The sequence below is a fragment of the Cinclus cinclus genome, chromosome 18 (genome assembly GCF_963662255.1).
Source record: "Cinclus cinclus chromosome 18, bCinCin1.1, whole genome shotgun sequence".
In the NCBI taxonomy this organism is placed as follows: domain Eukaryota; kingdom Metazoa; phylum Chordata; class Aves; order Passeriformes; family Cinclidae; genus Cinclus; species Cinclus cinclus.
The window spans coordinates 9,807,024-9,864,618 of NC_085063.1; the positions used below are offsets into that span (position 1 = coordinate 9,807,024).

The window sequence follows — 57,595 nt, forward strand, 5'->3', positions numbered from 1 at the left end:
ATCCCCGAAGCTACTACAGCACTAGTTTAAGCAGCCTTTCTCAAGTTAGGTAGTTGTTACATGTTTTTGGTCTCCAGACCAAAAAAAAAAACGGGGAATTTCAGTGGATGAGGGAGGAATTTTAGTGCTGCTGCTGCTTGGGGGAGGTGGCCTGTGGCACAAGGCACCACCCTCAGACCAACAAAAATCCTGGCAGCTCCCAGGGTCTGTCTGTCTCAATGTTTTTCCTTTATAGCCATGGAGAGATAGAAAAAAGAGGGTTGTGAGAGGCTGTCTGTGGGATGTTATGGAAGAATTACCACATTAGCAAAGCTGTAAAGGTGTGAATTTGAACCTTGACTCCAGTGTAGAGGTAAATGGATGCTGCTGATGCGTTTGGTCCAAGGGAGGAATGATGGCAGTCAGGTTTCCTTCATACAGGCCTTGATCACACAAACAAGGCAGCTGCATTGGCCAGATATGGATGAATTGTTCACTTTGCTGTTACTCTGATATACCAGAGAACTTGAGGAATCTGCCCTCTACCTCTACCACCCTCCACCTGCTCATCAAAGGGTGATGAGAATTTGTTGTGCAGCTCAGCAAGTTAATATTAAAGAATTACAAATGTGAAATGCATTTGATGGTGGTGTAAAAATGCTGAAAAGCCCTGATTGGGAGCTGCCTCCCCCCCAACACTGGAGACTTCACTGGGATCAGAGAGAAAATGACAGATTTCACATACCAGTTCTGATGAATTTTACAGATCGCCCTGAGCTGCCGGGAAACCATTTCAAAGTGTAAAAGTCATTGAGAATTTTTCCTTTCTTGTGCAGTGATGAAAACAATTTCTGAAACATCGTACTTTGCTGTCACCAGGCTGTTTTCCTCAGCAACTAATTCACCAGGCTGCAAAAGGATGGGAAGATTAGTGTGCAGCTCCTCTGGTCATGGCATGCTGAGGGTCCTGCCAATGTGGTGCTGCTCAGTTTGGGCTTCTCTGCCTCTCTGGTCCCTCTGACGAGAAGAAGGACATGTCTGGGCTATTGCCACCTCTCTTGGGTCTTCTACCATGATAGTCTTGGCTTCTGTCCCAGAGCAGCAGTTATGAGCCCAGGGTAATGGCAGGTTTAAAAAATTGCAAGTTTAAAATTAGAACGTCAAGAGTTCTTGTCCTTTTTTTCATACTTTCTTTCTAGCTGGTTCAGTAATCTTTCTCTATGTTGAAAGTCTTTAATAAGACACAAATGGGACACATCCCAAAGTCCAGTTTTTACAGCCAGAGCTGGCTGCCCAAGGTGACTGGAGGCAGCCTTGGGTCACCAGCAGTTACATCCTCTGCCTGCATCCAACGCTAGTCTCGAGGAGACAGGAGAGAGCCCTTTCCTCCCATGCAGCAAGATGATTTATCCTAATTCAATTGTTTATTTTAAACTGCCACAGTGTCCTGTGGCAGGAAGCTTCACAACTCACCCACCGTGCATATGAAGACTTCCCAGTCATCATTTTGGATGTGTGTGCAGGAAATCCTGCTGTGTGCAGTGCTGAGCTGCCATCACTCAGGCTACAGGCAGTGGGGCTTACTTCTAATTGTGACACAGAAATAGGATGTGACATGCCACCTTGGGAACGCTGCTGTGTGCCCTGGAGCAGGGAAGCAGGCTGGCTGATTAGCTCCTGGAGCACTGGGACAGGCACACTTTGCCTTTGGGGTGTGGGTGGAAAGGCTGGAACACCCTGAAGCCGCTGTGTTTGATCAGACATCTGCACAGGCACTGGGACCCAGCTGATGTTATTAAAATGGAGAGGAGGTGGATGTAAACGAACTGAGTGGAATAATGCACCCCATGGTACCGTGGGATGTAAGACCATCTCCAGCCTTCAGCAGCTGTGACATTACTGTGAAGAGACACATCCCCAGCTAATACTTTTAGCCTCTACTGCTCCTCTTGATCTGTCAGAGCGAGGAAGCTGCAGGTATTAGAGATAACAAGCTGTGGTAAGGTACTGCTGCTTTGTGTCAAGTGTGCTGACTTTGTTTCTTCATTTCTTCTAAGGTAAACCTGTGACTTTCTCCCAGAAATTTGGATGTAATCAGACAGGTGATAACAAGGTCCCCCTATCTAAGGTTAATCACCCCTGGCATGCAGCTGGATTCATGCAACAATACATTTGCATAGGAGGAGGTTCCTGATTTAAACACTGTCTAAGAACAGGGACATTCAACCTTTGGAGCATCGTTTGAACCTGAGGATGTTTCCCATCCCATGGAGGGATTCCATTCCCTCCATGAAGTCAGGATGTGGATCAGAATCTTACAATACTGACACATCCTCAGGAATTAAAGGAGGATAAAAGAAACAACCAGGATCTCTTAAACATCCCTATGGCCTGGCATTTGGAGAGGGCTGCAGAAATGACTGTTTGACCAATTCTTTGTCCTTGGTCCTCTCCTGATGGTGAGGGATGCAGCTGCCTTTGATTGTCTTGCTCTGTGTATATATCCCTGTACACCAAAATCCCTGCTAAGAATCCCTCGGACCCCACCCAGAACCCCTTAATCAGAGAAAATCCTTCTTAACATTCAGACTGGACTCTTGAATTTATACTTCAGGAAAGAAAAAGATTCAGGATACTGAACAATTCTGTTTTTTTTTTTCCCCTAAATTAAATTTGTAGTTGGTTTTATGAATTAAACTTTTGAAGTAGATGTGTGGTCCTGCAGCAGTCATGCAGGAATTCAGATGTCAGATACACAGATAAGAAATCATATGAATGAAGATTATAATATCAGGCTCTGGGAGTTTTAAGTCTCTTCTTTGAAAAACAGGTTCTGTTATTCCTGTGGCCTTACCCTTATTAAAAAGCTCAGGAAAGTCTGTGTTTTCCTTCACATTTATGTCGAGCCAAGCCAAGCCATGCTTGCTTTCTGCACAGCTTATCAAGATAAAAGTGCAGGTAGAAAAAAATCCGACTTCTGTCAAACTTAGCCTTTCAGCAGCAATACCTTTTGCTGTTTCACACTGTGTCTCCTTTGCAGTACAACTGTGCTGGAAAATAGCAATGCCTACAGAAGGTTTTTAGAAGCAGGAGGTGGAACAAGAAATGCAGAAAACCTTAAGAACTGGCACAAAAGCCAGGTTCTAACCTGCATGGCTGTATCCCAGCTATCCCCTGCTGTTCCCAGCAGTTTCCAGAGCATGTAACCAGTCCAGCCTAACCCCAGGCTGCTTTTGGCTGACTTGAGCTCCTGTTCTAATTCTGATGTCAGTTGCCTGACCCTACAGTGCAGAGTGAGACCTCCCTGTGCAGTTTGTAAGGAATGTTTTATCTGCATTCATGAAAAAATAAATTGATCTTTGCTCCATTGCCTTTCCTACTCAAAATCCACCTTCTAGGGAATATGAATACTTCCAAAACTTCCTCAGTCTACAGTTTGCTGGGTGAAATAAATGGATTTCTTCTCTGGGAGTTTCTTCTCTGGGTGTTTTCCTTTCACCTATAATAAAATGTGTTTTATTGTACCTGACTGCATTAATTGATGCCTTGGTTATGCACAGTGCACAGGTCAGATAATCAATATATTTTACAATTTAAAACCAGAAGGATTTGTGATCAATTCAGAGTCTGCTTTCTAATCTCAGGTATTCAGACTTTGTTTGTTTGTTTGTTGTTTCTCCCCATGGCTGATGTGAATAACAATAATGTTGTTAATACAAGGTTTTAAACATTCCTAGCACTTGAGGACCAATCCTGCTTCCTTAGGATATAAGCAGGCAGTGTTTTCCTTGAGTGAAATGATAGAGCTGCTATGATTTCAGCTGCCACCTCCTCACCCCATGCAAGGAGCAGCGGGCTGTGCCTATCTAAAATGAAAGTGGAGCGGATCACTGCTGGGGGGGAGTCACACCCTGCTTCGGAGGCAGAAATTAAACCCTGACTGGCTTCAGTGGAAGAAGGAACGGCCAGAGGCGGCAGAAAGAACTATTGTGCAGACGCTGGAGCCACCGGAGATTGCAAAGAGACGACCTTGTCACCAGATGAGGCTCTCCCAAAGCTTCTTATCCTGTTGTGCTGAGCTTAGCAGCGAGTCTGTCCCGATCAGTGTGTGGTGTGTGACCTGCTCCTCGGGCCGGCCAGCGTGTGCACAGGGGAGGCTGGCATGAGCCAGAAGGCATCCTGCTTCTCCTTCGCCAGGGAGCCAACGGGAACGAGTCGGGCATGTAAAAGAGGTGTTTGTGTGCTTGCTCTGCTGCTCACAGTTAAAGTTGGCCGATTTGCTTTTCTACAGGTGCAGGGTACAGCGAGTGACGCGTACATGGTGCTCAGATAGAAGTACTTTTTTTTAAGTAAAGCGATGCTCTCCTACACCCCTCTGCTCCCAGTCAGCTGGGATTCCTTCTCAAGCCCTGGCGATACTTTAAAATACCCACAAACGTGCATTTAAAAGAATCCCCTGTCTTACAGCCCTTTGGGAGTTTGTCTTCCCTGTGCGCCCTCTCTGACAAATTTTATGGGAAAATAAAACATTGCATTTTAGGTTAGTTTGGGGCTTCGTAACGTTCAGGGTGAGCACGCCAGCAGCTGCACGGGGAAGCGTACGTGGAAAAAGGCGAGGAGCTCCTCTGACCGCACGTCCTGCACACGCACCTGGCCAGCACAGCCCAGCACGGTCCCAGCGCGGACCGCTCACTCCCGCCTCCGCCCAAGGGGAAAACGAGGGGCTGCCCCGTCCGGGGAATTCGCAGCTGCCCCCGCCTCCCGGGGGAGGGGGAGGGCCGGGGCCGGGGCCGGAGCCGGAGCATCCCAGCGCGCCCAGCCCGGGGGGCTCAGCCCGGCGCTGGCGGCAGCCCCCGCCCCGCCCGCCCAGCCTGCGGGACGGCAGCGCCGCCGGAGCGTTGCCCTTTTAAGCTGTGGCCCCGCTCGCCTCCTCCCCCGGCTCCCGGAGGGGATCCGGCAGCCGGCACCGACCGAGCGACACCGAGCGACCTCCGAGCCGCGGAGCGGGCAGCGCGGAGCCCCAGGGCGGCGGCGGGGCCGCGGCCACCGGGCTGCCCCTGCCTGCCGTGCCCCCGCTGCTCGGGGACCATGGGATGCTGCACCGGCCGCTGCACCCTCATCTTCCTCTGCACTTTGCAGCTGGTGAGTGGAAGCGCTCGGGATCGGGGGCAGCCGGCGGGGACCCGCGGGTTCGGCTCCCCGGGACGGGGCCGGGAACAAAAGCGCCTCGGTGCCCGCTGGTCCGGGCAGGGCTGCGCTCCTCCGCAACTTGGGCTTGTAAGCAGCGAGGTGGATGGAGGGAGGGATGTCGGGCTGCGCTCCGGGGACGCTGTGCTGCGCCGGGGGAGGGGGGGGAATTTACCGATACTTAAGAAAAAAAATAAATAAAAACAAAACTACAGAAGTAGTTTTCAATTAATAAGTTTGTGCTTATAAAATACAACTAAAGGAAAAAAAAGAAGGAAATTACTCTGTGAGAGGAGGCTCGGCGGCTCGGTGGCCAAACTTCCTACGTGCCAAAATCCATCGGTACCTTCAGCTTCGTGTATGAAAAGGTCCACCCACATCCCAGCCTGGCGACCAACATCCCACCCTGCTGGGGTTTGTGCTGGCTTGGAAGGAATTATTTCAAACCTCCTCGGGATGAGGTGCTTATATAGAATGTGCCTATTAATATGCATATATTTATGTAGAAATAAACTCCCCAGTGTGCGGAGAGTGCTGTCCCTGGTGGGCACGGGTCGGTCCTTGGGGAGTGCGGGTTCCTGGTCCTTATGACATCTGCATAGATGATAAACAAAGGTCTGGTTGTTCCCTGAGTGTCTGCGCATCCAGGCTGAATCTGGAGGGTCCCCTTCTTGTCAATAGCTAATGGGCTCCAGGGCTCCTCCAGCCTTAAAAAGGAAATGACAGCATCTAGTGTTCTAATTTCATTGACTTCTCCTAAATTTGCTTTATTTTGGAGCGTTAGCGGCGCGCAGGAAAGGGCAGGCTTCCTGAGAAGTTCTTTTGAATAGTTTGCTGGTGCCAAGGGGTGAGTTTACTTAAAACTCTTTGTTTTGGAGTTGGGTGCTGTGACAACGTTTCTTTTTCTCCAAAGAGTCAGGGAGCAGGACTGAAGGTGGGAGAGGAAAACTGGGAACCTGCTAGTTTTGGAATTATACCCATCGGCCTAAAATTGAAAGGGAAGAGGGTGGGAATGCACCCCTGTGATCCCAGACTGGCACAATCGGAAGATGAGTGTGGAGGATTTGACTCATCGTTAAACAAAATACACAATAGAAGTGATGGGGTTTTCTTGCACAAAGCATCTTGCTCAGCATATTTATGAGTGAGTTGAATGACTGGGGAGTGTATTTAGTCTCCTGGATTATTTCTTTTGATTTTCCACCCGTGATCACACAAGAAAGAAGCTGCACCCTGTATTACGTTAGAAATTGGCGTCTGAGCACTCACTGTCTCTTAAACCCATCACTGTGTCATCCTGCTCTAAGCACACACTCACACACTGGGGTTAAAAAAAAAAAAAAGTGGGGGGGGGAATGAGAAAAAGAAAAAGCCATGAGTTGCTTGTGCTGTTCTGATTTCTGACAAGCGTGGGAGTTTTCTTGTATCCAAGATACAGGGACAAAGAACCCCCAGCATTTTATTTTCCTTAAGACCCTCCTCCTTGAAGAAAAGAATCAGTTTGGCTCATTCTTAAGCAAGTTTGGATGCCTCAGCCATAGCGATTTCCCATGGCACTTGCTGGGTGAATTGGTAGACCTGGAAAAATGTGAACTGTGGTGAGGGAATTTCTGGAGCTGCACTTTGATGGGGGTGAGGTCAGGAGATCCTGGCCAGTTCCCAGCAAGAGCTTGGATGAGGGTGAGATCCAGAATGGTGCTTTTTTATTTACTTTATTATTTAATTAAGCAAACTTTGTCTGTAAATCATCACATCACTTCCACATCCACACGGCCGTGATGTGCAGGACTCGCTGTTGCCCAGGGTGGGCTTTGCTAAGACAAAACACTGAAGCAATCAGGCCAAGATCATCAATAAATTATAATGACGTGAACTTCCTTTGTTCCTCTCATGTCTCTGCTCAGCTTCATTTGATACTTTGAACCCTTCACAGCCTCCCCTGTTTGTTGCCAAGCTCTGTGTCTCCCACTGCCAAAGTCCCAGGGCTGAAATTCTGGCTCTTGTGTGAACGTTTTTTCTCTGACTTAAGTGGGGAGAGGATTTTGGTGCTGGGATCTCCCACTTCAGTTCTGCAGCACACCCTGAGATCTGTTACGTGTTCCTCAAAGCTTCACAGGGCTTTTTATTGTAAATGATGAATGGAAACATGAGCAGCCCCCCAAAAAACTCGAATCAGGGATCTGAGTTGCAATGCTTCATATAGGTTGTTTTAGTATTAGGTGCAAGTAGTTGAGTGAGCATGCCAGGAAATGTTTGCACACTTGCAGTCTAAATGTTTCCCTAGGAAAAAAAAAAAAAAGGAAAACAAAACGGCAGAAAACAAACAAATTCATCATTTGCAGTGTGTGCTCCCAAAGAAAAAGTTTGTGCTCCAGCCGGAGAGCAGAACAAGGTGTGAATTGAAGGAGCTGCTAACACAAGGCGAATACCAAGGAGCTCCTCAGCCCCCCACGGGCTGAGCCTTGTGGCACAGGGAGAGGAGGGGAGAGCGTTTGCATCTGTCTGAAGAAAATCAGGGCTGAGTCCCCAGCGGTTTGCTAATCAAGGGGGAAGGGAAGGCTGTAGTTTGAATAAATAATTTGCCGTGTTCCAATTTTAGATTATTGTTTCCTTGAAGCGTCCACGTTAGGCTCAGTGCTTTGCTGAGTGGTGCTGCAGGGAAGCTGCAAGAAGGTTCTGGCTCTCCCTCCCTCTGTCCTGGTGTGCATCCCTGTCTTATTCTGCCCTTTTTCTCAGTCCAGCCTACCTTCAGTAGCAGTTTGGATGAAAGTTGGCCTGGGTCAGGGTTGCCCTGCGATCGGGCTTATTCTCAGCTATGGATGGTGTGGAGGAGGACTGTCAGCAAGGTGGTGGGGTGTTTTCCCAGGGTTTGTGATTCCCAAAGGGGTTGTCACCTCCCCATTCTTGCTTCGCCCAAACACCTCTGCCATCCAGGAGCTGTTGTCACCTACAGCAGACCACCAGCCCTTCCTCATCCCTCCCAACCTTTGGGCAGGTGCATATTAAGAAAAAAGAGCAAAGTTTAAATGAGCCGTAGGCCTCCCCAGGAAAAAAATAATGAGGGTCTCTGTCAGGGAGCCTCTGTAGTGCGTTAAGAAATGCCCCTTGTAGGAATTAGAACTGCAAAAGGTTTTGCCAAGGGCAGGATTTCTGAACCGGAGTGGAATGAGGCTGTCACACCCACCAGTGGGTTCCTGGTGAGGAGCCACAGACCAGGACTGGGTCTCAGGCAGGGAGATATTAAATAATCATTGATTTGCTGCTTTCCTTTTGGCCAGTGTGAGGTTGCACCCAACTGGTGAATTTTCTGGAGCAGTAAGTGCCTGTGCACCGGAGACACTATGTGAATTTATTTCCACTGAGCGTGGAAAAATTCCCTCACTCCCTGTGCCCTGTCTCTATAAATCAAACAACTGTACTTTCTTTACATTCGGTCCATGGATTGAGAGCTCAGATGCCAAGCAAAGCCTGGAGACAATTTTACAGATACATTATAAATCCCCCTAGAATAACAGTTTCTAATGGAAAAAGTGACTAATACTTCAAATGAGTACAGAACAAGGCACCCTGGGATGGGACTGCACATCGAGACTAACCAAAAGTAACTATATACATTTATTTATTTATTTTCTCATGCTCTCTTTCTGCCTTTCTCTTTTCTTAGTGATTTCTTTTTAATCTCTTACAGAAGAGGGTGACCAGTTCTGGAAGCTATTTGAAACCAGCACAGATCCTTCTCTAACTACTCTCTTGAAGTGGTTGTATTGGTTTGATAGAGGCATAGAATGATGCAGAGCACGTGAGGAGTGAGGGCAGAGGGGAGTGTGGCAGGCAGGCAGTGGGATGCCGTGGAAAGGCCAGATCTGGGCAAAAATGAACTGTTAGTTAAAATAGTCAGAACAGAGGGATTTTTTACAAGGGCATGTAGTGATAGGACAAGGGGGAATAGCTTCAAATTTAAAGAGAGTAGGTTTAGATTGGATTTTGGGAAGAAGTTCCCCCCTGTGAGAGTGGTGAGGTGCTGAGAAGCTGTGGCTGCCCCTGCATCCCTGGAAGTGTCCAAGGCCAGGTTGGATGGAGCTTGGAACAGCCTGGGATAGTGGAAGGTGTCCCTGCCCATGGCAAGGGGTTGGAATGAGATGATCTTTAAGGTCCCTTCCAGCCCAAACCATCCCGTGATCCTGAATGTCACTCGATCCACCAGCACCCCTGGGCTGCAATGGGAGGGTGGCAGAGCATGTCCCTCTCCAGGGTCAGGAGGAAACGGGATTGCAGTGCCTGGGGCTGTGGAAATGACTTGCTTGGCTTTCTCCTCTCCACCTCAGGGATCACTTGGAGGTTGGGAGAGAGGAGCAGGACTTGTCTCTCCCCTCCTCTGCAGCTGCCTCTGGAGCCAGGGCAGAGTTGGGCTGCCCTGAGGGAGCTGTGAGCCTGCCCAGCTGCCGTGTGGCTGAGCACAAAGCCTTGGGGGGAAGAGCAGGTGCAGGGGGAAGCACAGCGTCCCTTTGCTCATCCCGCTGCTCGGGACCCCTCCAAAATTACCTTGTGATCTCCCCAGCTGTTTATCTTCTTCCATGGCTTCTGCTCAAATTCTAACCCCTGCAGGGAAAGGGCCGTGTTTGGTGGATGTGCACAGCACCCAGCTCTGTGATGGCTCGAACCTATCCCGAAGTCCTTGAACAATACTCCAGGCTAGTTAATAACGTAAGACTAAAGACTGCGTTTGACAGATGCTGTCTTCTCCCTGTCTGTTCCAGACAAAGGAAAATTAAAGCTGTGCCAATAATAGAGCTCGTCAGCATTTTCCACTGAAGCTGACTTTAAGTAGAAACCTGGGGATTTGAGTAAATGAATATTTTCATGAGAAATATCTGCTTTCCATAGACAATCCTGACTTTTTCTCCCAAGTTTTGGCCAGAATATTTTGGCGAAAAGTCAAAAATGTGCTGGCAAATGTTTGCTGTGCTGGCAAACATTTTTAATTTTGGAGTGGTGGAGCTTTTCTTATAAAAAGTTAAATTTTTGCATGAGATTTTTCTTTCCTTCCCCTGATTTTCCTGAGCAGTTGGAGTCAGTACACTGCAGCACAAGGGAAGAGCAAGGGAGGAGCAGTTTGGGGTCTGTGTTTCAGACGTGCCCAGCTCTCCTGGCTTCCCACATCCGCCTTTCCTATGGTGGTGCTGGAGACTGCAGATGACTCACAGGAACTGTGTCCTCTAACCAAACCCACTCAGACCAGGAATGAAATTTGGCCAAAGCCAAGCCAAAAGAGCAGCTGAGGGCAGAGGGTGGTGTTGAAGTCAACTCTCCTTGGAGATCTGGGGTTTTATTTTGGCTGACACAGTGTCTTTGTTGACCACTCTGATTTTTCCTGGTCACTCTCTGCTCCTTTGGCTTCCCCTTTTCCTCTCAGCAAAAGAAGAGAAGGAGCTGGTTTTCCCCGATGGGGACCCTCTCCCTCTGGCTGGTGTGGGGTTAAGGGAGCTGATGTTGTTCCATTGTGTGCTAATAATATATGGAAACTCAGATCATTTTGGCTGGGGTGCAAAGTGGAGCTCTTCCAAGAATCTGCTCCAGGGGCCCTCAAGTATGAACTCTTGGAGAACAGACTGGATAACAAAGGCCAGATTGTGATCTCTTTTCCTCCAGGAAAACCCTGGACTAGCCCATTGCTTTCTGAGCACTTAAGAAAATGCATATTATCCAGTGAGCAGCAAGTGCCCCAGCTGTAGCATTGCCTTTCCCATTAACAAAACGTTGGGACTGAGGTCAGCAGAACTGAACCTTTCTTTCTTGTTAAACCTCCCCCAAAACCAGGGATAATTTGTGAATTAATGTTCCCTTTGTCCCCACTCCTCCCGAAGTAGATGTGATGAGCATGCCCAACTGCACAGGTTGTGTCTCTTATGTTTCAGTTTGGTATAAAGAGAGTTTTCAACCAAGTGGAAATTTCTGTCTCAAAAGCAGCACATTCTTCACCCCTTCCCTCTCTAAAGAGCACAAGGAGGGAAAAAATGACATTTCTGGACAAAAAAGGAAGAAAATTCCCTGGCATTTAGCAATGTTTGCTGAAAATGATGGGGATGTTCATTGTGCCAAACCCCAAATATTTTCAACTTTTACAGAAGCTCACAGAAAACATTTCTGAAAAAAAGTTGAAAAGTCTCCCCAAAAAGAAGTAGGTTTATTGTATTTTTTTTCCATTGGGGTTGTGCACCCTGGATATTGTCGCCTTTCAAATATCTCTGACATCATCAAGTCTCCCCCAAACACAGCTCATGGTGGGTTTCAAGGAGAAAAGTCCTCAAAGGGAGAGCACAGGTTGGGGTGTTGCTCAGGGTGGTACTTTGCTGCAGTGACTCATCTGTTCACAGTGGTTTGGGGTATTTTTGTTGCAGAAGGAAACTCAGTGAATAAATGCACTGTGGAAATTGGAATCTGAGATGTTTCGTAATAGTTCCAGAGTCATAATGTTACCTTAAAGTTCATGAGATTTCAGACTGAGAATAAAAAACTTTTGCTTCATTTGCTTATTGGTCTTTGGTAAGAGTCATAATTTTATTTCACCTTCTTGCCAGTCATGATAGTATGGATTAACAGGAGTAGAAAGTTGAGAATCAGTAGTAGTAAAGTAATAATGGAAGAGTAGGTGGTAATAATAGGGGGAGAAGAAGTGAAATGATTGAAATATCTGGCAGAAATCTCTGAGATGATGTTTCAGCAGTGTTGCTGCTTCTCACCAGTGTGTCAGAGCTGTGTCTCACACGGAGCACAGAAAAGCCAATGGTGTTGGTCTGGCTCCTCCTGCCTTAGCTAAGCCCTGGCCCCACATCTGAAAGTCCTTGTGAAGAACAGAAGTTTTATTTTGCTCTGTGTTCTGAGGCTTCACAGACTATGGAGGAGCGAGCAGCAGATCTCTGCTGGGGCAAGATCAATATCTCCTCCCTTGACTTTACTGTAGCTCATTAACATCAAATGTCTTTTCCAAGGGGTACTTTTTGGTCTATTTTCCACAAGGACTTAATTGCCTTTTTCCTGGTGTCTGTGGCTCTTTCTTAGCACAGCTGCTTTTGTGTCAGAGCATTGGACACAAATATGTTGTTTATCAGGGAAGCACACATCCCAGATTTTCTCTCAAAGGTGAGAATTCATGGAAATCAGGAGCATAGCGTTTCTGATCCCCTTTCCCCCATCGTCCATCAGATGCTGCTTGGGTGATTCCAGGTTTAGTAATTGAGATGTCAGATTCCCTGACACCTTTGGGCTGAAAGGATGATGGTGTGGAAGCAGTGACCTCAGCTGCCATCTGTCTGGGCCTAATGAAAATATACTGTGGGAATTGAGGCAACAGCTTGTCTTCATAACCTGCTTGAGGCGGGCAGACGTCAGGACTTGCTGTGCCAGCTTCCTTTGCCACCTCTCAGCGACTGGCCAGCCCTGCAGGCAGCTTCCCACCTGCTCCCCAGGCTCTCTCTGCCCAGCAAAATATCTGTTTTCTTCCCTTTTTCATTTGTTTTTTTTTTTTCCCTCCATTTTTTTCCCTTCGATGCTCAAAACTCAAGAAAACCAGGATCTTCATTGTGTTCTTTTGAACCAGTGGAGCAAGCACAGAGATGTGTGCCCAGCCCTGATGTTCAGGAGTGTGGGGGCACAGGTTGCCCCCTGTTTCAGCAGCAGAGCCACCCCAGTGCCCAGTGGTGGGCTGGAAGGGCTGGATGTGCTGTGCTCTGTCATTGTGCCATGCCTTGTGAGCTGGGACATCACTGACCTGAGGTCAGAATGATACAGGACACACTCTGCCCTTCCTTGGTGAGCACTTAGCCAAATGGGCACCTGGGCTAAGAGGAAAGAACAAGAATTGAACAGTACTGAGGATAGTTCAGTTTTGTTTCTTGTGAAGTCCTAAGACTTCATAAAAAATGGATTCAGGTGCTCAGATGAGCAGTTACAGCAAAATATACAAAACCTGGGAGGATGCCTCTTGTGACACCTCTCAGGGGACCAGGGACCTGTCTATGTCTGTGGTGACCCTGACAACAGCCTTGGACCCATTAAAGCATTTGGTGCTGATGTATATTTTCCAAGCTCTGTTCCCTGGGGATAGTTCATCTGCGAGCACCGTTTCATCTGAACAGGAAGGTGAGATAGAGGACACTAAAGAAGAGGATGGAGCATTTTATTACCCACACACAACTTATAAAATATTGAGTGTAGCCTTGCATGGTATGCTCTGAATGCTGTGGTCATCCATCATGGATAAACAGGCTCCCCACAATTAACAGTTTGTCACTGTCTATCTTCAGCTCCACCTGAACATCACCTCTGTAGTAACCACAGCTCAATCTCAGTATCACCATGGTTGACCTACTTGGAGATCAGGAGGAATCTCAAGGCTGTACTCAGGTTTGTTCATATTTAGGAAGCTTGGATGTTATCCTACACAAGAGCATTGTCCTGCATGTTAGAAATGGCTTATTTGAGTTGAGAGTACACTGGGTTCTACTCTAAGCTCTCCAAGCAAACTTGTCTCCTAGCTGAAGCTCAGCAGATGGAGGGTGTTTTTGTGGAGGGAATGTGGCAGGGTCTTTGCTTAATATGATTATTATGGTCCAGATACTTGGCAGAGCATAACTTGGTGCTGTGGGGCTTGGGAGCAACCTTTCCTTCTTTGAGAGATCATTGATACTCCTTTAAGAACTCCCACTTTGGTGGGAGCACCATGTCCAAATGCTCCTTGAACCAGGATGTACTCATGGGCACTTCGAAAAAAAAACAACAAACAAAATTTTTCTGCTTGCCTGAGAAGGAATTACTGAGTGAAGCTGGCTAGAGGAAAAACTCTTGAATCAGAGACCCACCTCAGCAGGACAAGAAAGAGCTGGCCTGGCCTGATTGTCTTGGACCTTCATTTAAGGTCATTCATTTCAAGAGACCTTGGAAGTGGCACAAACCACAGATAAGTGCTTGCCAGCTCGCAGGTTCCCAGAGACAAGGACCGGGCCCGTGGGCTGATGAACCTCATGGACAATGACCAAGACCTGAGTCCTGAGTCTTGGGCAGACTCCCAGAACCTCCCCAGAACCCAAAACACCTCTGAGGTTCTGGGCCAAACACCTGCTGTTCAGCTGCAGCACAGAACAACTCCTGCAGCTGGTCCCTGGAGGATGGTGCAGGGAACATCCACATCTCTGGCCAGGTTTGAGGACTGTGCATTTAGATAACTTGCATGAATATCTGAACTACTGGTTGCTCAGCCAACACGAACCCAGTTCCCAATCCCCCCTGGCTGCTGGTAATCTGTTAGCAGATTTCCATGTGGGAGATGGGAATGGGCTCTGGCAGGCTGCTGGCGCTCCCGGCTCCGGCAGACAACGCTCCTGTTGTGGTATTGTTGTGGGAAAGGCAATACACCTGCTTATATTGTGGATGTACAGAATTAGGGGAGAAATCTGATTATCCTAATTACTCAGAAATGCTAAATATGTGCAGAATACCGTTTGGATAATTAACCTGGGAGATTGCTGGCTGTTCAGCAGGGAGTGGGGGGGTGCTGGGAGAAGTGTGATGGGAGTTTGTCAGTCACAGGCTGTTTTGTGCCCTTTGCTGTCTGAGCATGTGGAGGAAAGTGAGCTTGGATGCTTGGAGATGCGATTGCCAGCCTTAAAACAAATTAAAAAGCTGGGAAAGTGCAATATTTTTTTCAGATGTCTGACACTTTTTAGGATTGTGGGTCTCCAAGTTTCCCATCTCATCATTTAGAGCAGAGATATCCAAGGGAAGGATGAATTTGCCTTACTGCAAACAGCTGGTGAGAGCCCCTGCACAGCACCTTCTCAGAGGGATCTGTTCTACTCCTTGTCCTGCCTTGTGCTGACACAGGCACAGCCTCAAATGCTCCTGAAGCCTCAGGAGACCATGATGTAGTTGGTTCTTTGAATGGTGCTGCTTCGTTTGCATTTAATAGGCTCATCTGCATCACTAAAAGGGTCTGGTGGCCTCAAATCTGGCCTGAGGGGGTCTTGTGGCCCCAAACCTGGCCTGCTTTTCCCAAAGGCACAGAGCAAGTCAGGCAGATGCTAAGCAGGATTGGAGAGTGGTTCAAGCTTAGGTCCCAAGACTTTAATCCCCACATATCCAGATCCAGAGAACCAGGCTAGCTCCTCCAGCTGGACATAGATCCACCGAAGAAGCCCTGAGGCTGTTTGGGAGGGCTGCAGGGAGGCTGGAGCAGGTGATGTGCACAGCCTGGTGTGTCCCACAGCCACCACAGCTCTGCCATCAGGCCAGGGCCAAACCTGAGATCTTCTGGGTATAATCAGTACCCAAAACTCATGTCCATCCATCTCTCCTTGTAGCTGTGCTTCCCCATGTCTTTAAATAACCCTGCCTGGCTTTTACTCCTCACCTAGCAGAGATGAATGTCCACCTCCAGCTTTTCTGGAAAGGTTCCCCTTCCTGCTCCTCTGAGCTTGGGGTCAGTCCCGTGGTCAGTCCAACTCAGCATAAGCTGGGCACTTCACTGGGAGAACCTACAAAACATTTGAGCCTCCAGGGCTGCCACTGGGACAGCTTAAAGCTGAGTTGTGCGACATGAGAAAGAATAGATAGGGTGATAGAAAAACTCTGCCATAGCTTCAGACAATAAAGACTGTGTCTCCCTTGTGATGAATAATGGCTCTTTGTTTTATTCCTTAGATGGCAGGGCTGTTAGGACTGCTGAGAGCCATCCCAGTGCTAAATATATGGGTGTGCAATAAAGGCTCTGCAATCCATGAACTGAGACTGAATGGATACTTGAGTGAATCATTTCAAGCACGATGAATTTCTGGAGCAGCTCAAAGTGACAGGAGGTGGCTGGGCAGTATCCTGTAGGATGCTTTCCTTGCATGAGACGTATCCCAGGTTTCATGGCTGCCAACTTTTTTTCCTCCTGAAGCGTCCCTTGGCCATGTCAAATTCCTCACTCCCAGTTTTGGCCACTGACCTCTAAACAAAGGGCATTTCAGATGGAGCTCTACGGTTTAGTGCTGAGACACTGTCCAGATTTTCTATCAGAAGTACCAGAATCCCAATCCTGGCACACTCAATGGGAACGAAGCTACAGTTTCAGCTACAGGCCAGGGCTGAGCTCACCAGAACCCATCAGAAATAGGGTCCTGCTACAATAAGGAGGAAAATGCTGCATCTTCTGGTGCAGTGTCACCAGGCTGGAGGAAGACGTGATGCACAGATGTTGTCTCTGTCTGGAGTCACCTCTGAGTCCTGCCAGATTAAACTTCCTTGAAATTACTTAATGCAGCAGCAAGGATTTGAATTTCCATAATGTGAATTAGCACTTTTCTATTTTAGCTAATCCTTGCAGTCAGACCTGCAAGCAAGAAGATCAGAGAATTTGGGGGGGGGAGGGGGGGGGGGAAATATTCAGAAAGTTTGGAGTAGGAGCAAACCACAGATGCCATTGTTCAAGGGAGGAGGAATCATCTCACACCTCCAAGGAGAGATGTGGATGAAGCTTTGGTGTCACAAGCTAAAAGAGGACAAGTCTTTGTCCCTTTCCATGGCTGAAGGAGGCACAAGAGTCTGTGGGGGCCCCATGGGTGAGCTGCTGGTTAGGACTCAGCCCCTGCAGGGTCACCAAACTCTTGCCCTATGGAGACACAATCACAAAGATTTGCTGCAAGTGAACTTTGTTCTCCAGAGCGGCATCCATTGACCAGCCTGTTTCCAAAAGAAGGAGAACGTGAAAAAAGAGAAGGAAAAGAGAAATTCAGCTTTGCTGTTGAATAAACCATGAGCCATTGAGGAGCTGCAGCAGGGGAGGGGCAGGGGCAGTGCAGAAATAAGGGGACAAAAATGTCATGCGAAAAATGAAGCGCAGGAGGGGCCTGGCCATTGTGTGACAGTCCTGGAAACCTGGAGAGTTGGTTGGTGGGAGGCCAAAAGATGTATACAATGAAAAAGAGACACTTGAGTGGACTGAAAATGCAAACAAATTGGGTAGCACAACGGAGGAGATAAATTATGCTCATAAAATAAACAATGGCTGAGTGACACTGGATAAACAGTTACATATAATAACACCACTGTTTGTCCCAGCCACCCTAATTGGGAGGCTGGGCAGCATCCGATGAAAACTCTGCCTTGCACATTTTCCCCTCCTAATGAGGAAGGTTTTCCCTCCCCCCTGGAAGCCTCCTCCCCCCAGTCCCATTTAGCAGCAAACTGAAAGGCCTGGTTTCATTCCACTTTCCCACAGCAAACTCATCCTGGCAGGAACTGCATTAAGGGGAGGACAAGTATAAAATGATAATAAATTGAGGACTTGCTCTTATTACACCTTGTGACAAATCTATCCAGTGGGTGACTCAGGGAGGGTGATAAGAGCATGGACTGGGCTGCTGCTTTCCTTTTGGTGCTTGGTCATGTGGAAAATAACCCCATTCTAGCCCTCACTCAAAAGGGCTTTCCTTTAAAAATAATGCTTTTTAAAAGGCACTGAATCCCTATTTACCCTGTTGGAAAGCCAGCAGCTTGCCTCCATCAAAGTGAACGTCACGGCTCTCATTTCATCATCTGCTTGGGCTGAGGAGCCAGAACAAAAGGAATGCAGCACCAAAAGTGAGGTGGTCAATACTGTCAGTGCCACTGGGACAATCTGGTAAACCTTAGTGGGTTTTCAGCATGATTCTGTATTGCTGATAAATCCCTGATGAGAATCTTTGGTTTTGCTGAGCTCCTCTCAAGTGTAGCAGGAAACACAGCGGTGCAGGGGACAGTGGGCATGAGAAAACCACAGTGACTTCCCCCACAGCCACTCTCACGCTGTGAATCCCAGAAAATCCACCCTGGAGCCCTGATTCCCAGCACTCAGACTATGTTTTGCAGCAAAGCTGTGCTCTCACCCTTCCATGACTGCCCAGAGCAGATTGCAGTTCCCAGACTACTCCATCACCCGTGAAAGAGGGAGGCACATCTTCAGCCTCAAATCGTGCCTAAACTTTCTGCCAGCTCCCTCTTTAGATATTTACTTGATTAATCTGGTTGAGCACTTCGTGTGTCTCTGTTTTCTTGCTTTTATTTGAGGAAAGTAGAGCTGGGGTTCTGCTCTGCAGCCCACACTGCTCGTAGGGAGGTACAGCTGAGGAAGACTCCCAGGAGGTGCTCAGCCTTCCTCACCTCTGAGGGACCATGCTGAGGGTGCTGGTGACTCTTGAGATGTGGGTCGCAGCTCAGAACTCATCTTGGATCACATAAAATTGTCTCTGCCTTCTGAAACAGCTGGAAAACTGGAATATCCCTACTTTGCATGCCTTGAGGGAGGCAAGGAAAGCCAGGGGTTTTACCTGTGATTGCTAAGGTAACTAATCAATTGCTTAAGTAGGACTGATTTTCTTCCAGGGAAGCAATCAGATGATGAAAGTCAATAGTGATTGATTCATTTTCTATCCACTTATTAGCGGGAAGTTCTTTGTGGGGATTGTGGTTATTGGAAAATTCCTGCAATACCCTGAAAGCCTCTGACAGTCCCTGATTTGAACAAAATCGTTGTTTTTCTGTTTGTTCCAATTTAAAACTCTTCCTGTCAGAAGCATTTTAGTGGAACCAAGAAGTTGAACGGCTAAATGTTTTTCTTGTCCAAAATACTATTTTCTTCCCAGTTCTTTTTCATTTCGTGCTCTGATGACAGGCCTGGAAATTTGCTGGTACATTCATTAGGGGGTAGTTGGTCAATATTTCCTCACTGATACCTATTTTTCAGCTGAAAAAAATAGCTACACGTTTTTTCAACTATAATTTTTCATTTTGTCCTTTTTTTTTTTTTAACTGATATAAACACATTTTTGTGTTTTGGTTGGGTTGTGTTTTTTTTAGATGATTAAACCCCTGCTGTCACAGTATAGGTCACTTTATATGATGATAGTGTGGATGAAATGCAAACAAGTCACTTGGCCCGTTTGCAGCCCGACTCCTAAAATACTTCCAGCCTCTCATCTGGGGGATGCAGGCATGGGAACAGGGGGAGTTCACCTCTCTGTGCTGAGAATGTGACAGTGAAGGGAAAGGTAAGGGGTTGGGGTTGGTGCTGCTGTCATTATGGGAAGTTCCAAAAACCCACAATGGCAGTGAAGATGCTCTTAGCGCTGAGGCAGGATTATTGGTGTGGAACGTTACAGAAGCTTTTTACAAGCAGGACCCAAGTCTCCAGCAATCCTCTGTGGGGAACAAGGTTATTATTCCTAATTTAACTGCATAGATGGGAAGACAGAGAGTCCCCAGCTGTGCTTGGTGGCAGGAGCAGGAGCAGGAGCTGCTGCCCGTGGCATTACAGGGGGCAAAAGGCATCATATGGAGCTGCTGGCAGGTGGAAAGGGAAAGCTGCAAAATAATGGGAACTGCATCCCTTTGGCCTCATGTTGTCTCTTCCTCTCACCCCCAAATTGACAGGTAGGTGCTAAGAGTACTTCTGGTGTCCTGGTGGGGTGAGAAAGCCTTGCTCTATGAAGAAAGGGTCCATTTGTACAGTAATTGCCAAGGAAGTCTCTGGGTGACTGTGCTGTGTTTCCTCCTGCTTCAGGCTGATTAGGATGAGCTTTCCTTCGAAGAGCAAAGCTGCAGCAAGAGCATGGCAGATCCCAATTTCCTAGATTATTAATAATAACAATATCATTTTCTCTCTCTCCCCTGTTTCTCACCCACCCTGCGCTTCCTTTTAATGAATTCTCCTCTCTTGCTGTAGACTCTGCAGTGACACCAGCCTGATTTGTAATGTAAATAGGCAACCCAGTGTAAAGGCGACCTGCAAGAGCACCGCAGGGCTCTAATTATAATTTTCATTAAATTCCTTCTGTTTACGAATATCCAAGCAATCTGGCATTTCAGCAGAAGCAAGAGGAAATTAAAGCAATGCTACCACTTAGCTCCAGTGTCAGGGAGCAGGGGCCCAGCTGTCAAGCAGAAACTGAAGCAAGGCTCTTACGGACAAAGTTTGGAAGAGTTATTTCAGCTTTGGCATCTTTCCTCTCCCAAGCTTTTCCCCCAGTTGCAGGGCTTGCGTGTTTTTCCTTCAGAGGATCTGGCTGGTGCAAGTGTTTTACACATGATCCATTAATGACCTAATTAAGGGGATCAGCTGCTGGAGCTCCCCGTGCCATGTGCAGGAAAGAGCTGGGGCAGCAGGGTGGGAACTGTGGGTGCAGGGATGGGGATAGAGCAGGGAGCTTTGGCTCACAAGGCCCTGGAAGGTTCCTACAAACGTCTAGCAGCACAGGGACCATTTTTCCCATGTTCTGGGAGCATCCTGTGGAGCGAGGACTGCTGTAACACAGACCTGTGTGAGGTAGGGCCATGCCCCATGGCCACCAAAAAACTCCCACCCTCATCTGCTTCGTGAGAAAAAGGGCTGCAGGTGACTTTCTGCAGGTGTTTTGCCTTCAGAGAGGCATTTTTGTCACTCAGGCCACAGCTGACCCTTCCTGAAGAGGAGATGCTGCAGGTGCCAGCCATGAATTAGACTGGCAGGGCACACCAGTGAACATTTTTGTTCATAAAGCCAAAAGCAGGGGGTGGTCTCGGTGTCACTCGGTCACAGCGAGTTTTTCTTAGGTTGTGTGTGGACAGAACAGAGGGAAAACTGAGCTTGGCTGTTGGAGCCTGCAGCAAGAGTTACTGCTCCCCTGGGGAAACTGCCAGTGGTATATTTACAGCCACAATTCAGCTTTGGGGTAAACAGCAGCCAAATAAAATTGCAGTTTGCAGTAAGTGCCTATAAAATAGCAAAGAGAGACAGAATTTTTTTTTAAACTGGGTGAGTCCAGCTGGTGTCTCATGGGCTTTATACACACACTGAGAGTTTTGGTCAGACCCCTGAATAGTTTAAAGTCTTTCTGGTACATTTGAGAGTTCATGGGGTCTCTGAGCTCTTCGCACTCTGCTGGTCCCATGCCCAAGGGACTCCAGAGGGCTGCATCAGGAGAAGACAGGCTGGCCAGTGCTGGCCCAAGCAGTGCTTCAGGGCAGCCCTGTGCCTTCTGTGCCAGTCCTGTCAATAGTTCCCCTTCTTTGTAGCTAAGCAGATGATGCCTAGGATAGCAGGTCAAAAAGGATATAGGATATAACCCCTAAACACAACAAACCCTTGGCTAATTTTCAAGTATTTTCACCTTTTTCCCCTGCATCCCTTTCAAGGGAACAAGCCCAGACTTCAGATAGCCTTCATGGCTGAGCAGAGGCAGGGATCACACAATATAAAGCCCTGTTGGTAGAGGATAAATCTCTCCATTAGAAAAGTAAATTTCTGCTGATCTCCGGCACTGCTCTGCCTCACAGCCTGTGGAGAGTTTAGATGGGTTCATAACTGGTGGCAGATCTCCAGAGGGAAATGGCTGCTGCGTTAATGGCACACATTTAATATATATTATTTCATGCAACAGGGAAATTTGTGCTCCTGGAAGGAGAAGTTTCCCCCAGAGCTGAAGCTCTCAGCCACACCAGGATGCTGTTTTGGGGAGCAGCTGGGATGTTTGCCCAGGATCAGCAGCATGGGGTGGGATAAGATGGCTCAGCAAGTTCTTCAACAGGTGAGGGAAAGCCAGGAGTGTGGAGCCTGAGCCTGGGCATCTGGGTGACAAAAATGTCAGGCATTTGTTGAAGAACTCACTGGGTTTTATGTCTGTTGCAAATGCAGCCACATCCCCTTCACCCCAGTGCCTCCTCTCTCAGTCCCAAAGCTGGAGACTCAAAGCTGAGCCATGAAGCTGAGGGAGGTGAAAAACAATGGGGAGGGGGGGATTAGAGGAGAGCATTGTGGGCACAACAGATCAATTTAATTATGTTTGGGGAACTCAGGTTGGAGTGTTGACGTAGGTCGCAAATAAAACAAGTTTGTCATTCCTGCCAGAGTGCTTTTCTGCCTGGATCACAAAGGCACCTGCTTATTAATTTAACCTGATTGCTGCTCTCAGCAATCAGCAGTCACAGCAGCATGCCGAGCTGAGGTGCCATCAGGAGACACAGGCAGGAGCACAGGGAACACAGCAGGCAGCTCCATATCCAGTGCTGCCTGCATCCCTGGGCTCTGAGCCCCAAGGGGAGATGGGATCCATAAAACCAAACAGGCCAGAGGCTGTGACGGGTATGGAGCGCAAGCCTCATCAGAGATGTTACTGACCCTCATTTGGGAGAAGTTTAGGCAATCCAGAGCAGTAATTTTCCTGAAGCATTCCTCCTAGGAAGCAGTCTTTTTCCCAGGAGCTGGATTCTGAGCACCATTCAGAACCTCAGTTAATTCACTGTCCTGCTGAGGAGGTTGTGGATCAGGAGGGAGCACCTGTGGATGTGCCATGTGGCAGGGACCACGGGCTGTGGTGTCTTGCTAGAAAAAGTACTGCCAGCTCCTGATGTTTTGCCAGTTCCGTGGCACAATCCAAAACTTAGAGTAAAAAAGCTTAAGAGGATTGCTCGGATGTGTGCCTCAGGTTGTTCCAGGGGAGGTTTAGAGTGGATATGAGGAACAATTTATTCAACAAAGGGGTTGTCAAATGTTGGAACAGGCTGCCCAGAGCAGTTCTGGAGTCACTATTTGTGGAGGGATTTAAAAGACATTCAAATGTGGCACTTGGGGACATGGATTAGTGCTGGGCTTGGCAGTGCTGGGGGAGTGGTTGGACTCGGTGATCTGGGAAAGCTTTTTTCATCCTAAAGGATTCCACGATTCTGTGAATTGTTGTGCATGGCCCATGTCTTCAGCTGAGCAGAGCTGGTGGTTCTAAGACGTACTTAGGAAACCTCAGTCCCTTAGAAGCCAGAGAGTCAGCTCCAGACACAAACAGCCTTCTGCACTGCTCAGTGCCAGCCTCATGCCTTATGTTTAGCAGGATTGTGCCTTCCCTGGAATGCTAAGCAGCATTAGGACATGTGGGACTGAATAATGACATATCTTCGCAGTTCAGATGTTTCTGGGAGGCTTTGGCAGCAGAAAGCTCAGGGCTCAAGGTCACAGCGGTGGCACTCCTGGGAGCATCACTGACCACACACAAAATGATGCTGGGAGGGGAGAACTCAGAGCTCAGAGGTGCCAGGCCAGGAGGAATGAGGAGGTGAGGGCTCAGCACTGGGATGTTTAACAGCAGGATGCTCCAGGCTTCAGCAGAGAAGTTGTGATGAACACAGGGAGGGTGTTTCACCTGCCCAGGCTCTGCACAGGATGGTTCTGGGCTGGGAGGAGTCCTGATGCTTGGATGTGGCACAAGACAGCCTAAAAGTTGTGTTTGCTGGAGCGTGATGCTCAGGAGCAGCCCGGCCCTGCTGTGGGACCATGATGAGGACTTCGTCTGCTGCCCCTGGGGCCCTTTGGCAGGGCCAGCACAGTGAGCAGTTTTCTTCTGAAATATAAATGACTTCAAGGTATCATCCCTGCTGTTGGAGGCCTGTCTACTGTCCGTGCGAATAGAAGAGGGTTCAGCAGCTCCTGGGGAGAGAACAGACCAGAGGAGCAGAGAATGGGGCACGTTGTACACAGTGCCCAGCGTGACCAAAGATGCCCGAGAGACCAAGTGGCAAACAGAGACCTCCTGTGCAATTAGTCTCCTGACCTCTGTGCTGGGGAGAGGGATGCTGGGAAAGGAGTTGGGGATCACAAGGCCCCAAGGAAGGTTTCCTTGACAACACTTACTGAAGAAAAATGAGATTTCATGAATGCAGCGGGTGTGAGCATGTGAGAGGCTGACTTTGGGAGAGACAAGGACATGGCACCTCACAGAACGAGCCCCTCTGTTTGGGGATGGGAAGTAATGGCTTACTGAGCTGCTTTTGCAGATAAACTTAATTAAAGAGCTATTGCAACCATTCGTATTTATTCAGAAATGCAGCCACTGTGGTAAAAGTAGACATTAATTGTTTTTCTACTCACAGAATCTTCTCCACCTTGAATGAGCGATGGCACAGAAGGGAATTTTTTGCTCACTTCTGATAGTTTCAGCACACAGGAGCTTGGGTTTAGGATTCTTTAGTTATAGCATTGTCCCAGCATTTAAAAAGTCGAAGGAATTATCTAGAAAGCTGTGTAGAATTAGCCATTATATTGTAATAATACCAATATATTAATAATAATAAACAGCAGACGGACGTTTAGTATTGCCAAACTTAAACCATGTGGAAAAAACAAAAAGAAAAAAAAAAGATATTTGTGTGCAAAACCTAAATAGATACATCTTTCATATTATGCCATCTGAGACTTTTTTTATTTCTTCCTGCTGTTTCAGGTAGCAGGATGTACATTTTCATCCTTGTATGATGCCTCATAGGGGCAGCAGCATTGAGACTTTGCCCTGAGCTCGAGCCATCCCATCTCATGGCCAAAATACCTCAGGAAATCAGTGCAGATTTTTGCTCAAGAAAAAGCCCATGACCTTCTCCAGTGAAAGCTCTGATGGTGTTTGCACAGCAGACAAGGGAAGAGCATCTTCTTAAAAAGCGAAGTGACTTGGCAGGAAATCAAACCCTGGATCAGGGCATTGGGATCAGCCAGGAGCCCAGAACATCATCCCAGCAGTGCAGTGGGGACCCAGGGCTGCAGCTGAGGCTCTTGCTGGGTTCAGGCTGGACAGAAAGGACAGACAAGGGGTTAAGTGGCAAATTTAGTCCCGGTTGAAGCTGGAGGAGGAGCAAGAGCTGGAGCAGTCTGCAAGGCTGTGTCCTCACAGTACTGAGAGACAAGGAGTAGCAAAAAAGTTTTCAGGTTGTTTTCTTATAGGTCAAGTGGAAAATTGTTTGGGTTTCTGGGTAAAACATTTTTTCTTCTCTTTTTTGTTGGTGTTTTTTTTTTTTCAGCAGTAGGATCAGACTTTCCCATTTGTTCCCTTTGTTGCATGCTTGGATATTAATTTCTAACATTTCATTTTGAAAATAAATCTCTTTTAAAGCTTAACCTGGAAAGGTTAAAAGCAGGTTTGCTTACAGAAACAGGTATAAATGGATGTGTCACTGTATCTTTTGTGGGGTTTTCTGAGCACCTTTCCTGTGTCTGTATGAGTCACATCAACATGTCTTGAGACTGATATTTTTTCTTTTGTGTCCTGATTGATTTCAGAAATGCAGTGAAAGACACAGATAGAAACCAAATAAGATTAAAGGATTTAAAAGCTTAATAAATTAAGAAGAGCAAATCTAGCTGATAACATGGCTTTGATAGTAGGCTATAAAGGACAGAGAGTTAAGGAATTACAGGTACCTGACTGTTCAGCAGCATCCCTTCCTCCTCAGCAATATAGGGGCACAGGGGAACAGGTTGGACTCTCCAGCTTATCAGCAGGAGAGGAGCAACAGAAGACAAAGTTGAGGGGATAGAAAAGATTTGAAGGACTAGAATTTAAACAAGCACCCCCAGCCCATGCTGAACCAGCTCGGATTGTCCTGCTGGCAGTGACACCTGCCAGTGACACTGTCCTGCCAGAGCCATTGGAAAGGCAACTGGAATGGTTTGAACCTCCAGTGAGAAACTGGCCCATGTTTTGAGATGTTTTCTAGGACTTATTTCCTGTTTTGCTGTGGGCATCCCTCTATCTCAGGTGCAGCTGCCCTCTCTGGAGAAGTTTAGTGGTGTGATGCCCCTGAGCATGTCCAGAGCTCTCTGTGCTCCCTGTGTGTGGGCTGTGGAACGGGCTCCATAAGCTGCAGAACATCCCTCTGCCTTTCATCTCTTCCCCAGCTGTATAAATGAATGATGGTCCGAGAGAGAGCTTTGGCTTTTGTTGTTTTCCTGGCTAACAATTGCTTCACGTGGTAATTTGCTACTCCAGTTTCACTCAGATCAGCAGAAATGTGGTTTATTTCAAGAGAGAAAATTCTGCCACAACTCTTCTGGTTTTCGTGCTGCAATAAATCATTTAATTTAAAGAATGAAAGGTGAAAGTATACTATGGGTTAGAGAAGCAAAAGGAGCAGAAGGAATCCTGGTTTTAATGAGAGCAGTCATAAAGAAGAAAAATTTGTCCTCCTTGATGGAAAGGTCCTGTCAGCTTTGAGTGGGTAGAAACCTGTGCCACAATCTGTGATATTTCTCTTTACAACCAGTATCTCTGGAATACAATAGGCTTTCTCAATAGGAAGTGTGAATCATTGTAGGGAACACCACAGCGAGGATATTGCTCTGCACAAACCTGGCAGCACAAGAGAAGGATGGCACTTCCCTGCTCAGCAAGAGGCACCCAGAGAGCTGCATCCAATGGGACAGATAGAGCAGGGCAAACCCTGACCCTGCCATCCCTGGAGGCACCAGGACTGAAGGACACTGTGACATTCTTCACATCCCAACCCCAAATCAAGGCCAGTTTAGCCCCAGCATCAGCTCTGTTTACCTGCAAATCCCAGTTGCATTTTGTGGGTAAGCTGTGCACACAGACCTGCAGTGTAATGAGTGAAATGGTTGTTTATCAGTTTGTTTGCAGCAAATAATTTCCTTAATTTTGGTAAGTTCCCGAGGGAACAGGGGGAAGCCCAGGATAACTTCAGGCTGCATTTCCAATAGCTGGATTGCAGAATAGACTCACTCTCTGCCTGTCACTAACACAGTGTTGGAGTTTCATCAGAGCATTTGCTTGTCACCGAAGTGTTTTACAGAAAATCATAATTTATTTTCATAAATGAGGAAACAGCTTGTGTGAGCTCGCACATCCCACACCCCCTCTGCTCCCCTGAGCCAGCAGATGGGCACAGCCCCTCTCTGGACCAGCTGAGTCATGCCTGCAGCTCCCAGGTACACAAAAACAGTTAATAATGCTGGGAAAGTGGCAAAAGAAAGTAAATCACAATGGAAGGAACCTGGAGGCAAGGGAGGTGAGGGAGAAGGAAGTATGGTGTGAAGATAATTTTCAGGATTATGGGGGAAAATTCAGAGACTTCTCAAGGAGCTGTGCCCGAATCTGAAGTTGTGTAGATTGACAGGTCCATCTCCAGGGTCGTCATTAATCTGTCACTTCACAGCCCAGTCTTCCCTGGTGCAAACAAACCAGGAAACATCAGGGGGCTGTGGAAGGACAAGGTTTCCCCTTTTTATACAGCCCTAATGAGAAATACTGGTGGAGTAGAGAGTAGACAAAAGCACTCCTCCGGACATGGATTGCCCATGGAGTGGGAGAACTCATGGCAGAAGGCATGGGTAGGAGGGTCTGTGTTTATCCTGATTTGCAGAGCCCGAAGGCAGGAGGGGAGGCTGGGCAGGGTGTTACCTCAGCCAGCACCCTATTGTGTCCCCGGGCTGGGTGAGGCTCTCAGGGCACACACAAAGCCAATTAAATGCCTAATTGGATGAAGCAGCCACAGTCAAGTGTCCCACTGCCAGCCAGTCAGGATCCCGAATGTCCCAATATCGTTAAGGTATGTGTTAATCCCCTCCCGAAGGATTACATGTTTAACCTATGGCTGGTGCTTCTGAGGAGAGCAGCAAACCTGCTGTGCTGGGGGAGCAGCACTTGCTCCTGTGTGGCCACAGCACCTTCCAGGTTCTTCAAAGGGATCAGAGGGTGTTGCTTCTAAGGGAAGATTATTTGGCAGAAGAGAGAGATTTGGTGACTGTCTCCATTCCTTCCTCGCTCTCTATCCAACTTTGCTTTACTGTAGAGGGAAAGCTGCCTACCCCCTCCCTGACTGATTACCGTTAACCACAGATTTCTTTGAAATACAGATTTTTATGGAACTTTCAAAGTAGGGTTGGGAATTGCACTACCTTCCTAGCCCAAGAGAGGCGTGAAGGCAATTTCCCCACTGAGTCAGGAAGAAGGAGGAATAATGGCCATTTAATAGATGTGGCTTCTCATCAGAGGAACCTGCAGCCACTCACATCCTTAAAGGCTTTAAGCTATCACAGAAGCCTTGGTGCTTAGATCCCAGCCAGGAAAAGGTGTCACATAGCTGATTACACACAGCAGACCAGGATTACCCATGGTTAATGCCTGATTAAGAGTTAAATTAATATTGACTGTCAATAGTAAACTGTAATGATTTATTTGGCCAAAAATAAATATGAAATGTCATAATGCAATCCCAGTGGCCTACTGAGATAATTAAACGTACTTTCACATTTTGTACTGACAGGGAAGACACAGGTCAGTGGAGGGGATTGCACTGTGTTAATAAAGACAAAAAAAAAAAAAAAAAAAAAAGAGAAGATCTCTCCAAGCAAGGCTGGGCATGGGAGAAAAACCTGCATTAACAGTTTTATCCCCTACACTTAGGATTTCTCCTGCAGATATTTCATTTAAAGGCCATGGGCATGCAAAGGCCAGCAGGCAATTGTGTGTCCACTGTGCTCTTTCAGCTGCACAGAGGCTCAGGCTCAGGGCACCAGATGTTGTCTGATAGTCAGATGATGACTACAGGTAAAAAGCACATCTTTCTGCAGATACAGTTTGAAAATCAGCCCCAGCACTCCAACAGGAATGGAGTTCTATGTCTAGAACACATTGCTAGCCTTGAACTGTGTTATTAGTGCTGGAGAGGAGCACAGCCTGTCCTGGAAAACTGATGTGCTGGCACAATTTTCTTACTGGTAGCAGCATTGTCTGAGGGGTGAAGATGGAGGAGAGCATTTCCTTCTCTCCCTCACTTTGATGGATGTGTGCTGGAGAGCAGAAGCACAGGAGGTGTCAGGAGTGATGGAGTGATGCTGAAGGCTCTGACAAATGAGCTCTTGAAAGTTACACTGACATCTTTGTGAATGTATTTCACGTTCAACATTAAAGATGTTACTTTCCCTCTGCTCCCCTCTGTCCTCTGCCAGAGCCCCACAGTGCTCACCACAGAGGAATGCCCCACACAGCACTGGAGCTCAGCCATCAGAGGAGCTGCGATGAGAGCAGAGGGGAAGGGGGACGTGTAAACAAAACTTGTGTCCTACTGACCTGGTTCACAGGCACCAAATGGCTTTGGGAACGGAGTCCCACCTTCAGCTGCCACAGGGATTTGCTCAGGGAGCGTGTCAGAACCTTGAGAACAAACACTGTGGGTGCAGAATCTCTAACTCTCCTTGTCCTTCTCCCTTGCAGCTTGCTGCACTAGAGAGGCAAGTGTTCGACTTCCTGGGCTACCAGTGGGCTCCTATCCTCGCCAACTTCCTGCACATCATCATCGTGATCCTGGGGCTCTTCGGCACCATCCAGTACAGACCTCGCTACATCGTGGTGGTGAGTGACACCTTGGGGTCCCAGCACCCAGAGCCTGTGCTGCGGGGGGTGTGGCACTGAGCAGGGACAGAGCAAAGCCCTGGGAGATCAGGCATGAGCCCTGCACGCTGCTCTAGCCTGAGGTGCCTGGCTGTGCTCAGGAATCCACTGTTCAGCTGTGCTTGTGCCAAACTTGGAAGGTTTCAGGTAATTCTTACTGGTGCTGAGGTAGCCCTGCCCAAATGCTGCCCAGCAGAGAGAGAGGGTGAGGGGCTGGACAAATGCAGTGCAGAAACTCTTCCATATCTCCAGGCTCCTGCCCCTGTGTGTCTTATCAGGCAAGAGAGCATCTGAATATGGAAAACAGAGGAAGAGAAAAAGGACTTCAGTGCTGACTCAGGGCGTTCCACTGCCTCCAGCTAGAGCACACATACATCAATATAAATATGAATATATATATACACACTAATTCCAGTGACTTCCTAATGTTTATTGCTTCTCTCTCCCCATCCCCATTCCTTCCCAGTATGCCATCTGGACTGCAGTCTGGGTCACCTGGAACATCTTTGTCATCTGCTTTTACTTAGAAGTGGGAGGGCTCTCAAAGGTGAGTGCCCAGGCTTTGCAGCAAAGGGGATGGAGCTGAGTGGGGAGGGGAGGGTGGCATGGGTGAGATGAGGGGTGCTGGGAGCAAGTCCTGCCCTCCTGCCTGTGGAGAGGGCTGCTTTATCAGGGATGGGGAATACTGCTGCTTGTATGGGAAACTGAGGAGCCACTGTTGATTTCTGGAACTCTTGGTTGATCAGTGCGGGTGGTGGCTGGAATAAACCCTGCCTTCTCAGCAGGTAGAGTGCATTTGCTTTCCAGAGGTGAGAGCAGGCCTGGCAGCAGAGCCATCCTGAGGGGAGAGGGGGTGTGAGGGCCAATTCCCAGCTGTGATGCAGAGGAGGCTGAGGAGGGCTGGGAGATAACCAGATTGCAGTTGATCCTCTTGGGATGTGAGACCACCTTGGCAAGAAGGTGTGTGATGGAGGGGAGCACTGAGTGTGGCCTCTCTGCCAGCCTGTCCCAGGGAAGGGCTGCAGCAGGGTCTGCCTGGGTTGACCAGAACCAAGGACTTTGCTTGAACTCTACACCTGACCAGCTCTTGATATTTTTGTGCCTCCCACTCCCGCTGAAGACTTGCTGCACTTCAGCAGCAGGGAAAAATACCTGGTTGTTACCACAGCAGGCAAAATATTTCCTGCTGTACCTTTGGGGAGAGGCTTCCCTGTCTGCTGAACAGACAACTTCCCTCCCCAGAGGCATCTGGCTCATCTCCTCAGGACTTGACTTCCCTGCCTTAATTCTTCTTAAGTACAGTGGTAGTCACTCATGGCTGATGGCCAGGGTGTTTTGAGTTAATATGCAAAGCTCTTTGAAGACTAGATTAGCTGAGTATTGCTGTCTGCCTAATGAATGGTGAGTCAGAAATAATAAAAATGGGAGGCAGGCCCTAAATTAAGCCCAGGCTATAAGCAATGAATTATGAGTGTTGCTGTAGCACAGTGGACTCAGAGTGATTGTGGGATGCAGGTTCATTTCAGAGCACTCCACATCTGGCCTAAATTCCCAGGTCATGCATTGGAGTTGCAGTCATAATTGGAATTGCCCTGTGGTCTTATCAGGCCTACAGCAAGTCAGGAGTGGCAGCCTAAATCCTTTGCAGATAAGAAAATGTAACTTCCTAATGCCTCAATTCATCTTTATTCCCCTCTCAATTATCTCCATAAACTTTGAGGGAGTTCTTGCCCAAAACAGTGATTATTCATAGTCTGAAATCTCAGCCTGAGATGATCTTGATGTTGGCTGTGACCAACTTAAAAAAAAATAAATTATGTAACTGTTTAAATGCTCCCTTCTGCAGAGAAAATGTTGGCTTGATAAACTGCTCTGGGAGCTTCTCAGAGCCAGTGTTTGCTTCCAGCCAGCTGGATACTCGTGTTTGCTAATCCCAACCTGCACTGCAACACGTCAGGTTGCTGTTCTGCAATTCAAACAGCACCACAAACTCCATTTTTTGTGCCATAGAGGAGCTTCACCTTGGTCTGTGCTGGGACTCATTTTAGCCAAGCCAGCACACAGAGAGGCTTTATTTAGCCTATAGGGTGACACGTGTGACTGGGGACATTTTTTATAGAATTGGGCTGCAGTGTAAGTTGCTCCTGACTCAGTGGACTTTTCTCTCAGGCTGCAATGAGAAATTGGTTCATTTAATGGCAACCAGCAAAACCAAGAGAGAGTTTGTGCTTGTTTGACTGTAAAGTAGTTGACAGCCTTAGCTCTGTTCTTAATGAGTTATTCTCACTTTAAAAAGCTGTTTTGTAAGGAAAACTAATGATGCTGCTTTCCATCCTCCTCCGCTTTCACTGAAGTAATTTAGGTCTTTGTAGTGGCAAAACAAATCTTCTCTTCCACGAGAAGACAAGGATGCTTCATGGGCTGGGCTCTCCTTCTGCACCTCTGGAAATATGACCCAAAGCCAGCTGGTGTTTTATTGATCTCAGTCATGGCATCATACCCCACAAGGACATCTGGGCTTGGCTGTACAAGTGTTGGGCAAGGGCAGGGCAGTGTCAGCCAGGAGTGGATGGCAGCAGGGCTGCAGGTACCTCTGTGTGCCCCGGGGCCCTTGGGAGGAGGCTGCCCTCTAGTCCTGACAAGAAGTCAATGTGAAAGCTCACCATGAGCCTGGCAGCAGGCAGGGAGATGGCAAATCCTGGAAGAAGAGCTTTGGTGGAGAGAGGCTGATGGAGCTGCTCTGATAAACACTAACTCATTACTAGACTAAGCAGGAACACACTGGGGAGTGCTTGGACAGGGCTGTGCTCCTGTGCAAGTCCCTTAAGGGGCTGAGAGCTCTGAAGGTCTTCAGGGTGTTGTTTCCTCTGTGTTTCGTGGTGAGCCTGGGGAAATGGGAAAGTGGCATTCCTGCCAGCCCTGCACTGACCCCGCTGTGTTCTGACAAGGGCAGCCTGCCAGGGCAGGCTCTGTCAGCAGCTTATTTACAGTGAGAGCATGCAGAAAGGGCAAGGAACTCAAGAGAATGGAGTTTGTTAACTTGGTGCCTGGTAATGACAGCCCAGTGGAACTGAGACAGGTGACAACTCAGGTGGGGTGAGAAGGGAGAGAAAGGATGCAAGTGTTTCCATGTAACAGATTTAAGAAAAGCCCAGGGAATTGAAAAGATGAGGAAACAGTGGTGTGCAGTCATTGCAAACAATTCTTTGTGCTCTGCTGCCTAGATCTGATTTCACAGTGGTGAAGAAATACGGGATAGGAGCAGGGAAGTGCTGTTCACAAGAACAGGGACATTGCTCTTGTGCCTCCCTGGCTTTGGGTGCCTGGCTAGTTTAATGAACAGAAACCAGGGGCCCCACAGTCGCATGTCAGAGCATGAGTGATTTGGCAAAGGGGTTGACACAATCTCTCAGTTAGAGAGACTTTAGGTCATCAGTAGAATAAGGGCTGGTAGGTGCAATTTGACTGTTTGCTTTCCCTTACCAAGGAGTTATTTTCTGCTGCATCTTTGCTTCACTCCATTGCCTGCCACCACTTCTCACCCTCTCTTTCCTCCTTCTTGAAGTGCTCCTTTATCTTCCATCTTATTCCAGCATATCCATTCCATGTCTCCTGGCCGTGGAATTGCTGAGGATGCTGTTCTGGTCAGCCTTTCCAGGGGAGTGGTAACTAATTACTAACCAGATACCAATCACTAGTTATACTGAATTTTTTATTGGAAAGGAAAATACATTTTACTGATCACTGAATCTATTCCTTACTTCATGGAAGAGCTAAACTTGACTTGATTTCTGTCTTTCTGTTCTGCCGGGGCATTTTATCTTGGAATCTTTTCTTAGCAGAAGTAAAAGTGTGAAATATGGCCCAGCAGAACTTCCTTGGGTGGCCAGACAGAGGTGCAGCAGCACAAGTGTCTAAGGAAGCACTTCTCTTGCTGCTGGAAGGGCCCCCCCAAGCACACAGCCCATGCCAGCTTCCCTGGAAGCCTCTGCCAGTGAGCAGGCGAGTGCTGGAGCAACCTGGATTTGCAGGGCTGCTTCTCAGCCCTGGCAGGGAGGTGGTGATGTGTCTCTGAGCAGCTTTTGGCAGCGTTGCCTTGCTCTGCTCATACTCCTGAACACACTTGAAGCTCCAAGTGCTGTGCCACTGCTCTGTAGTGGGGCTCACAGCTGAATTTCCAGGTTGCTGTTCCTCCTCCTGTCCCATCTCCCTCTTTTCCCTCCATCTGGCCATTTGGGTAGGTGAGTAGCTGGGAGCTAGCTCTGAAGTCTCCAGGCTGTTTTTGCAATAATATGTTAAGCTTCTCTCTGTCTACTCGAGCATGAAACGCATCCCTCCTGCAACCCCTCAGTCTGAGTCAATTATTAAAATCCTGCTGCTAAGACATATGAGCATATGTCTGTCCAGATGCCATGCTGACTGACTCTTCATCATGTACTTGAGAAATATTCAGAGAGGTTTGAGGAACTGGTGTCCTGTATTTCAATGTCTTCCCTTTGTCTTTTCCCTCTGGAATTATTCTTCTTGGATGATGATTTCTTTTTTTTTTTTTTATCCTTCCTTTATATTCTCTCTTGTCTATGCACTGCTTTGATCTGAATCCAGAGCTATGGTGGCCTAAATCTCTTGAAATGGAAGCAGCCCTTGTGAGTCAAACGGGTGATTTGTATTTCAGGGAATCTGGATGGCATCTTACGAGGACTTTGTACCTGGTTAAAATACCAGGAGGATGGATAAATTCATGTGTATGTAAAACTGTCCCTCAACTCCTTCTAAATTTAGAACTTGGAAGCCTGGGATTTGGCTTGTAAATGCTGTGGCATTGTCAGCAAGCCCACTGAGAGACACTGGGAGTATTTCTCTGTGTCTCAAGGTGATGCAGGACTGAAAGATGAACATTATATTTCCTATTTTAATAAGAAATGTTTCCATCTAAAAGATTTAAAATTTTTCTGCCGTCAAGCTCTGGCGGCTCCCAAACGAGATTCAGTTTGTTGCAGAGCTGTCCTAGTGTGGTTTTGCCTGATAATTAAGGAAATTTGGGGGAGGCAGTTCAGAAGGCTGTTAACAGCAAGATACAAAACCATCTCTGATAGTGTCCCTTAGAAAATAATTTCAGAACAGCTTTCAGGAAGCTATTTTAGCAAAGGATCACAGCTGGCCCCGTGGGTGTTGGAGGTAGGTGTGACTTTCCCGTGGGACACACTGGGGAAAGCAGGCTCTGGGAAATGTAGGTGCAGTTTCAGTGCTGTTGTCTTCCCTCTCACCCTGGTGGCAAACGGGTGGCAGCCAGGTGCTACAGCAGTTCAGAGTGAGATGTGATTTTTTTTTGGCTGGCCTTCAAGGTGCTCCCAAGAAGGAGCTTGGATTGCTCCTGGCTGGTGTTTCCCTCCAGGCTGGAGGTGAAAGAGGCAGGGCCAGGCACACACAGATCCCTCTCCCCACAGCAGGGCTGCCTCACTGCTGGGCTGATTAACATCTCCCATCCCACATTCTGCATCTGGGAACATTTCAGTGTGTTTAGATTCCAAATGTATCACAGAAAGCTTTTGGGAAACAGCTGTTCCCTAAACCTTCTTAAACTGGCTCTTTTCTCCTGATTTTTGTGTGCTGTTCTAATTCATGGTTTCGCTTCTTTCCAAGTGTATTCTCACAAACGAAGCTGGCAAACCACAGGAGACATCCTGGAGTTATTTTCATGGTCTCCCAGCAAGCTCTGAGCAACGGGAGGTCAATTAAGGGATTTTCTTGAGTGCTCTTTTTATTGTGCTCTATCACACAGGTATCCAGGGACACAGGCAAAGGAACAGCTCTGCTCTGCATGTTGAGACCCTCTTGTTCATGCTGCCCTTGTGCTCCAGACATGCTGGTTCAGGAAGGTGGATCTGAACACAGAGACATTCTCTGATCCCAGTGTGCAGTCACTATTCACTTTACATCTGTGAGATTGATGGCTCATGAGTTCAAGTCATTGTGGCACTTTTAGAATCCAAATGTGCTGTTTTTCCAATCTGCTCTTCACTGATGTATAACTTTTAATTTTTTTTCTTTTTTTTTTTTGCTCAGAGCTGGAGAGTGATTGTGGGCAAAAAGCAGTGAGTGCTGATTGGGACCTCCTGTTCCTCCACCTGCCCACCTCCAGCCACACCTGTTCTGCTTTTTCAGGCTGAATTCACAAGTGGATTCAGCTTCTGCAGCAAAGTGAAGCCAGAGCCAAATCTCTGAAGGCTGAAGAAAGGGAGATTCTAGAAGGAAAGCAGCCTGTTTCTTACTGTGCCAAACACACACTGATGCATCTGTAAGGAGCAGAGAGGACACTGAGGGGTCTGTCTGCATCAGTGAGGCAGAAGGTTTGGGAAGGCACCATCTGTGATCTGGGAGAGGGAAGCCCTGGGGTCTGAGGTTGAGAATAGATCCTGTGGTGCCCTGGGGAACAGCTTTGGTTCAGTGCTAATGGGGGGAGCCCCAGGCACAGAAACAGGAATTCACTTGGGGGGGTTGGTTGTTTTTGGAGATTTCTTTCTGTTTGTTTGCTTGTTTGTTTGTGAGGGTTTGTTTTGTTTTTTGAGAAAGATGATTGCTTCTTTCCCCAGCCAAAGCAGTGAGAGGGAGAAGAGTCGAGCCACTTGGAAGCCTGGCTTTGGCTGGGAAAAAGCCATGAGCCTCAGAACACACAAACCTGGGGGGAAAAGAACAAGCTTTGCAGAAAATCTGTGATTTGGTGACTTTCTGAGCCATGTGTGGGCCACTGAAGGGTGAAGCCCAGGAGAGGGCTAAACTCACAACTGTTAATGGAGTTTTCCCCATTGTCTTTGCTATTCTGGCTGCTTTTGCCCCGGTGCTATGCTCCATCTCCGTGCCCTCCTCCATCTCCTGTAAAGCACTTGCCATCTGCTGTGGTGATTATATCAGGAGCTTGGCAGCTGTCTTCTCACTTAATTGTCCACATTTCTCAACATGTGCTTCCTGCAGCAGGTTTGAATAAGGGCTCTGCAGGCTGTTTTGGGGTGTCTGTGCTGGAAGGAGGGTCCCCACACGAGTGGGGCAGTTGGGGGCTGTTCACTGGTTCTCTGGCTGGCATTCAGGTTCCTGCCCCTGTGACTCGAGCTTGGCCCTGGATATGCTTTTCAGTGTCCATGTTTTATATTTGCAGAACTGTTTGGCTTGGCTCCTGTGTTGGCTGTGGAGACAGGCCCTCTCTCCAGAGGGTAATTTTGGAGCAGGAGCTTGGATAAGCTGCTCTGAATCTGTTTTTCCTTTTGACTCTACAGGGAGCTGCCACAAAGGAGCTGCCATGTGAGGTTTTCCATGTTGGGAAGTGTGAATACCCCAAGCTCTGACTGCTGCTGTTCTGGGAGCCACAACTTTCCTCCTGGGGCTGTGTAGGAGCCTGGCATGAGCAGTGTGAAATAGTTTATAGATAGGTTCTAAAACCTTTAGTAATGGGTGGGCGACGTGTGTAGATCCAGCATTCATCCCTCTCTGCAGAGATACAGATTCTCTGCCTTCAAATATTTAATCTATTCTTTAGAATAAAACTTCCAACCCCTTGCCTTGTTTTGCGGTCAAAAGGGATTGTTGATTCTGCATCAAAGTGACCTGAGAGGATTTCAGGGCAGCCAGCACTTGGCACTCATCCATGAAGGGTTGCAGCAGTTCAGCCAGTCCTGAGTTTGTCTTTTACCTGCAGGAGGGCTTTGCCATGTCCTGCAAGCTCAAAATCCCAAAGCTCTTCTGAGTATTCCTATAAATACTGCGTTCTTCTCAAGTGTGAGGAAACTGTGGTCATTTTAAAATAAGCACCTGGCTGTGCATCAAAGCCCTGCACTCCTTATGTGCATTTCACTCTGTAATGCCCTCAACTGGTTTAAAGTATTTATCTAGCAAATACAAGGGACCAAAACAAAAACCTCTGAAAGTAAAGTTGACAAGAAATTGCAGGGGAGGTGTTTACAAGAAGCTGCAGTCAGCACTGTGAGGTCATCTCAGCTGGCCTGGGGCTGACAGGAGATGCAGAAGCACCAGATGTGAAGAGTGTGGAAGGAAAACTGGCAAAAATGGTACAGGATCTTGTCAGATGTGTTAAAAGCTAGGAACAGAGGAAGATCTGTTAGGTTTTGAAACTCACTTTGGGGTTATGAAGTTCATATTTTTCAGTTGCTCGTGTTGATTCCCAGGCTGGGAAGAGCCTGGCAGGACACTTAGTGCTGCCTTGTTTACCTTTTTCCTCTAGAGTTACAGGGTTCATCTCCCAAACCCAAAACTTGAGGGTTCTTTTCTGGATGAAGAAACCACTAGCAAAATGTTCTTGGGTTTGCAGCCTGTGTCCAAACTGTGCTACAGGATGGTGAAAGATTTGTTGCAGGGCTGCCTCAGGAATGGTCCTTGCCACAGCAGCCTGCCTGGGAAATATGTTTGTTTACATTAGATAATAGGAGGAAATTCTTCCCTGTGAGGGTGGGCAGGCCCTGACACAGGTTGCCCAGAGAAGCTGTGGCTGCTCCATCCCTGGAGGTGTCCAAGGCCAGGTCGGACAGGGCTTGGAGCAGCCTGGGATAGTGGAAGGTTCTTTAAGGTCCCCTCCAAACCAAACCATTCCATGATTCTGTGAAGAAATACCAAGCCAATGCGCTTTGATCTGTGCTATCTGTGCTAGGAGTGGGGATCTCAGAAACTTAAGTTTTCCATTTATTTAATACGGCCTCCATCTGACAGCATGTCTGACACTCCCAGGTTAAACAGGGATCTCCACAATTTTTCCTTTAGGACAGCGAACTCCTGACATTCAACATCTCCCGGCACCAGTCCTGGTGGAGTGAAAATGGCCCTGGCTGTGTAAGGAAGGAGGCTCCAATGTCTGGCATCAAGGGGCTGGACAGCCATTCCTACGTCTCTGTCATCGGCTGTGCCCTGGAGTACCGCTACATCGAGGTCATGCACAGCTCCTTCCAGATCCTCATCGCGGTGAGTGCCTCGCTCAGGGGCAGCAGTTCCTCGGGACATGCTCTTTGGTTTTGGTTTTCTTTTTTCCAGGCACAGAGGTTAGCCTGTATTTCCTACCACTTATTGTATTGCCTGATTGCAGATGCCTCTGTAAATGTGTTTTGTTTGATTGTTCCCCTGTTCTTTCTCTTACAAAAAAGACCGCTTGAAACAGTTGGAAATGGGTATCAGCAAACTGATGCCTGAAGTAATGCATCTGTGCAACCAGAGAGTAACAAAAGGGTTCTGAATCATTGTTGGGGTGTGGGAATTCATGTTTTGACAATGACAGAGACCTTCTGGAGGAGGCTCCAAAGAAAAGGTTTTGACAGGACAAGAGGAAACAGCATCAAATTGCACTGGGGAGGTTTAGTTTGGATACTAGGGACAATTTCTGCACAGAAAAGGTCTGCAGTCTGGAACAGACTGCTCAGGGAAGTGGTAGAGCCACCATACCTGGAAGAGTTCTGAAAATGTGTGGATATAGCACTTGAGGACATGGTTTAGTGATGAATGTGGTGGTGATGATGGGTTGATGTTTGACTTGATCTTAAAAGGCTTCTTCCAACCTTAATTCCATGTTTCTATGAAGAATTGCTTTTATTCCCCATGACTCAGTGATGGATGGTAGAACACATACCTGCACATTTGTTGTGAAAAATCTCCAGAAAATGAAATCAACTTTCAGGAGGCAGTAAGCAGCACATTTTCCTTCTGCTGATACCGAAGATAAATTCACTAAATGTTTTCATCCAGTCTTTCCTCATCATTCTTACTCAGGCTTTTAAAAGTACTCTTCAAAAATGCAGCGTCCTCAGCATTCACTATTAATTGTTTCCCACTTTTCCATGAAATTAACTGAAACAAAATGTCCATTGTGCCACTCACTTCAGTGGTGCTCTTGCATTTTGTAGTCCACATCTCTGATCTGCTCTGTGTTGTTACTTTGGGGTTAATGGCTTTAGTTACAAATGTGAACTGGGGAACCATTCACCTTTCAGCTTTCAGTTGTGGCTTAAAAAAGAAAGGTGACTTACCCTGTTTAAATGCTGGAGGATAACAGAGATTTTTCAAGTTTCTGGAGTGCCAAGTACTTCTCTGCACGTTTTTGGTACAGCTTTCTACTGTCCTGCTCCTGCATTTCCTATTAGCTGGGATGGTCTGCATGACCCAGGGAGCTGCAGGGAGGGGGGAAGGCTCAGGCCCCTTTCTTGCCATGTCACAGAGAAGAGGCAGAGGCAGAAGCTCCTGTTTCCTGAGTTGGATGGGCTCCCTGGCACGTGTGCTGGCTGTTAATATTCCATCAGTTCTCCTTCGGGGCAAATGATCTGCATGAATCTGTCTGTGAGCTGCTTCCATGCCTGTGTGTGAGAAAGGCAAACCTGTGTGTCCAGGAGAATACAGCCTGGTGTCTTTTAGAGAGGGCTTTTAGGAACAGGATTGGTGCTGTACCTGAGTTGGGTGAAACAACGGCAGACTTTGCAGTCATAATATCCCTTTTTAGAGCACAAAGGTTTCTCACTCTTAGCATCCTTCCTGAACTCTTGAGCTGGCACAGCCACTGTGCCCTGGGCTAGAGGTTGAGCCAACAAATGGTCTTGAGTTTGTTTGGAGCAGATCTTTGTTTTTTGGCAGCTTACTGACTTAGGCATGTGGCCCTGGGCTAAGTGATCACACCAATATATAGGTCTCTGTCTCTGGCAGTGGCTTTTCCTTTGTTTCTTCCCAAAGGCACATGACAGTATTCTCTGTGCATCTGCAAAACACCACTAAGGGCCAGACTGGGGAGAGAGGAGGGAATTATAAGACAAAATAGGATTTAGGGAAATACTTTCTCTCTCTTTCTCCCTGAGATTTAAGGTGCAAGAAATTTTTCAGTCCTGAACCCTGGAAATGGGCTTAAAATACTTGCAGGCAAGAAACTCTTATGGGCTGAGCTATGTAGTGAACTAAATTTTTACTTGTTCTGTAATAAAAGCAGAGTATTGAAGCCCCACGTCTGTAACTGCTGCTGGCTCTGAAATGCTCATGAAATTTTGTCATGTGGGAGGAATGGAGCTTTTCCCCTCTTCTTTGAGGTCAGGCAAAAAGCAAGTCTTTCTCCATCAGACCTTGCCTGAAAGCAATCAGCCAGTTCTCTCCCTTTTTACTCTCTGAGGGTCAAACTCTTTGATCCCTGCCAGTATCTTTTTCTGTTCCCTTTATCTCACTTTGAGGCAGGTTTTATTATGGGCAGCTGTCCCCAGAGTGCTGGCAGGTACAGTGCTGCAGACAGGCAGGGACACAGATCAATAGCACAAAAACACAACCAGCAACTTGGAGGCTCGGGGGATGCAGCAAGAGACACGACCTAGTTCCCTCCTTGTCTGAGACCAGAATAGTCAGTTCCCTGTTAGGATTGGCAAGGGACAGGCAAAATTGTGCTTTCAGTAATTTGGTTTTGTTTTGTGTAATGCTTTTTAGAAGTTGTGGGGCGGGGTGTGTGTTCTGCTTGGTTTGGTTTCCACCCCAGATACAGCACTGTGAAATCCATGCTGTTTGAATATGCAGTGCCCAACTATGAGCACTTCATTTTTTTGTTTTTGTTTTTTATTTCTGGAATTTCCAATTCCTTGAGACTACTGAGGGACTGTACTGCAGTGTTGTGTACTTGGGGCAAGGCTCTCTGAATTCAGTCTTGAATGCCAAAGGAGATGGAAAGCAAACCTGGACCCATATGGTGAGCACAGTGTTGGCTGTCAGCTTGACTCCTGCTGATTATATCATCCTGCTCCTGGGCATACATTTGAGGATACGTAAGGTCTCAGTCTGCTTTTGCTCAGAGCTTGTCTGTACTCCTTGAAGGCAAAAGCAATTCCTTTAATCTGGAATGCAATCAGATTTGGGCATATTAGTCACCACACGTGATACAAATTGCCGTAGGGCCCAGTATGAAAATTTTTCTCAATGCACAAAACACATCAGAGGTAAAAGCTCATTGTGGCAACATCCAGAAGTCTGTTCTGGTATAGAAATGAACTGTAAAGATAATCCTACCAGCCAGGTAGGAAATGCAGCAGCAACTATTTTGTCAAGATAAGAATCTGCTTTGCTTCTGCCTTAGCAAGGATTCATCTTGCACATCCCCAGCTCGCCAGCCAGCAGGGAGAGGAGCGATTCCCAGTTCTGAAATACCTGGCATAGCTCTGGGCTGTCCATATGGTGCTTCTGGGAGTGGGGAGGGTTGGGCTTTTCCTGAGGCTCCACTGAATGGGGCAGAAATTGGAAATGTCTTCCCAGCCGCTAGAACTCGCTGCCTGCCTGTCTGTTGTTTTCACTCAGACTGACAGGTTGGAAGGTTCCCAGGGAGGCAGCAAGGCAAGCCTTGACAGCAGATGTTATGTGAGAACCAGAGCACAAGAGATGCCTTGCTCTTGGCAGAAGGTAGATTTTCAGTGGTTGTAATTGCATCCAAAGAGTAAAGAAGGTCAAGGAATTAAAGGATTTTGATTGCCTCTCTTTGGCTGTCTGGTCACAATAGCTCTTTCACAAGCTGGATTTTTCCTTTCTCATAGCAGACTTCCCTTCATTTCCCCCACTGATGTTAGTGTGCACCTTTCATTAGCTCTGATAAGAAGTGAAACCTAGAATGCATCTGCCTTGAAAGAAGAGACTTTTGCACCTATTCTCTGGAAAAAGCAGTGGCAAGTTTGTCTGCTGAGAGAAGAGTTGGAGAATCTTCACTATGACAGAGGCAGACTAAAGCTAAGATCTTACACAAGTAACACCTCCTAAAATTTGCCTTCCCATGCTTTGTGTATTTTGGTCCCTTTCTGCAGGTTTTTCTCTAATTTACTCTTTCGGGCTCCACCGCCTTAATTCAACTCTGCTTTTTTGTCTCTGAACAGTTTTCAGCTCTCTATTAAAAAGTTAACTTCAGAGGACTGAGGGGCAGGAGGATGCTCAGACATATGTTTCCCTCATTCCCTTGGGGCTCACTTGTCTCCTCCTGTCTCTCCCACTCTGTTTGCCTGCAGAGTGCTTGGGGCAGCCCGGCTCCATCCTCTCTTGTGGGGCAGCGTGTGAGTTCCCAGGCTGACAGAACACACCTGCCCTCAACATGTGTTCCTAATAAAAAGCATAATCGGATCCTTCTGCAGATTGGAGAAAGCTGGTACTGCACATGCAGAACAAGCAGAGAAACAGCAGCAGAGACTAAAGCCCTAGAACATTCTTTGGGGAATTAGAGCAGTGGCTTAGTGTCATTTTACAATGCTGACGTTTTCCCTCCTCTTCTACCTCCCCCGATGTAATTTGCAAAGATCCAAGAATTATTGGTATTTCCCTGGGATAGAGAGCTTGAACCCCTCCTTTGTACTGAAATCAGCAGCCAGGAGGGCACTTGGAGCAAGGGTGAAATTATTCCTAATTGTTGGCTTCTGTGAAGCTTCCTGTTCTCTGTTAATTGCTGATAAACTGGGTGATGTTTGGGGGCTCGACACATCATTATCACAGGTGCAGTCAGAAGGGAATTTTGGGTGTTTCTTGGACTCTGCTCATTCCACACTCCTGCAGACTCTTCCAGGGGAAAGACTGAACAATTAGGAGCAGCATGTCTCCTCCTTGGCTGTATTTCATTCATCATTTATTCCAAAGGTGAGGCATGGTGATTCCCCTGAGTTCACTTAATCCTGAGATTGTTTAATTTGAGGTTATTTAATTACAGATTAATCCTTTAGAATATTTAATTACAGTTTAGGTCAGCACAAAAAAAAAATAGAATTCATATTTATGTTGTACATCTCTTCCCCCCTTGCCATTGAAACTCTTGTTTTGGCCAGATCACAAGACAAAGGTTCTTTGCATAGAAAGTTCTATTAAATAAACAAGTTTTTTAATTGCTGAAACTCTTCTAAAGAAGGAATGGATTATAAAGGCAATAAAAAGTAAATTTTAAACACTAAGCAGATGATTTTGAAACAAAGCCAGGAGAAGGAAGGAATCAGAAGAGAAAAAACCCTCCACTCCATTGGAGCTGGAACTAGAGATTTAGGGAAGCTCACTTAATTCACTAGCTTTTGATTGGTTGGTTTGTTTTTCTGAATGCAAAAAGTCACCTTAGTCATAAAGTGAAAAATGTATGGGGTGAGCAGAATGATGGTTGTGGGTTATGGGGCATTAATTTCTGTGCAAAACAAACTTCCCAAGTGAATCACATTGCTTGGTGCTTCTGAACCGTGAAAAATGTCCAGAGCTTTATCAGGTTTGCTGTGACAGTACAGCTGATAATCGCTCCTGACTCTGCTCATAAACTGGGCAGGTAAATAATTTTCATTGTTAATTCTATCAGGAGTTTCCTGACACAGGTACCACATAAGATTTGTGTCTGCGTTTTATAGAGTATGATAACAGTGGGTGGGTTTAGGGCTGCCACTTTGCATGGCCGTTAACCCAAAGAAGACCATCCTAGAGTTCTCTTGGAGTCAGGATATGTATTCAGGATGCACCGTTCCTGCCTGGATATTTGTGTGTGTGAAAACTGTGTGATTTGACCTAAGAGGCTGGATCTTGCAACTATGAAAATGCTTCAGCAAGTTCAGAGGATTCGTGTGAGCTCCGAATTTGTTACTTGGGTTCAAATGCCTTAATGCTGGAGATCGGGGCGTGCAGAAGCGTGGCTGGACATATCTTGGAATGCTGGGATGTGCGGGAAGCGCTCTTGTTTCTCCGAGAGCATCTGTGTCAGAGCCGCAGCGCAGGGATGAGCGGGTGGTTCAGCACCACGGCCAGAGCCCGGGCCGGGAGCCCTGCGGTCCCTTGGCTTGGGAATGCTGGCCAAGACCATCGAGCTCCCCCAGCACTGCCAAGCCCACCACTAAACCTGGCCCCAAGTGCCACATCTACTTGTCTTTTAAATCCCTCCAGGGATGGTGACTCCACCACTGCCCTGGGCAGCCTGTGCCAGGGCTGGATAACCCTTTGAATGATGAAATATTCCCCAGTATCCAGTCTGAACCTCCCTGGCCATTTCCTGTTGTCTGCTTGTTTCTTGGGAGGAGAGAGTGACTCTTACCTGGCTACAACCTCCTTCCACGGAGTCACAGGGAGCATTAAGGTCCTTCCTCAGTCTCCTTTTCTCGTGAGCCCCCATAGCCATTCCTCATCTAACTTGTGCTCCAGACCCTCCCCAGCTTTGCTGCTCTCACCTGCCCAAAAACTGCCACAAACTTCAGGGGGGAAAAAAAGCCAAAACAACAATTTCCAGGTTTTATTGTATTACAGTACAAAGCAATAGGAGAGAGGAAAAAATCTCTGATACTTTGGTTTTAATTTGTCTGCCTTAAACAGTAATAGTTCTATTCAGAGACAATTCTAAAAGGCTGCAGATACAATCAGATTGGCCATTGCATGTGGCCAGAGGATTTATATTTCCCCGTAGCTCACAGGAGCTTAGCCTGAAGCAGCCTTGGTTTCAGAAATGCCCAGCAGAGGAATGAGGGAGTCCCCAGAGCTACCCTTCCTCCACTGAGGCTCTGGGATGTGCTCCCATAAGGCCCACCCAAGAGGAAAGAAGTGAGCTGCTTTCTCTTTCAGATTATTAAAGAAAAAATCTTCAAGGAAAAGCAGGGTTTAGTGCTGCTACAAAACCATTCCATTTCCTCCCAACAAGGCATGTTTTGTCAGAGAGAGCTGGAGAAACCACAAATGTTGTAAAACTCCCCAGAAGAAATCTCATTATCTTGCCTTTTGTTTTCGGGTGTGATGTATTTTTCTGTCATATTAAAAATGAATGGACTCCACTTTTCAAGCCCTCCCATGCATCATTCTGTCTCTGCTTGGAGTGAGTCACTGTGTGTTACAGCCTGGCTCTTGTTCCCAGGAATTGAGTTCACAGTGGAAAACAATTATGCCTCACAATAACTTTACTAACACAGTTACTGTCAACCAAGATCTCGCTAAGTGGGGTGTTATGTAAAGATGTAAAATGAAGGATGGAGAGGATATTTGATTAACAGGAAGAAGGCAAAGCAAAATAAGACCCTGCTGCATCAGGAATGCTTAACTCCCGTAGTACCAGGAGTTTGTTTTGTTGCTTAGGCTGAAGAGCACCTTGATAGTGAGCCTGAAGGAGGCAGCTCTGATGCTTCAGAGCTTCAAGAAACTACCAACTTACTAAAGATGTTGGTGTCTCTGAACATTTCTGCCAGTACCTCACCATTCTTATGGCTGACTAATTTTCTATTTCATCTGCATAAAAACTACTCGCCTCTAATTGGTAATTTACCCCATAAGACAGGCATGCTGAGCTGATGAGTTCTTGACATTGAAACTCTGTCTCCTGTACACTGCTGTCTGTGCCACAAGGCCCTCCCCTGTATCCCCATCACTTCTTACAGAGAGCTAACTTAGCACAGTAGTTTCAATTTCGACAAATCCAACCCAAGTTCTTGCCAATCATTCAAGCAACTGAAGGTGCTACTCTGAAGGTGAGGAAAACTTACAAGTTTTCCTTCTGGAGCTTTGGGTGTGCTCCATCAGTGCCCTCCCCAACACCCACACCTGCTCCCACCCCCACCTACAGCAAATATGACTTGGCTCCACAGTTACAGAAATGCTGCCAAGATGAGTGTAAATAGTGCTTGTTGAAGTTGTGCCCAGTGGGTTCTGACCAGGTTCACACTGGCTGATGCTAAAATTATTTATTCTCTCTCTTTTCCAGCTGGTGGGCTTTGTGTATGCCTGTTACGTGGTTAGTGTTTTTACAGAAGAAGAAGACAGCTGTAAGTACTTATCAACAGATACCTTGGCAAAGGTTTTAGTAAATTTTATTTCTCTCTCAGATGTTTGTCTGTCAGGACTGAGCTGCCATCAGACTTCTTTCCATCCCTGCCTCTGTGTGTTATGGCACTAACTGCCCTCCAAGGATCAGCTGTTTTTACTTTGAGAGTATTTTTTCCCCATGTCACTCTGTGTTAGATGCTGTAATTCTGCTACACTTAGAGCACAAAAAGAGCTTGGTTTTGGCTTCTCAGCTGGACTAAGCCTTACAGAGAAACTGGGCAGCTGCTTCTGTTCTCCAGCTCATACAGCCTGAGAATAATGATTCTGAAATATTACTGCTGCGATTAAAAGCACCTACAACAAAGCTTTCAGCCCAGGGCTCAAGTGGGAGACCTGCTGAGTCTCATGTGCCACAAGCTGAGGATGAAGCAGATCATGAGAGTTCTTGCCAAGAACCAATCTGACCACTTAATTTAAGAGCAGAGGAAGTGCTGTGTTTGAATTACAAGGAGGAAGGAGCCAGCTCCCTCGTGCTGGTTACACAAATCTCTTCAGTGACAGTCAGTCACTGTGACACGTGTCAGGGTAAAGACTCACAGGTCTGTGGGACCTGGGCAGGTATCCAGCTGATCCTGGATTGCTTTAAAACACCCTTTGGGACCAGTAATTTTACAGACAGAAAAATGGATGCATAGGGTTAAAGTAAATGCAAAGTTAGATTTGTTTGGCAATTTGTTGTTGTGTTGGGTCTAGTTTACTCCAGCAAAGGATCTCATCCAAAGGTTTTACATCCAAGTATCAGTTCTTTTAAGGCATTGATTAGGTTTGTGCAAGTAGCTTTGTTGTTTTAAAGAGAAGCTGGCATGGAGGAGAGCTGGAAAACAACAGCTTTGAACTGAATATTTGAAAGTATGTGAAGAATGTGTTTTCATAGGAGTGAGAGGAGATGCATTACTTATCTGCCTTGTCCTTATGTTTTTTTCTTCCTTCCTTCCTGGCTGAACTCGTTCTCCTGGCTTTATTGATCATTTCTTTAGAGCTTGGCAGTGCACTTAGAGAAGGTGCTACATTATAGTAATATTTTTTAAATTAGGCTGTAGTTCTTCTGTTAGCTAAATAGCTCCATTTCTGAGCCCCTGCTGAATACTGTAGAGTAATAACTTGACAGATCTCATTTTTATAGTAGGGATCTGTTAGGAGAGGCAACAACATGGAAGGAAGCTTTATCTAGGAAACACAGAGCTGGTAATTTCAGGATATGTATTTCCCCCCCCCCCCCCCCCCCCCCCCAACAAATTCACTTTCCCTCCCAGCTTCCCATCTTGGAGTTAAAATGCCAGCTTGAATAATTAACAATGACAAACCATCAATATTTCACACTCACAGGGGTAGATCCTTCCAGTGACCTGAATAAATTTGAGCTGCGTTTTAATTTTCTCTTCCATTTGTGGTTTCTTTTAAATGTTGCTTTGATATGCAGCATGAAGTAATTATAAGTGCTGAGGCACATTAATCAGGAAGCTCATGCTAATGTGATTTTCATGAGAAAACACAGCAGTAGGGCCCTACTAATGCTGAATTGTGGGCAAGAATATTTTAGATGTGTTAATGCAATGTATTGAATCACAAGGAACCACACTTAAGATTTTTTTTTTTTAAGTGTCTTGGATTTTGAGTGCCCTCAGGCTTGTATGTTCAGATGATAAGAATTGTTTTTGTTCAAGGTACTCAATAGTTAACTGAAAATTGCAGTTCTTTAAAGTTTCCGAATTTAGACATTCCACAACTGAGGTAATAAAGTTAATATCTAGTGATTTTTTTTTTTTTTAATAGGAGTCTGTTTTGATTTTAGAATACTCAAGTGCTTTTACAAATGGCTGAGAAAAGGTAAAGTTCCACTGAAACGATTTGGGAATTATCCCCACAGTTAAGTTAAAACCTCTACAGATTTCAGCCATTACCTGTCAGTTGTCCCAAAATTACAGTATCAGCATGAAGCTGTCCATCACAATGGAATTTGTCAGAATCTGTTGTCCTTAGGTTTCTAAATATATTTTAAGAAGTTATTTTTTTTCACATCCAATATATTAGTAAATATTTTTTTCTGTTATTTGATCAGTAAAAAACCCTCAGACCTCTTCAGCTTAAATTTAAAATAATAGTGCCACCTTCAGGAAAGAAAAATAAATAGGGGCTGAAATAGTTAATATAACTCTCCAGTTGTTTTTAAATGGCAGTTGGACAGGATGGTTTTCATACTTCCATACAAAATTTACTCACTTGGCACCAAAAAGTGACGCAGACTGGGTCTGTTTTAAAGGGTTTTGCAAGGCCTGTGAGGTCAGTCACAAATCAGAGCACCTCACACCCCTCCTGCCCTGACTGTGCCGGCCAGCTCTGTGCTGCTGGCTTGGCCTGAAGTCCAGGGAACTGAGACAGCCTTGGAAAACTCTTCCCTGGTTACTAAGGGAATTGTCACTGAGAGCCCTCCCCGCCGAGTTCCACTATAGAAGGGAAGCATTGTTCTGTTCCTGCACAATTAAAAGAAATTGAGTTGGCAGAGGGGACGCGAGAAATACCGGAGCTGGAGATAATGAGGTGGTTGCAGTTTTCCAAAGCTGCCGTTGTGTTGCAGGAAAGACAAGTGGGGCAAGAACATTGCCACTTGGCTGTGTAACGTTCACAGGCAGTGCTGTGCTGCCAGCTTGTCCCTGGCATTGCCTCAGGAGCCGTTCCCCAGCTTCCTCCCCTGGCTCTGCCTTTGTCTGCTCCTCTCGCGCAGTCACAGCGTGGAGGCAAGACCCAACGAGGCTTTCCTAAAGTCTTTTGTCTGCTTTAAGTTTTGTGTTAGCTGAAATCCCCTCTTTGGCACGCTTGCCCATCCCAGGAGATCCCAAAAATCCATACCTGAAAAAAATCACTTTTCTGTTCTGTCACTAATTTTTGTGTTTATGCCATGACATGCACCAAGCCTTTCTTTCATTTCCTTTCAACTTTCTGGCCATGTTTGTTTGTTTATTTGAGTTTTGATTTTTTTTCAGTTGATTTCATTGGTGGATTTGATCCATTTCCTCTCTACCATGTCAATGAAAAACCCACCAACCTTTTGTTCAAGCAGACATACCTGTAAGTATCATCTGTGCTAAGAGACTCCACGTGCTTCTTGGTTTCATGACTCAAGAGTACCACAGGTCTGGGTTTTTTTTTTTTTTTCCTCCTTGCAGATTGATTTCTCCAACAGGCTTTTCAGACATGGAAATAATGAACAAGTGGACACCAGAAGGGGTGAAACTTCCCTTTCTCAGCTCCAAAATAATTTTAGATTCTGTTGCCTCCCAAGAACTGAGCCTTCCACGTGTGGGGCAGCCCAAGAGTTCAGCTGAGAGCAGAAAAGGGAGTTGTCCACAGCAGCTTCTCTCATGCAGATAATGAAGGGCCACTGTTGAATTCCCCTTTCTGACCCCTGAGGCACAAGATCACAATTTCACTCTGTCCACTTAAAAGCTGGTTCTTAATGTGATTCTCAAACACAAAGGCCAGTTCTCTGTGTTTAAAGCAGCAGTGAGATCTGATTTTATATTCTTTAAATTGATCTGCAAGAGGCAGTTCATTCAACACATAGAAGTTTTATACAGCAGCTGCTGAGGGAGGCTGTTTTTCAGGAACAACATTACCAGAGTCCTGCCAAAAAGAAGGATGTGAGGATGGTGGAAAAGAGAGGGGCTGAGGGAAGAAAAACTTCCCTGAGGTAGTTTGGTAGATACGTCCCTCTAATTTCATGACTTACTGTCCACTTTTTCACTGCAGCACAAGATCAGGAATACAAGTAATTTTTGCAAAGCCATTGAATTCCCTGTAACTTTGGGGGTTCTATAGTGTCATTACAAGGGATGCTACAGGAGATTAAATATTGATTGCTCTCTCTTTTTTGTCACAGTGGGGTGGAATTTTTCATAGTCTGCAGAAGCTGTGCAGCTTTAAGCAGCTCCCTGATTTACTAGCTGGATGCAGGAGTGTGCTGAAGAAGCATCACATTTTTACTGTACAGGGTTTGGGCTGCTTTTTTCTTAAAATGACCAGTTCTGCTTGTGAAAGAAGCTGTCACTTCTAAATGAAGATTCCTGCAGGGGGAGACTGTAATATGAAGAGAAGTTAGCAATGTGAACCTGTCTTCCAGGGCCTCAGTAAGAAGGGAAGTACTGCTCAAGTCCACAGATAATTTCCTTGTTCCTCCCTCCCATTCTTTAGCCCATCACTTCTCTGTTGGTATTTTGTGCCAGCACACAATGATATTTCTTTCAGGCTAACAGGAGGAGTTAACAACTGCTGAGCTATAGATAACCTGACCCTCTATAAATTTCAGCAGCCACCAAATAATAATTTTTGTTTATTTATTTCAGCCTATTGCCTTTTTTTCCATGTGTGTGAATGGGAGTGAGGGGAGGAAGGGATAATTGATTCCCTGGTTATGGTGCCATGGAGTGTTGCAGGCTGGGGCACTGACTGCCAGATGCCCTTGTCCTGCTGTGAAAATCATTTAATGAAGGCTTGAAGGCATTTTTTTTTAATATCATCTTCAAGAAGATGCCAAACAACACATACATCCAATTTGTTTGAAGTTTAAGTTTACAGAAGAGCTAAGGATCAGGAACATGGGCTTTCTAGTTTGAACTCCTTTTTGTTGATGGAAATGCTGAATGAAACCAAATTTATTCTACAACTGATCACTTGGAGCTGCCTGCAAGCAGGAACTTTCATTTTTGGATGGTATCACCCCCTTGGCTGCAGTCAGATGCATTTTCTAGGCTGCCACACTTCTCCAGTGGGATCACTTTCCTTCATTTCCTAATGGAATTATCCTATTCACTCCAGTTTTACCTTTCCTTTTCTGATGAGATCACACTTACCTCCCACTGTGCCCTTACCTGCATTTTTCTCTGGTCTCTCTTCTTCATATCTATGAAGTAATGAATTTTTAAAGACCCCACAGAACAATGACATGAGGTGCTAAATTCAGTATTCAAACTGTGCACCCCAGTTCTGGCCTTCAGCTTCAAGTCACAGCACTGAAGTTCCTAAATACCCTTGTCTCCTGCTAAGAAAAAAAAAAAAAACACCTCCCCAGACTGTCATTGATAATAGACACTTCCACACCCTAATCCAGTTATGTCCCAGCTTTATCATAACGATCTCCCTGACCTCAGCTGCAAGCCTCCAGTTAGTGGAAAACCTAACAAATTTTTCAAGTCAGGTGTTATTTTTCTCTTAAAAAAGAAAAAAAAAGCCAGCAACAACAATCAAACAATCAACCATCATTTTGTACTATTGTTTAGGAAGGCAAGATTTAAGAGTCCTCATCTCAATTCACACCTTGAACACTCACACAGCAACAATGGTATTCTAAAAATAAAGTTATTTCTGTTTCAGGTTCCACAACTGCTTTTGCTCCACATTTCATTGACTCCAGGGGAGTTTGGTTGTGATAGTTACTGTCTGAAGTCACAATCTTAAGTAAAAGAGGCTCAAATTATCATGAAAAGAATTGTTCTGGAAGTTTTACTGTGCAAAGGCATTGCCCTTAATCTCACTGCTGATTACTAATCAGGGCACCACACTAATTATTTAATAATAATATATTAGCACTCTTGATAGAAGACATGTAAATCTTCAGTGCCTGAGTTTCTGTGTCAAAGGATATCCAAAGGATAGTAAATCACTTTGGGAAAGACAAAGTTGCTCACCTGAGGCTAAAGGAGAGTATTTCCAGTGAGTTTTTAGGAAGAAAGGGTTGAGCTGTTTCTCCTCAACAGAAGCACAAGTTCAGGTTGTGCCTGCTGGCACCACTGTCTCCCCTTGTGCTGCACAGCACAGAACCTCAGCTCTGGGTTGCTTTTCTTCTTGTTTGTTCATTTCTATTAACAGAATTCTCATCACTTGAGGCAAAAAAAAAAGCATTTTTGCACCAATAACTGTGGAAGTGCTGGCCAAGCCAGCTTTGACATTTCTCACTCAAGCTGTTCTCTCCAAGCCCCTGCACTACCTGCCAAGTACCCAGAGCATCCTGAGCATTTGTCAGCACCTCCTGCCTGCTGAATCCTTTCAGTTTCCTGACATCACTCCCTGAATTTGTTTTAGAATGCAGAGCTGCACAATCTCAGTTATAAAGCAGAATAGCCTCAAAGTGTGATTCTGTACACAGGGTAGTGCTAAATCAAGAACTTACTGGATGACAGGAGGTGCCTCTGTTTATTTAAAAGGTACAAGGGCAAGCCCTAGATCTTCCTGCCTTTTAAGACTTTTTTTTTTTTTTTTTTTTTGGTAAGGCCAAGCAGTGAATTGCACCTTTGTGAGGCTCCAGCCCCTAACACTGCTCACACCTCAAGTACTACATCACATTAGGGGAGTCAGAGCTTTAATTTGAGTTGTGTAGCCCGATTTTATGGACTTTCCTTTCCTCAGATCTACCAGGGGAAAGGGCCCTGTGTTAACACAGGGTGTGACTTTTATCAGATGGAGACCTCAGTACTGACAGGGCAGCAACAGGAGGTATTGGTTAATTGAGGGATCTGAGGCTCCAGTTGGTAATTGTTCACTTTATTGGTCGCTGATCCATCTTTTGTGGGGCACTGTCTGCTGGCCACGGGCACAAAGCAGCTGTGAGCATTAAAGGACTTGTCCCCATACAGCCATCATCCCTTACTGGTTTAAAGTTGTCTCTTCAATACACCAGTATGTACAAGCACACAAATAACATTATGTCAAAAAGTCAGAATCCAAGACTGCAATACTGGAATAAGAAGGAGGGGGATGAAAACGCCTTTAGAATTGTTTTCCCACCTATCATCTCCAAACTTTGACAACCAGAATAATTTACAAAGGAGACTTAAACGGGTAAAAAATTCCTCTTTGTTCTGAGGAGAAAAAAAAAACCCACAAAACAAAACACTTCTGCTTCTCTTTCTAGGTAGACTTTTCCCCAAACAACATGAATTTGCACTCTTTTGACCATCCTGAAGCTGCATGTGTACGAGGTGATGTTTCAGCCAAAAGCATTCACTCACCTTTACTGCTGGCTCCAAAAGTAGATCTGCTTATCCTGCTGCACCTACACAAAAAGCACATCACTGCAATTTCAAGCAGCTCCTTTATCCTAGAGGTGACCCTTAGCTTTTTAAGTTCCTAACCAAATTTTATGCAGCTCCAAACGCTGAGGATCCATAGATCTAACACTTGAGCCTAACTGCAGCATATTCAGGTCTGACACACGCATTGCATTCTTTCCAGGCTTGAAGACTACTTAACCACGTTACTTCTGAGCTCTCAATCCTATTCCTCATCTGTAGTCAATCATATTTAAGAGTCCAGAAGAAGAAACAAGAAATTGTCCTCATTATTTCCACACCATTTCTGTTGCATAAAGAAATCAATTCAGTACTTGCTCTACACTCACATCCCACCTTCACCTTTTTTCCCTTTTATAGGCCTGCGTAAGTGAAGAGGAGCCAGAGGATGGATAAGCCTTGCATTCCACCAAAGGTGCTGCAGGAAACAGTCCCCTGGGCCTGGATCTTTGGCAGAGGAAATGCAGGATGGTGAACTCCATTCCGGTTTTTTGTTCCTTGTCTCTCCTTTACAAACACCATGAATGTACATCAAAGAATGGCCACACAGTTGGTTTTTAATTCTCCAAGTGCCCTGACGAACCTTTCCTACCACAGTCTACTGGTACTGGCCCAGAAATGGCACAGGCCTAAAGACCTCTGGCAGAACAAGTTCACCAAGAGCCTCTCTCAAGAGCTACAAGTTGAAGCTGGAGCTGCTTCCTTGCACCATGGATCCAGAAAGAAGGAAGCACTGCATAATACCCTGGGACACTTCATATGTTCTGTAGTTAGTTCCCTCCCCTCTTTCTGAACAGAGCCCAAATCCCCTAACACAACTTCATCTCCTCCCTGCCTGTATAAAATGAGGTGGGGCTCTTTACACTTGAGTTACTTAGGCATTGTTGGGTTCTAAGTTATAGATGAGAACTTTTCCTGTGCAGGACTCCCTTGCTCATTCTCTGTAGACGTGGCAGTAGGCATTTGTCCTGGAGCTCAGTGTTCTGTGCCCTGACTCCTGTAATGCTGAACAGCTGAAAACCAGCACAGCCATCAGCTCTGCACTCAGCTTCACCCCATTTCAACCAGCCAAGCCATTCTTGGAGCAGCTGTAGCTTACTCTGGGGCTGCCCAGCTACATTAAATTAACCCTGGTGCAGCTGAATCCTGCTGCAGGCCACTGGAAAAGGCCCAGCTCCTCATGGATCACAGGTGGGTCTGCACCTGCCTTCTTCACCTAGAGCCACACCTATTCCATGGAAACAGCCTGATGGAAGAGTCTTGTTTGTGACAGGCTTTTTGAGGGGAGGAAAAGGGCTGAAGGGGGAATGTGAGTGTAATCAAGTTGCATTAATGAGCTGCAGCAATTAATTAAAAAGAAGAACAAAACCAAGTCAGTTTTGTTAGCTGTGTCTCCCAGCATGTTGATTGTCAAAAGCAGAGAAGGAGCAGTTGTCAGCCAGCCCTGGCATTTTTGGGCTGGTACTTCAAGTGCTGTTGTAATTCATTATTGTCTTGCTAATTTGTTTGGGATTACTTGGCATTTTTTAAGAAATGCTTTTCAGGAGGGTCAAGCTCGAAGCCATGCTAGGGAGAAGTGTGAGGGAAGAATTAAAAAATAAATAAATAAAAAACATTAAGTGCTGAATCAAAGACAGAATGATGCAGCTTTTTTATGTCTCATTCCAAAGGGCCCAGGAAGCAAAATCCTCTTTTATAAACCCAAATGTATAAGCACTGAGAAAATATTTTTTGCTTCTGTGCAACTTCTATTCCAGATGCCCAAACATCCTGAGTTCTGCTTGGGTGCAGCTGCAAGTAATGTTATTTTCTGTAGGGTGTTTTTTTTCCTGTTCTTTTAGCCCCAGCTTCTGACTGAGCAAAACAGACAACTAGGTTCATCCTAATTTAATACCTCAAAGAAAAAAAGCTCATCCCCGACAGCTCTGTGTGACAAAACACAACTCCATCCCTTATTAGTAATATTCTGTCACTACCAAGTTCAAAAAATGTCAATGAAACACAAGCTACTCTCTATTTTGAGATCACACACAACAGTGTACACACACTGTTAACACTTTCTCCACCTCTCCTTTATTTATTTTCTTTCTGGATCACCCTCATTCCTGTCTGCCCACCTGACATTCCCTGGAGAGGCAAAAAAAAAAAAAAAAAAAAAAAAAAAAAAAAAAAAAAAAAAAAGGAGAAGAATACATATCCTCTATTCAATGAGATTTTCCCATGAAAGATTTCATTTGTTTGGGGCTTTTAAAAGTAATCTTTCCTTTTCACAGTAAGCACTGACTTCACACGTTTTGGGTTTAATATGATTTCTTTTCCTCAGAGAGAGTACTATCAATCAGCAGTCTTTGTCAGCCTCGTTTGGGAGCAACCAAAATTCAGCACAGATGGTGGAAAAAGCACAGTTGCAGCTCTGAATACCTGAAACATTTTACTGGTAGCCTCAGGAAGCAATTCCTCTAGATTTTAAGAGGAGGGAACTTCTGGAATTGAGGTCCACACGTTTTTAACACTACACATCAACTGACCAAACCCTGATGCCACTTTCACCAATAAAACTGATCAAAACCATTTTACCAAGTAGTCTAAAGAGATAGAGCATCAAACTATGCACTTAACAGCATTGCCCCTTGGCTTTAATACACACTGGTAAAGCTCAATTAAATAAAAGTGTGACTGAGTCACTTCAGAACTACCACTCAATTGCCTGTGTTCATTGTAGCATAAAGCACCAATTAATAGAAGTAAAATAAACACCAAGCCCATATTCATGTAAGCAGATAATATGCAGTATGAATGACTACCATTAATCATAAGGGGGAAAAAAAAAAAATCAGTCTGAGAAGAAACAAAGCTACTAAGGGTCGTATTCCACACTTAATTATCTCCTCCAGGTTTTATTAGCTGAGCTATTCCTCCTCAGGCCCTGAGAGCTGCTCTCATGGTCTGCTTGTGCTAGACCCAGTCTGAGCACCACAAGGTGACACAGTGACCCTGCTCTGTGAGGGCAAGGACTGCCAGTCCATTCCACCCCACATGCCATGCCATGCCCAGGGTGATCCAGGAGCAGCTGAAGGTGGTGGCTTCTCTCATGTCCAGTTTTGGAGTGCCCTCTGTTGGGGACAGACATGGCTGGAGATGCTCCTCCCCACAGCACAACGTGGTACCTGTTTCTGAAGGGACATTGCCCCACAGGAAAACAAACCAGCTCCTCCCTTTTCCTGACGTGGAAAAACCACCATTTTCACCCTGTTCAACAGGAAAAGCCCCAGAAATAATTGGTGCATTTCCAGCGTCGCTCAGGTTCCAAGCACACTGCGATGAGTCTGGGAGGATATAACAAACACTGTTCTAAAACTGAGCTGCTGTTTTCCCTTCTCAGATTAGCACATCTATTTAAACTATAAGTTTTTGCTGCATTTATACACGCAAAACAAAGCCAATGATATAATGAGCCCAGACAACAGCTAATTTGACAGGGTGGCTCTGTTCCCCAGAAAAGCTGCTGTCTGGCAGAGACCCAGCCAATTCCTCCCAGAGCTGCAGAGTTTAAACCACTCAAGTTGTAATTTCTCTCATCTTTGCCAAGCACTGTGCTAATAGTCCCTTCTTCTGAAGGCACGGATTAAAAGAGCTGCCCTCCCATGGGGTCCACAGATAAATGACAGCTTAAAATTACTCATAGACAAGCCCCTAATCTGTTTGGCAGCCAGAGCTGGAACCACAGAGAAGCAGTTCCAGAGCCACAAATACACCAAAGAGCCACCTACCAAACCTTTATGGAGTTCAGATCAAAATTACTCTGCATTTGCCGTTCCACGTATCAGATCTTCCTTCTCCTTCATTCTTACTCCTTCTTTTGAAGTTGAAGGGCATCTTGAGGGGCCAGATTCTTCCCTGTGAGGGTGGCCCTGGCACAGGGTGCCCAGAGAAGCTGTGGCTGCCTCATCCCTGGAAGTGTCCAAGGCCGGGTTGGACGAGGCTTGGAGCAACCTGGGGTAGTGGAAGGTGTCCCTGACCATGGATGGGGCATGGAAGGAGATGGACTTTAAGGTCCCTTCCAGCCAAACCATTCTAAGGCTCTACAACCCATGTGCTGTCTGGTAAATTCCAAAGGAAACTAATGGATGGTAAGAGCAGTTGCTTTTCTTACTCCTGCCCCTGTAGCACTGAAGGACAGATGTGCTTTACAGCCTGATGTCATTATAACATCTTAGGACACCACCACACCCCTCCCCCAGCAGGGACTTGTACTAGAATCAGATACTCAGACCTCTAAGTTACACAAAGGAAAAAAATTATTCCATGAAAAAGAACAGTTTATTGTTAAAAACATATTTATTTTCCCTT

The 57,595-nt window shown here is 46.3% G+C and overlaps 1 protein-coding gene across 3 annotated transcripts; it reads left to right on the forward strand.

Annotated features, from left to right (window-relative positions):
- Nucleotides 1-5,067: 5,067 nt before the first annotated feature.
- NKAIN4 (sodium/potassium transporting ATPase interacting 4) lies at nucleotides 5,068-49,729 on the forward strand. 3 transcript variants are annotated; one of them, XM_062504991.1, is made up of 7 exons: nucleotides 27,457-27,537; nucleotides 29,205-29,342; nucleotides 29,848-29,928; nucleotides 38,148-38,345; nucleotides 46,063-46,123; nucleotides 49,166-49,250; nucleotides 49,349-49,729. In XM_062504991.1, exons 1-7 carry the CDS (start codon nucleotides 27,457-27,459, stop codon nucleotides 49,551-49,553), a joined length of 849 nt encoding a protein of 282 aa, XP_062360975.1. In that variant the 3' UTR covers nucleotides 49,554-49,729. The 3 variants fall into 3 exon arrangements, with proteins under 3 accessions (XP_062360977.1, XP_062360976.1, XP_062360975.1); XM_062504993.1 differs by lacking the exon at nucleotides 27,457-27,537 and adding an exon at nucleotides 5,068-5,121 and having other exon boundaries at nucleotides 49,166-49,472; XM_062504992.1 differs by lacking the exon at nucleotides 27,457-27,537 and adding an exon at nucleotides 14,948-15,005 and having other exon boundaries at nucleotides 29,203-29,342; nucleotides 49,166-49,472.
- The last annotated feature ends 7,866 nt before the right edge of the window (nucleotides 49,730-57,595 follow it).

Coding starts and splice junctions, on each gene's coding strand:
- NKAIN4 (XM_062504991.1), top strand. CDS start 27,457: ATGCCTAATTGGATGAAGCAGCCACAGTCAAGTGTCCCACTGCCAGCC. Junction 29,343..29,847: donor GACCTCGCTACATCGTGGTG/GTGAGTGACACC, acceptor ATTCCTTCCCAG/TATGCCATCTGGACTGCAGT. Junction 38,346..46,062: donor CCTTCCAGATCCTCATCGCG/GTGAGTGCCTCG, acceptor TCTCTTTTCCAG/CTGGTGGGCTTTGTGTATGC.